Raw genomic sequence first — 60,948 nt, forward strand, 5'->3', positions numbered from 1 at the left:
TGATGGGAAAATGATTTTTAGGACAATACGAAAATTATAGGCTAGTTTTCAATTTATTGATTTTTGGGTCATTAAAAAAGTTTTTTTAAATGCATTATACACCTGTCCAGATGTTCTGCTATCATAAGTTTCCAAAATTTCTGAGTATTGACCAGCATTTTACTTCTGTGAGAATAAACTAAAGTTTTCGCGGTGCTACATTGTAATTTCATAAAAGTGCTAAATATTTTTTAACAAGTTCAAATAAGCTGAATATGATTATCAATGCAGAAAAATGCCTTTTAGATTGTTTTGAGTTGATTAGACTTCTATTTCCATTGAAATTGTCCAGTTTTATGAAAAAAATATTTTAAAATAACATTGAAATTAAATATTAAACTTTGAAAAATATTTGCAACGGCCTTAATGAAGCAAAATCAAATTTGCAATCGATAAATACTTTGTGTAACGTGTAACGTTTTCAAGTTATAGCTACTTCTAGGTATAAATTTTCGATTTCTCTACGTCTTTTTTGCATTTTAAAAATACTTTTTTGAAAAAAACACCCTTGAAAAAAAATTAAAATGTTGATGAAAATGTGATTTTTGCCTATAATTTTCAACTGATGATATCTCGGAAACTAATGGTTCAATTTTTAATGTTGAAAAATGAAACTTTTTGAAATTATCTGATCTTATCAATAAAAATATTCCAAGATTTTTTAAATCTGGTATTTCAAAAGTAAAGCATGATTTTTAAAATTTTGATTTTTTGATGTTCTGAAAATTTTACAACAGTTATCTAAATTAAACACGAGTGTTTCAAAAAATCTGGTCTCCTAAACCAGATTATGCTCCATCACGCACTATAGCAATCATATCACACAGCAAAAACAAATCGAAAATTAAAAAACACATATTTTGGAAATTGAACTTTAAGTGATTTAAAGTCCTAACATAGTTATGTAATTTAGCTGTAAAATTGAGAGACTTTGAATTACATATATGACCAATATTTGACCTGAAATAAAAAGTTTCAGAATAAAATAAAAAAAAATCAAATTTGAAAAACAACAAAACATTGTTTAACTTAAAGTAATTAATTAAAAAGTTATTTTTTACCAAAATGATTCTCAAATTTATTTTTTCGATCAACTTCCATGTTACACCATTACATTTTAAATCATGTTTGAATCAATCACATTGAAGAGAACAGTACCAGATTTTCAAATAAAAAGTGAGTTTCTTCATATTTTAGGAATTAATTTCCATTCAAACGATAAACACCGCCTACTGAGTTTTTTGTATGATTCTAACAAAATAATCAACATCAAAATTTGATGTAATTTTCATCATCATCATTACAAATAATAGGCGGTGTTCATCGTTTGAATGGGAATTAATTCCTGAAATTTGGTGAATCTCACTTTTTATGTTACACAATTGGCCGTATCTCTGCTAATATTGAACCAAAATTGATGCTTTTTTAGGGAAATTACAAAAACTGTATCCGGGAGATCTGTTTCTTTATTTTTATGACAAATTTCACAAAGAAAAAAAATTGTTCGTTTTGGGATTTCCAACTTGGATTTCGAGGTTATTTCAAAGAAAGCTCGAAATCTGATAAATTTGGTACTGAAATTTTTAATTTTGGGTCAAATAATAGTCAAATAAGTTATTTAGAGTCTCTCAAGGCATATTCATAAGAAATTTCATGGATAAGTACTACAATTTGGAAACCCCAAAACGAACAATTAATTTACCATCGATTGAAATAAATCCTATTAAATATAAAAAAATGCTCTAGACCCCCCGACGAAATATATTGACGCAAATGTCGGGAAAGAGCCCTTCTTTCAAGGTGCCAAATATTAGACATGTCGATTTTTTATATCTGAAAGGTTTCGAAAGAATACAACGTGGAAATATTGATCAATATGAATATTTAGATTTTTCATTTCTTAGATTTTTTTTCAAAATAACTAAACCCACCGTGCATGTGATAATTCGCACCCGCGGCGAGAGCAACAAATGTTACATAAAAAACAAAAGCCCAAAACTAATCGCTAGGAAAAATCGTTCACGGATTAAGACCTCCCTCTGGCGCACACTTCAGTCGACTCCGGCGTGCCGCTAGTTAGATCAACTACACAGAAAAAAATCAATTCTCGAAACCGTGAAGTCAGTTCACGATTATGAGAACCACGAAGGAATATATTCACGTTTATGGTGCAAATGCACCATACTCATGAATAAATTCCTTCGTGGATCTCACATTCGTGAACTTAATTCACGATTACGGGAATTGATTTTTTTCTGTGTAGCGACAATAGTCGGGCACATCTAGAGAGAGAGAGATGGAGGAAGGTGGGTCTAATGAAGTCACAATAATTTAATTAGCTGCCGTTTACAATCAATTTCTGTGCCGGCATGGGACTCAATAGCTCTTTCGCATCGTCGCGGAAAACCGCAGTGAGCCATTCAGTACGGTGGTAGCCGAAAAAGCGAGCATGAAAATCGCTGGATCGGTGGGTGGTTGGGTGGCCGAGTTCAAATGACTTACATACATTAGGGCGTTAGCTGCTGTGGTGGTCTTGCTTTGGTTGTACCTGCGTCATTTGTTTTCTATGACTGCAATTCTCGAAGTCAAGAGTTAAAAGGGCCAATCAAATTATTTTTTGACGCTATAAAAATTACAGATAATTGAAGACAAGACAATACAGCTCCTTTTTTTTCAATCGTACAAATTATAAAATTATTTTCATCTGTTTATGTGGCTGGATGGAGAACTATTCATCTTTTTCTTCCGTCGAAAAAACGACTAATATGCTCCAAAAATACTATAACTGGATAACTGACTTTTCTCTTACAAAATCGTACTGAAAATGTAATTGGCCTGGGAATGCTCGAGTTTTTATTCAATTGAGTTCATATTTGGGTTTTATGATCAAAAACCCATACAAATCTGCCCTGTAACGCAAGGCTTTTCATGTTTTGAAATCGCTCGAAATTGGGTTGATTTTTGATTTGGGTTAAACGTGCATTTTGTTTTAAGATATTCAAATATTTGTTTGCTTAAGGAGTGAATGCAACACTGTTCTTCGATGTCAATGCAATGACCTCATTTGAAACATACTTTCACTGCAATTACATAATCGTTGTTGTTCTGTACTTTATTGACATTGATTTCAGTATGTTTTGAACAAGAGCATAAGCAATTAACAGGAAAATTATTGGAAGTCGTTTTTTAAACAATGACATGGATCTTTTGCTGATCGGATCATGTTTAATGTGTTATTGCAACTAATTTGAATTTTCCATATTTTCCCATGTGACGTAACCAATTCGCAAAAGAGGCTGATTTTTATTCCTCATCTCTCATGCAAGAAGTAGACTGCTGAAGTTTATGGACACTGCTTTGGCAGGCAAAGTTAATGGCCCACTAACGCAAAGGTCCGTGATCTTGGTAATGACCAAATCTGGCGGAATTTGCCAAAAAGTGGCGCATGCCGCGATGGCGCACACGCCGCCTCACCACCATCAACCATCACCGCGCGCGTCAATCTCGAAGGTGACTTGGCCATTATGGACGCAGGGCTGAACTATTTCTTCGCTGCACTGTACTGCAAAGGTGGCTGGGGCGGTGAGCTTTTGTAACATAACAAAGTTTCATATATAGGCTTTCAGATTGGATTGGACAGCTACGTTTAAGTTTATTAGTCACCGTTAATTGTGTGTTAGCCACACCACGTCTCGGACTCTCTTTTCAGTATAAATGTGGCCACTTGCTGTCAGATTGATGGCATTCAGTTGTGAGCAGTTGTTTGGTTAAGGAAGTCGACATGATCAAGGTTTGTGCTCTAGAATTTGAGATGATCTTATATAAATATTCATAAACCCATAAATATTCTACCCCAGGTTGCGTGTATTTTGCTGTTTGTGGCAGTGACTGCCACCGCTGGAGGCTTCCACCAGGAGCACCATCAGCCAGAACATCACCACGAGGAGCATCACGAAGATCACCACGCGCATCCCAAGTACAAGTTCGAGTACGGTGTGAAGGACCACAAAACCGGAGACCACAAGAGCCACTGGGAGGAACGCGACGGAGATGTCGTGAAGGGACAGTACACGCTGCACGAAGCTGACGGCACGGAACGGGTTGTGAAGTACACCGCAGATCATCACAACGGGTTCAACGCGGTAGTGGAGACGGTTGGTCATCCCGTGCATCACGAGCATCACCACGAGCCACAGCATCACCACGTGGATCATCACCCGGTTCACGAGCATCATCACCACGAGAAGCATCATCAGCAACGGTCGGGGCATTACGACCATGCGGAGAGTTACAGTAAGCTGTCCCGGTATGATTAGGGAGAGTGGCTAGATATCTGTGATATGTGATGAAGGGATTTCCAAAGAAGTTAAAATATAGAATGCATTATGTTGAAGACCGTAGTTATTTCTGATGAACAGGAAATAAGAGAATTTCCCATGAGGGACCATCCATAAACCACGTGGACACTTTGTTAAAATATCAGACACCCCCTCCCCTCCTCCATCGTAGACAATATTCATACAAAACAAATATTTTTTTGTAGCGTAGACAATCGCTGAACATTTTATGTTTCACATACCTTATCTACACCATTCTAGCAAAAAATTCAACAATTATAACAATTTCCACTGAATTCCTCCTTATTTCCAACAAAGTGAAAGGGCCCATAATAAGTATTCAAAACAATTATCAGTTTGAATAATAAAAGGACTGATATTGAGATTTTATTTTTAAATTTCGAGTTTTATTGCACAATTAACATAAAAAAAGTAACTGGTTGGTGCCTTCCTCACATTTAGAAGGTAATGCTATCCAAAATAGATACAAAAGGGCGAACCTTTCAATGTTCTATCAACTTGATTCATTATTCGTACCATCAGATTGGGTAGTCTGATCTTCATAATCCAACGACAGGTCGGATGATAGATCCGGACAACATTTTCATCAAATTATCTGAGATCCGGCCTCCAAAAATTGCATAAATAACACTTAAGTGCTTATGACATTTGATAGGGTTGTCAGATCTTCAATCTATTGAACTCGTTGGAAAGGTCTTTTTATTATCTATCTAACGACAGGTCGCATGATAGATACGGAAAACGTTTTTGTCAAAATATCTGAGATCCAGCCTCCCAAAAGTGCAAGAAAAACACTTAAGTGCGTATAACTTTTGATAGGGTCGTCCGATCTTCAATCTTTTGAACTCGTTGAAAAAGTCTTTCGAATACCTTTCTTAAAAATGTATAACATAACGAGATTTCTTACAAAAACCACCCTTTTTACAATCTTCCGGACTTTTGATAAAATCGTTTCTTAACATGACTTTTGAAGTACTTAACTACACTTTATAATTTTCAATAGCGACTTTTGGGACAACAAGACGGATCGAATGAGAACAAAACGGTCCAAATCGGTTCAGCCAGTGCCGAGATAATCCAGTGCCAATTTTTTTGATCAACATTCCACCACACACACAGACATTTGCTCAGAATTTGATTTTGAGTCGATATGTATACATGAAGGTGGGTCTGGGAGGTCAAATTAAAAATTTCATTTTTCGAGTGATTCTATAGCCTTTCCTCAGTTAGTTGACAAAAGAGCAGTTCTCTAGGATTTCGGTCATTCGATTTTTTTTTGTATTTTTTAATCCGACTGAAACTTTTTTGGTGGCTTCGGTATGCCCAAAGAAGCCATTGTGTGCGCCGCCGAGCGGTAAGGCCTTGCGCATATGATGACGTGATATCTCCTACATTATGAAAAGCAAAATCTCCCGGGAGGTTACTTAATTTATTTTATTCTAAATTCAACTAACACCCGAGCACAACCTGCTCGAATGCCGCGTCCCTACTTAATGTCTACTTGCAGCGTGTCGCAAATACGGCACTGCTGCCCCGATCGGACGTCTTTGCTGACGATGCTGAAAACAGCACCATCGACGACTGTGCCGATGCGTGGTATATAACATTAACTTAGGGTAGGACGCACGGACTAAGTCCGGTGCATGTCCCCCCCCTTACCGAGCTTGAACTTGGCCTTGAAGAGGTCAATTTCAAGAGGTAAGACGCTGGAATCTAAAACAAATCATTTCAAAGATAAAGCTCTAGCCTTAAGTAACGTTTGCAAACATTATGAAAATTTAAATACTAAATTTTGTTAGATGATCCCTAACCTTACGTTGACCGGTGCTGCATAGTGACGCGATGAGATGACCTCGGCTTCCAATCGATCACAGTGGCCATGGGCGGGTCTAGGCATTCAACTTCTGGCTGTATTGCGTGAGTGACGGCTTGTACGATCTCGAACATTTTATCTCCTTTAATGATGTGGCTTCTTTATCCGTATTCTTTGGGTTCCTTGATCTCGTCCTTGTTGAATGCTGAGTTGCATTGAAAATTGAGCTTTTCAGCTTCTATTCTAAAACTAGAGTGCTGCTGTTGCATTGCACATTATTTTATGTCGACTTACGTTTTTCTCTCTGCGACTTTCTTAAACTACATGGATTCTTAATGGACATCCATTGCTTCTGTCGCAATGCACATTATTTCGTGTCGACTTACGTTTTTCTCTCCGCGACTTCCTAAATCTACGTGGATTCTTCTTTGACATCCATTTCGTTGAATTAACCCTTTGAGAGTCAGCTTATCCTATTTGACGATTGGTTAAGGTTACCGCTAGACGATTTAAGAATGCCTTTCACCCAGTATTGGATCTTTATCATGTTGAGCTACAGGCTGATTTACACGCTTACGACAAATATTCGGTTTGGTGACGTTGCGCATAATAGAGTGTTCCACACAACAACCATTTGTCTCACACCTGACGTTGCCCTTTCGTGCCACTGTCGCTCAAGCCATCCTGGCGAGCCTCGATGTTCTGGTGCGTGCCGTTTTCTCCTCCAGATCTGCTACAACAAAGCTGATCCTAATTTGTTTGTTCAATATGAGATAAAAATTACTGTTTTGATTCAATGTCTTGTTTTAACTAGTGAATTTGCTAAACCCAAATTTGTTCCAGCGTTTTTTTTAGTCATCAGCGTCAACCGTAAGTTTTGGCATCCTCCCCATCCATGAAAAGGTTTGAGTCAGGGCCGTAGCCAGGGGATACCTGAAATGAATATGAAAGAAAAGAAGAAAAAAAACTTGCCACGAGGCCTAAGTAACGTGACATTCACATAAAATAATCATATTGTATATATTTGAACATTGAATTTCTGCAATGATCAACAATTTTCATAACTTAGTCTATAAAGCAAAAAAAAAATGAAAAAAATGCAGACAAATATCAATAATTTGCCTTTTTTTTTTCGACGAAACCATCGACCTCTGGGTTGTGAGTCCAGTGTGCAATCTAATAACTAATAACTTAGTCTATAAAGCAAAAGAAAGATGAAAAAAATGCAGACAAATATCAATAATTTGCCTTTTTTACCGACGAAACCATTGACCTCTGGGTTGTGAGTCCAGTGCGTGATCCGATTAACACGGGGAGAACTTTTTTTTTTAACAATTATTTGAAAAAAAGATAAACGTTGACTGTTAAAGAATCCTTTAATTAAATTTAAATAACATATTAAAACTAACTTTAGTGGATTCATTGAAAGCTTATTCTCATCACACCTATCTAATTTTATCATATAGAATATTTTTTCCAGAGCTGAATTGTAAATAATCTGTAAACTTTAAAATCCAAAATTGTTAAGCACCTCAATTAGACCACCACAGCGATTGACCCGCCATGCACAGTGCAACAAACTGCAAACGCAGCAGATTTCACATCGCAGTCATTGCTGCATTGAAATCGCGTTGTGGATTAATTTAATTTAAACGGGCTATTTGCGATTGATTTTAGAGTAATAACATTTTCCGAATAAATTTTATTCACCATGCACATTTCCATTTCATTTTCCAGATGCACTCACATGTTTTGTTGCGATATTTTTTTGAAAGTTTGTCACCTTTTTGTTGAATCTACTTACGTGTCAATTTAACTATATTAGCTTACATTCTACTAGAAACACCGCTGTCACCACATGCGCCGCCGAGCGGTAAGGCCTTGCGCATATGATGACGTGATATCTCCTACATTATGAAAAGCAAAATCTCCCGGGAGGTTACTTAATTTATTTTATTCTAAATTCAACTAACACCCGAGCACAACCTGCTCGAATGCCGCGTCCCTACTTAATGTCTACTTGCAGCGTGTCGCAAATACGGCACTGCTGCCCCGATCGGACGTCTTTGCTGACGATGCTGAAAACAGCACCATCGACGACTGTGCCGATGCGTGGTATATAACATTAACTTAGGGTAGGACGCACGGACTAAGTCCGGTGCAGTGCATCATTAGTTTGTCCATATAATTTTCCATACAAATTTGGCAGCTGTCCATACAAAAATGATGTTTGAAAATTCAAAAATCTGTATCTTTTGAAGGAATTTTTTGATTGATTTGGTGTCTTCGGCAAAGTTGTAGGTATGGATACGGACTACACTGGAAAAAAATGATACACGGTAAAAAAAATTTGGTTATTTTTTTATTTAACTTTTTACCACTAAAACTTGATTTGCAAAAAAACACTATTTTTAATTTTTTTTATTTTTTGATATGTTTTAGAGGACATAAAATGCCAACTTTTCAGAAATTTTCAGGTTGTGCAAAAAATCTTTGATCGAGTTATGAATTTTTTAATCAATACTGATTTTTTCAAAAAATCGAAATATTGGTCGCAAACATTTTTCAACTTCATTTTTCGATGTAAAATCAAATTTGCAATCGAAAAGTACTTTAGTAAAATTTTGATAAAGTGCACCGTTTTCAAGATAAATCCATATTTAGGTGACTTTTTTGAAAATAGTCGCAGTTTTTCATTTTTTTAAATTAGTGCACATGTTTGCACACTTGTCACCTCCCATTTCCAGGGAAAGTGCGAGCATGAGACAAGATGGAGGACTATTGAATAGCAGGAGTACTATTTCCTGCACAGATGCAAAAGAACACAGCAAACAATAAAAATGGGTCGAATTCCAACAGAATCCCAGATAATTAACCAGCCCTCCCAAGACAAGGATAAATTCAATCTACACAGAAATAAAAGAGGGGATTTTAGCGTACTTACATCTATATTGGCGAACTAAACCTAGTTGGCGTCCTTAAAACTAGAGTTGCGGGTGTAAACCTATGTGTGTGTGTGACCCCCGTGTATCCCTCGACGATCCGGAACAACGTTGCTGCCCGGGCAGAACCCAGCTTGGTCACCGGCGAGAACGCCGGCCATCCGGTGCATTTGCCCCGCCGTCCAGTCGGCAGGAATGCACAGCAGCGCACTACTCCCCACCACGGCTCCAGCCATGATGGAATTCAGCTTGTGAAACAGGAAATGAAGGCCTGCACAATGGCAGACAATAGAAATTAGCACACATTTCAGGGACGAAGCACATTTTGGGACTTATTTTAGATACGGTTTAGCAGCTTTATCTTACCGATCTCAAGTACTCCTATCTACTCCAGCATGGCCATGCTTTCCATGCTGATCGTAGACGCCACCTCACTAAGCACAAAAAAGTACAAAAAGGACTCAAATTAACACAAATTAAGCACACGAGGGAGGGTCGCCACTCTACCTCTCCACCACGACCAATTTACGGTGTCGCGGCACCTCGCACTCCAGTGCGGTTATTATTCCACGCCTTGTTCTTCCTCCTAGGCGAAATAATCAAGATTACGATTAAAATTACGCTCACATCACAAAATCCGCAAAAATTACACTGGTGAGACGGTTTTCACCACAAGAAAACACAATTAGCTAAACTTCTGCTGGCCAATCGTCTGGCGGAACACTTGACGGGTCGACGATCGAGGCGGTCTCTTTGATGCTTAACCAGTGACTGATGATGCTCTGCGGGCGACGATCGGCTATATTGGTTGGCCGATCGCGCCTAAAGTGCCTAATAGAAAGTGGGGACACGAGAAACTGAGAACCAAGCGATTTTCTGTCAAAAAATTGAGCACCTCCAAGATCTTACAGATAAGGTGCTTACAATCTCTACTTCTTCCATAGGTTTTGTCAAAAAATGAACACCTTCCATTTAAACGCTTGGTAAATTTTGAGTGACCAACTGTGAGTGGCATTGCATTTAAAGTGCCTAATAGAAAGTGAGGACAAGGCTCTCAAAATGCAATGCCACTCACAGTTGGTCACTCAAAATTTACCAAGCGTTTAAATGGAAGGTGTTCATTTTTTGACAAAACCTATGGAAGAAGTAGAGATTGTAAGCACCTTATCTGTAAGATCTTGGAGGTGCTCAATTTTTTGACAGAAAATCGCTTGGTTCTCAGTTTCTCGTGTCCCCACTTTCTATTAGGCACTTTAATTGCATTTTGAGAGCCTTGTCCTCACTTTCTATTAGGCACTTCAGATCGCGCCGCGTGTTATCTCTCACGGCTCTGGTTGACGTCGGCCGATAAGAGATTGGAGAGTGAGTACCGGGGCGTCGCTAGGGTGGCTCAAACTGCTCGGCTTGATTTCCCCCTCGGGAAATTGGTTTGATGCTGGCATGGATTATGTTGATCCGGTACGTGATGTGATGATGAGCATGAACATAATCGGTGGGTGTGCATGTTGTGTTTTGTGCTAGGGTAATCATTCAAGGATCGGCCTTCGGTTTTGAAATTGCCCAATATCTAGTGCATACGTGCCTTATGTGCGTACGGTTAGCTGGGAGATCACGCACTCGCGAGAGTAAGCGCGCAATCGGCATCGATCGGCTGCTGGGAAGCCGCGATCGATGATGATGATGGTTCTTGGCTTCTTGTTTGTGTTGTAAGTGTAGTGGTTTTATAAAAATTCTAGCAGACAAAAGACCAAATTTTGCCCTGATTGGGATGGCTTAGGGCACTCTTCTTGTTATTCGCAGACTTCTACTGTTGCGATGGTAAACTGCAGCAGGCAGGTTACACACTTTTGGAAAACATATTTTTGAAGAGCTGAGAAAATTCTCTATATTTTGCTTTTTCGGACTTTGTTGATACGATCTTTAGTCGCTGAGATATTGCAATGCAAAGGTTTAAAAACAGGAAAATTGATGTTTTCTAAGTCTCACCCAAACAGCCCACCATTTTTAAATGTCGATATGTCAGCAACTAATAGTCCGATTTTCAATGTTAATATATGAAACTAACATTTTAAAAGGGCGTAATATTGAATGTTTGGCCCTTTTGAAATGTTAGTCTTGGTTTAAAATTTTTGAAAATATTGTTTTCGAAAAGATCGGAAAATTTCACAAATGTTTCATATATTAACATTGAAAATCGGACCATTAGTTGCTAAGATATCGACATTAGAAAATGGTGGGTTGTTTGGGTGAGACTAAGAAAACATCAATTTTCCTGTTTTTAAACCTTTGCATTGCAATATCTCAGCAACTAAAGATCGTATCAACAAAGTCCGAAAAAGCAAAACATAGAAAATTTTCTCAGCTTTTCAAAAATATTTTTTCCAAATGTGTGCAAACATGTGCACTAATTTAAAAAAATGAAAAACTGCGACTATTTTCAAAAAAGTCACCTAAATATGGATTTATCTTGAAAACGGTGCACTTTATCAAAATTTTACTAGAGTACTTTTCGATTGCAAATATGATTTTATATCGAAAAATGAAGTTGAAAAATTTTTGCGACCAATATTTCGATTTTTTGAAAATATCAATATCGATTAAAAAATGCATAACTCGCTCAAAGATTTTTTGCACAACCTGAAAATTTCTGAAAAGTTGGCATTTTATGTCCTCTAAAACATATCAAAAAATAAAAAAAATTAAAAATAGTGTTTTTTTGCAAATCATGTTTTAGTGATAAAAAGTTAAATAAAAAAATAACCAAGTTTTTTTTACCGTGTATCATTTTTTTCCAGTGTAGTCCATATCCATTCCTACAACTTTGCCGAAGACACCAAATCGATCAAAAAATTCCTTCAAAAGATACAGGTTTTTGAATTTTCAAACATCATTTTTGTATGGACAGCTGCCAATTTTGTATGGAAAATTATATGGACAAACTAATGATGCAAAATGGCTTCTTTGGGCATACAGAAGCCACCAAAAAAGTTTCAGTCGGATTAAAAAATACAAAAATTAAAATTGAAGAAAAAAGACCGATTTCGTAGAGAATTGCTCAAAAGCAAAAAACATCAAAGCAGTGTCGATAAAAATGGTGAATTTTAACGTATGATCAGTAAAAATACCATCAGTCAAACTTCTTTCTCAAATAGGAATCAGAAAAGGTTGTCCACTTTTTGCCAGCGAATATCTCGAATCGCGATTTTTGCTTTTGTGCCATAATGAAATGTTTGGCTCGATTTATTCAGTTGAGTTTGATGATAAATGTAAGTTGATTGCACAAAAAGATACATAAATAAAACATAAACACACAAAACTAGAGATGGGCAAAACTGCTTCTTTTTAGGAGCCGCTCATTCAAATGAATGGCTCTTTTTAACGGCCCTATCGCTTTTTTTTCTAAAGTTGGATGAAAAGCCTATTTTAAAGAATAGTAAGATATTTTTATTTTTTTTATCGGACTTTTATTAATTATTTGAAAAACAAAGGTTTAAGCGGTCTTAATGTCAACATTTCTACTCGAATCAAAACGTTTAAATAGTTGGATGTGGAGAGCACGGAAATTTTAATCTAGGATTTGGAAAAAATGTTAATATTAAATACATCTTCACGATTAGTTGTGCAATGATTTTTTTACATTGTTTAGAAAATCATTCAGCTTCACTTTTGGAGCGATTACAAAGAAAACAAAAAAAAATTGCATAAATGCTAAATGAAATCTTTCGACGTATATTGATGTGAAAGTTGCAAATAAACCTCCCAATGAAATATGTCGATTCAGCTTTCAAAAGTTGGGTAAAAGCTCCTCTTCATGCTGCCATTTTTTTTTAATTCTAAGGTACTTGAAAAAGTACACTTAGGGTCAATTATGACAAATTTGGCATTCATTCATAAGCATTGAAATATTTGAAATTACATCTTCAATTCTCAAAAACAAAATTAATACTACAAATAATTGAAAACATAATGAATTATATTAAAAATCTTAAATAAAGACACAACTTTAAAATTTATTCGATCTTAAAATGGTTCTTTCAAAAGACTGGAGTTTCAAAAAGAACCGAGGCTCTTTTTTGTTAGCCATGGTTCGTTCTCTCTTTTTTTGCTCAACTTTTCACTAAACTGTCAAAACTGTTCAAAGAAGAAAGGATGAGTAATAGTTAAACCAGATTGTCAGTTTTTATCAGTTTAATGAAATGGATTATGAATTCAATAAACATTTTTTGTTGAATCGGATATTTCTGCGTGTATGTAACAATGTCCGGAATCACCATACGACCTATTGTTGGTTAGGTGATCGATAGACATTCCAAACGAGTTTGAATGTTTGGAGATGTTGCAACCCTGTTTCAAGTTACGTAGGTACCTTAAAAAGTATTAATAGGTCAGATGAAATTTATTCCCAAATCTTTTGTGTGATCCATTTCTTGTAAGTAGTGAGGCAGTCACCAACTATATATGTGGATTAAGTTAGTTCAAGGCAAATAAATCAATCTATTCAACAGTCACAAATTTAATTCTTTATTGGGCAACATAGCTAGGATTTTCAGGGAGTACTTCATTCAAAAGTGCTGGTTTAGGTTGCTGTAGCTGTATCCCGATCCGTGTCCGTAACCCTGATATCCCTGGTTCTGGTATCCACCACCGTAGTGCTGGTGTCCGTAAACCTGCGGGTGGTGCGCATGACCAATCCGCTTGACGTGAGCCGTCAATCCGTGGTGCTTATCCGAATGGTACTCCACGACTCGCTTGGTTCCGTCGGCCTCATCCAGGGTGTATCCTCCCTTAACGACATCCCCATCCCGGGACTCCCATTGGCTCTTGTGGTCTCCGGTGTGGTGATCCTTCACGCCGTACTCGTACTTGTACTTGGGGTACGAGTGGTGATCCTCGTGGTGGTATCCCTCACCGCCCCAGTACTGGGCTGAAACGGTGGCCAACAGGCAGAACAGGGCGAATAGGGCGATCTAGGGGAAACGTTTTTAAAATTAAATTTCAATGATAAAATTTAAAGCGAGAGATTTACTTTGAACATTTTGATGAGACAACGTCAATCGATGAACTGATACTGTTCGGTAAGTCACATTTGGCTTTTATACAAAGAAGTAGTCAACCGGGCAGTAGCTAATTTTAGTCATTAGAATAGAACACAAACCTAGCTCGACAAACTAATCGATTTCCCCTACCGTGACCGCATGCGGCCGAAGAAATGCACCTGTCTTGGAACGCACAACGTGCGCTAGGGTGTCCGGAATTGAGAAAATATTAATAAATTCTGACAAAATATTCTTTTTTTAACACTAGCAAAATTCAAATTAAAAATAGCTAAACTTCCCAATGATTAAACAAATTTTTCACGCTTGTTCAAAGATGATGTATAGTATGTTAAATTGAGTTAAATTAGGTCATAATATATTTAAAGACACCCTAACATGCCCGCTGAGTGACACATAACAAAAACATTAAATTAAATTTTGCTCTTTGGTCGCGTTGCAAATCGTTGCCACCACCTTGGCCAGGGCAGTTTCCAAGACCAAGTGACCACAAATCTGCCTCCACCGAAGGTCAATCGATTGGTTTCATAGGGTGGTACCCCACAGCCGGTTCCAAGGCTGTTAGAACCTTGCAAATTTCGGTTTTCGCGGTCAGTTTTGCGCAAAAACGGTGGAAAGAGCGATTTTCTCTTTGGGGGAACCTAAACGGGCGCGACTAACCGGCGCGATTTGCTTACAAAGACGCCGTGGGGTGTCGGCGCCGCGTTCATGGCAGAGAGAACCGCGCGATTGACCGCAGGCAGCAGCAGGTCGTCAGACAGAGGGTAGACACACAAAACTGGATAATGGTGTTTGATGCGGATAATTGAGTCCGAAATTCGCGCTCCTAATTGGGTGTGAAATTGGAACGTGGAGATATGCATGTTGGTTTTGCACTGTTGCAGGTCTTGGGGGGGTTTGGACACTTTTTGTTGATGATTTAATTGATTGATGAATGGGTTGTTGGGATTGATGGAAGATGATACAGATAGGGTTAGGAAGAGCACAGACGTTAATGTATAACAGCTGTGATACTATTGTGATTTTATTTTATTATTTTTTTTTCATTGTCAGATATGATACATCCATCACAAATAAATTTGCTACACAGAAAAAAATCAATTCCCGTAATCGTGAATTAAGTTCACGAATGTGAGATCCACGAAGGAATTTATTCATGAGTATGGTGCATTTGCACCATAAACGTGAATATATTCCTTCGTGGTTCTCATAATCGTGAACTGACTTCACGGTTTCGAGAATTGATTTTTTTCTGTGTACATCCGTTTTCATGAGTTTACTAAAACTGTAAAAAAGTAGGTTTTGATTGAGGCAAATAATTTCAGATATATTTAAAAATTTACTAAAAAAGCATACTGCGTTTTGTAAACACTGGGCTGTTGAGTCGGAGTCGGTAAGTTCTGAGAAGCCGGAGTTGGAGTCAGAGTCGCTAAATCTTCAACAGCCGGAGTCGGATTTTTTTGTATTCCCTTTATTTATATTTGACATGAAATAGAAGTTTATGCAACAAGCGGGTCCGGTGGTTTAGTGGTTAGCGTGGTAGCCTATAAACCCCAGTATGGCCTGGGTTCAATCCCAGACGGACCCGGTGGCATTTTTCGAGACGAAATTTGCCTGATCACGCCTTCTATCGGATGGGGAAGTAAAACGTCGGTCCATTTGCGTAAAAAGAGGTTATGAAGTGACTCACCACACATAACCTTCGGACGCCTAGAAATGAGCAGAAACTTGCAACAGAGCCCACAAAAGACCCGGGGGTCGTTAAAGTGGATTGCTTTGCTTTGCAACAAGTGGCAAAAGAGGATACTTCCATAACTAGTCGTTTTTTTGGCTGAAAAAGTCATGTTTTGCAGCAAGTAGAATACATTTTTTTACGATCTCACTTTTGAATTGTTTTTTTTCTCCAGTGAATCGTTTGTTTATGCGCTTGAATGTTATTTGCTGTCAATATAAGTGTCAAACTCCGAAACAGTATCGATAGAATTACTTCTTGAACAAGTTATTACTTTTCATTACTCATATTCATGCTGAAATGTACTTTTCAGTGCTGTTATTTTTGGCGAAGCCGTTTCGTCATTCGAGAATGATTGCAAAAGTAAAAAATAAACTAGATTTCTAGATATAAATTGTATTTCAAATTTATGTCCGTTGGCTTTGTTCGAGATCGCGAGAGGAGGGTGGGGGGAATTGCAAGCCTAATTTTCAAAATCTTGAAACAAAAAAGAACGTGACTTCCCTGGCACCACAGTTCATCCGGCCAGGTAATTTGACTACCGGTATATGTCCGGCCGAAGCACCCGGTACTGCCCCGCCTCTTAGTGGTTTTCAACCCGTTCCAGTGAACGCGACGACAAGCTTCAACTACCCTGGACACAATCTACCAGGCGCCGTACAAAACAACTCCGCCTTGCAGAACGTTACATCCTCGGCACCGCTACACTTCCGGCCAGCTGCTGTGAGGGGTAATTCCGCACGTCGTCGAAGAAATCCACCGATCAACTTTTTCTGTGTTCTATACTAACATTTCCTATATTTTAAGTAAAAAGAAGTTTGCAGTAATTTTTGTTGTTCTCAAATTATGCCTTTACGCATTTTTTATTTTTTTTATTGTGCCATTGTTATATGGCAACATTCTTGTTTTCCAAAAACAAAAAATAATATAACTATTAGTGAGAAGTTAAAAATATTTTTGAAAAAAATGCAGTGTTCAAACTCATATATCTAAAAAAACGCTGGAAATTTGTTTTACACTAGGTTGCAATTACTAGATACAATGAAAAAATAGAGGCATTTTTCTTTGAACTCGTGATATGGGATCGTGTATAGATCAAGTGGCCTTCAAATTTAAAATTTCCTATCCCCCTTACCGTGGGTTTTCTCCATTTTTTTTAAATTTTTGTATAAACCTTGGTTTAACGTTTTGAAGAACAATTTTACCAAAGAGTGCGAATAGAGTCGTAAACTCTAAAGAATGTTGCAGCATTAAAAAAACGCCACGCAAAATTTCAACTTTTTCTTCGTGCCTTTTTTAAATCCACTTTAGCCTCTAGATTTAAAAAAATATCTTTTTCAGACAGAATATTAACCCTCTAAAACCCAACCCCGCCTTTAGACGGGCTTCGATTTAAAAAATTGCCGAAAATCAATTTTTCAACCAATTTTTGATCTTTAAAATGCATTGGAAAGAAAAACTCTTAAAATTTTAGAAAATTTTAGGGTTTTTGTGTGACTTTGACAATGTTTTTAAAAATGATTTTTTTAGGGGTCAACTTTGGCTCTGTTTTTTAGTAACATTTCCTATATTTTAATAAAAAGAAGTATGCAGTAATTTGTCTATAGACTATAGTGTCCCAGACTATGCCTCTACGCATTTTTTTTTACAATTTAAATGATAATGATGCTATTTTATAGCAGGCAATTTTAAAAACTAGCAAAACATTGAAATAGAATTAGATAAACGAAAAGTAATGATAGGAGGTAGTAGAATAGGCCAAATACTACCAAAAACAAACATAAAAAAACAAGATATAATAAGTTTTTCGAAGAACAAAAGTTGCAAAAAAAAATTCGAAAAAAAATGTGGGCAGTAGAGGGTTATATCACAAAAGTTTAGTGACTGAGATATCCACATTTTTAATCGAGGCTTAAACATATTTTCAGGAATACCTTTGCTTGTAACATTGTTTAGTTTTGTTAACATCAAATTTGAAATGAATGGTTCATTTTATGAATAATTTTGTAATTTCCCTTCGATTTAAATCTCGACATATCATCGAAAACTTCACCAATTCATTTATAGCTGTCAAACAGAAAAGATTATGCAAAAAAGGATTTTTTAGTGGTCACAGGGATAATATCCATTTAAATATGGGTCATTCCCGACCCCTATTCGATTTCCTTGAAATTGTGTGTTTTAATTCTTGATCACGAATCCGAGTTCCATTTTTTGATGCCCCATGACGGAGGGGCGGTACGACCACTTTAATTTTTAACATGCGCCTTTTTTCGCGTTAAATTTGGGGACTTTTCCACAGAATGTTATATTTTCAGGAGTCTCCCAACCGAACAATTAAATTAGGAATTGTTCTTTACGCACGTCGCCTTAGGTCGCGTGACCACTTGACTTGGATCGCTATCGGGGTTTTAATTTAATAAATTCTACCGATTTCGAATGTTCTGCACGACTGGGTAGCGTGACCGCTAAAACTTTTGCCGTGGTGACCACAATGACTTATAAAAGCGACGGCGCATCAAAGCTGAACCATCATTCACCTCTGCGTTTTCGCCAAAACCAAACCAAACCAAACCAGGCCGGGCCACCACACTTCTAACGAGCAAGCAAAATGTTCAAGGTAAGTTGCGCATCCTTATGAGCTGAGCTTCTTCTTTAAGTTGGTTTTTTTTCGTACAGAGTTTGCTTACTAGATTTAATTGTTAGTTTTTGGTCAAGAGTTGATCTAGTTTAAAAATGTGTTTTTTTTTACCATTCTTCATCCAACAGGTTGCAATTGTTTTGTCGGTGGCGATGGCGGCGATCGTGTCCGCCCAATATTACGGTGGCGCCGGTGCCGAATCGTCCGGTCTCGGGAGTTATGGCTCCGGCGATGAGCACAAGGACTACTACGCGTATCCCAAGTACAAGTACGAGTACGGCGTCAAGGATGGCCACACCGGAGATCACAAGAGCCAGTGGGAGGAGCGCGATGGGGATGTTGTCAAGGGCGGTTACACTCTGCATGAAGCTGACGGCACTGAGCGTGTGGTTGAGTACACATCCGATAAGCACAACGGTTTCCAGGCCGTGGTGAAGCGCGTCGGTCATGCCGACCATCCGCAGGTGTACGGTCACCAGGGTCAGCAGCAGCAGGGGTGGTGAGCGGAAACGGCTTGGAATTGATTTATTAGGACGTCATTGGCTGTGATATTATGACTATGCAAAAGTGATGGGATGATTGTTTATTTATTTAAATGTGCAATAAAAAGAGAATTGTTAAGCAAAGTTTTATCTGGATTATTGTCTCGGTTTTGCATTTCCGTTTTGAGAATACTAACTTTTCCTGGCATTCTATAGTAAAAAATATCCTACTTATCTTCATCAAGACATTATTGCTGGAAAATTCATTCCCTATGTCAAGCCATTTTACATCATTTGTAGGGTTAGTGAAATTTCACGATTTCGCGGACAGCGTGAAATCCGCGAAATTTGGCTTTTTCCGCGAAATCCCGTGAAATTATATGTTTGTGTGAGAATGTAACGATTTTTCTCAAAATAATTTATCAAACTCAAAAAGGAATAAAAATAATCTTATGAACTACTGTAGAATTAAGCGAATGAATATACTGGTTTAATTACTAATATAGGGTTAGTGATTTTGACGATTTAGTGGACGGCACTAAATTCGTGAAATTTATCAATTTTCTCAAATCATTTTTTTTAAATAACAACGTAATAAATATTTCATCTAAAAAGACTATTTAATTAAATTTTATTAGTATTCAATTAAAAAGTTTGATATGAACCATTTGAAGAAATGTTCTGATTTTTTTGCTTTTTTAGAAACTCACTAAATTTAGTAATATTTTCATTCGCTGTAACAAAAATTTTACTGCTATTTTATTTGAAAGGTATATTTAGTTTTGAAAGAAATTTAAAGAATCGTGCTTTGTCTTATTCAAAATGAAATGAAGAATTTTTTTATCTCTGCAATCACATTTTAAAAACATCAAATTATTGTTATTTGTTTATTTGGGTGGATGATTCCCGTGAAAGTTAAAAATACTACTTTTTTGTTTTCTTTTCTCATTTAGGATCAAAATTTCGATATTGTTAAATATTATATCATTTTTATATTTGCAAATTGTTTTTAAATTTGGTTTTTGAAAGTGAGCTAAAACCCTTAAAAAATATGTTTAAAAAGCTAAATGTCGCAGAAAATTCAATTTATTTTACTCATTTTTACTAGACAAGATTGTTAAATCTTGCTTTGATATGAGATTCAATAAAATGTAAAATGATATAACAGAAGCAAATGAGCGAAAACATTTTAGCTTTATTAGTTGAATATTGGAAGAGCAGGTCAGTAAATGAGAATAAGCGTGCCCTACATTTTGTTTCAAAATATATATAGAGCCCATCCATAAACCAGGAGGATTTTTTTTGTGTCTCGTTCAAATTTAGTGAAGATTTTTTTAGTTTATTCAAGAATAATATATAATAAAGCATAAAAAGTAGTTTCTGTGATTTAAACATAGGATTTTTAGAGTTTTTTTAAAAACATTTTTCAAGTTCCGCGAAATTTGCGTGAAATTTGGTGTTTTGAAATTGAGGTCCCCGTGAAAATTGCAATTTTCGAGCGTGAAAAATCACTAAGCCTAATCATTTGATTTTCCATACAAGTCCCGATACAACTTTGCTTGCTGGTCATATAAAATGGGCATGTAAATATTTCAAAATCTGTTTCTTGTTGAGGAATTTAATGTTGGATTTGGTATCCTCGGAGATATTATATAGCTTATGAATATGGCGCATGAATTTGTATCCACTTTTTATCGCTAAAAGTTAAATTCACGAAAACGTATTTTTTTATTTGGAGATTTTTTGATATGATATAGAAGACCAAAAAGCACTAGAGTTTAGGATGGTGCAAAATCTGCTACCGGAATGATACCAAATTTCAAAATTATTTTTTGAATCCAATTCAAAAATATTTAATGAAGGAAAAACACACCTGAACAAAATATTTTCAAAAGTCTGGAACTTTCGTACAATTTGTTTTGCACTTTGTTCATTGTTTATTTTTCTCAGTGTAAATTAATTTGCCCCTATACTTAAATCTCTATATCTCGGAAACAATTGGTCCAATTTTCCATCTAAAAATAGAAACTGTTTTAAATGTTTTGTTCTGCTCTTATTTTTGACATCGAAAATTAATCCAATTTTAAATTAGTGATTTTTTTTTGCGGTACTGTACATCGAAATTAAAAGAAAATCTTGAGATTTTTTAATAAACTCAATAATGACAAAAACTGTTGAAAAAATATTTGTACCAACCTAATTTGACATTGATAAAAACTTATTTTTCAAAAAAAAATTTGACATCTGTTTGTATGTTATTCTACCCGTTTCACATAAATTGACGTTATCATTTGAAAAGAGGTAATATCCAACTATCTTATTTTCATCCTTTTATTAAATTAATCTTTATTACTGTGTTAAAAACGGTGCACCTTGTACTAAAGAATTGTAAGGTAAATTCCATAACCTACGATTTTTAAAACAATTTTCAATGAAAAGCATTGGATATTTCAAACCATAGTTATGGTAAAACTACACAGTAAAAAAATGTGTATATTTTGAAGTGGTAGAATTCTGAGGTTTTATATCTTTCATGATGTAATATTACATTAATTTAGACTGAAAATATGACAATGAAAAAATGTGCATTTACACACATTTATAAATGTTTACCATGATTTTTTTAGTGTGTAATATTTCACAGTAAAAAAGTATACTATAGTTATCAGTGGTGGAAGAATCTTCATCAAAAGATTTTTTTTGTATTATTTTAGATAATGATAAGGGAATTGAATTTCCTACAAAAATCTTACACTCTCATGTCGTTTTTTATTGTCACATGGGTCTCCACCAACTCACACGAAATCGGACAAAGTTGCTCCGACCCCTCTTCGATTTTCGTGAAACTTTGCTCTAAGGTGTAATTTTGGTGCCTGATCACTAATCTGAGGTCCATTTTTCGATATCTGGTGACGGTGGGGCGGTACGACCCCTTTCATTTTACTGGTTTTTTACTAAGACACGTTATTTTAGTGATTTGTAGCTCGCAACCGTGAAGAGATAGAGATTTGGTGTCAAAGAGACTATTGTGTAAAATTAGACGCCCGATTTGATGGCGTACTCAAAATTCCGAAAAAAAACGTATTTTTCATCAAAAAAAGTTAAAAAATAGTTTTAAAATCGCTGCCATTTCCCATGACTTAACTGTCAATAATCGTGAGACATGTCATTTTATGGGAAATTTAATGTACTTTTCAAATCTGAAATAACCCAGAAGGGTCATTTTTTCATTTAGAACAAAATTTTTCATTTTAAAATTCTAACTTTGCAGGGTTAAATTTAAAAGTGTAACAATGTTCTACAAAATTTTGATATATAGACACATTGGGTTTGCATGTATTCTTCACGAGTTATCAGAATCTAAAAAAAAAGTTTTTTGAAAAAGTTATGATTTTGACCATTTTGACCAGTTTTTCGAATTTTTAACCTCAAAAACTCAATCGTGTGCTTTTGAAAGTATGTTTTCGGAATGTTCAGCTAATTTTGCATAATATTGACCCCTTGGACGATTGTTGTGGCTTGTGCACTGTTTGTATGTGGGGATTTTTCGAAAATAAAAAAAAAAAACCGGATACACTCACTCATCACAATTTTTTTTTTTGAAAAAAAAATCTGATTCTCGCAATGCACGAGTCACAACAATCGTCCATGGGGTCATTCTTATGCAAAATTAGCTTAGCTTTCCGAAAAAAATACTTTCAAAAGCACATAATTGAGTTTTAGCGGCAAACTCATAACTTTTTCAAAAAACTTTTTTGTAAAATTCTGATGACTCGTGAAGAATACGTGCAAACCCCTTATGTCTATATATCAAAATTTTTGTTATTGTCTGCTCTACAACTTTGTAGAGAAAAATAAAAAAAAGAAAAGAAAAATGGACCTCGGATTCCCCTTAGAGCAAAGTTTCACGCAAATCGAAGAGGGGTCGGGGCAACTGCTGTGTGAGTTGGCGGAGAATGACCCACATGTGTTCGAGTAACGATAAAGGCTGTCATTCATTTTCGAAATAGGTAATACAGATTCATCAGAAGTAATGTGAAAAAGGTAACTTTTGAAAGAAAATATGCAAAAAATGCAACGGCCTTTACTGAACGAACTTTTTTTGTCTTAATTCCATAAAATGTCAAAAAAAAAAATTTCTCAATTATTCTTCAGAGGTCAGACATCTTAATTTAACTTGTTCGTTTTAACGTCAAATTTGTACTGCTTTTCAACAGAGACATTCAATTTACTTTTATAGCTGTAAGCAGACCAACCTAGGTCTAATTCTACACGAATCATGAGTGGCCTGCTTCTTGGTCAGAACCCAGCTCGGCAGCACTAATTTCTCATGTTTCCTGCTAAATTCGTTACTGAAATGACCAACGGCTGCACACCGCTGCTAGCTAGGGCACTAAAATTCAGCGCATGTTCAGCGAGTACTTACGCGCACTCGCTGTACTAAAGTTTAGCAGAACCTACCAACAAACGGCAATTTGCTTCACAATACTGAGCTCGACTTGGAAGGGCTGTTTGGTGATTTGTTTTGCGCTGTTTTCCATTCGTTTTCACATGTGTCTGATTTATCGCTTGAACGATTTTCACATATTTCAATTATTAATGTCGAAAAGATGACAAATGATCAGTTAATGTAACGCGATTAGGTTGCAATCGTAAAATGCACGCGTCCATATGAGTTGGGCTTTGACAAATAAAAGTTTTATGGTGATTTGCGAAAGCGCCACACTTTGTGAAATCTTGGTTTTAATAGGTTGGCTCGCGAAAAGTGTCACGTGGTCATGGAGAATTCCAACCGATGCTCATCATGCGCTACTGCTATAGTTATTCGAGGGTGGCTTCCACCTCAGAAGATCCCAGATCAAAACTCGGTTGAGCGTGATTGACGCAAGGGTTTCTAAATGCGGTGACCAAATCTAGAAGGCCGTTCTTTGGGTGAGCGCATTACACCCAAACGAAAAATATATCTCAAAATCTGCAACAGTGGATTTGCTGCAGAAAATGTTATATTTTATTACATTTTTTGCAGCAAGCCCATAGATCATTTTTGCCCGCGTGTAAACACGTCAGCGATCTGCAGTTCTCACCAACACATAGAATGCTGGCGCGTCCCCGAGCAACACTCTAGAGAGAACATTATGTTCGCGCTCTGTCTCTTACCATTCATCAAGCGTCCATGGCGCGGTGGTAGCGTGTCGGATCAGCAACCTAGAAGTTGATGGTTCAATCCTCGTTCTGTTAAGATTTTTTTTCTGCAATACAATCAATCTGCCGTCGGTATTGTCGATAATTGTCGGTAACGGGCAAAAATGTCATACCCCTATATCGCAAAAAATGCATGAGGACAGTTTTCATGCAGATTCTGATATACTTTCATGCTGCCATGCATCAAAATCATGCGACCGCCGGTTGGGTGTATGCTCAAAGAACGTTTTTAGGCATGACTAAAAGCTGGTGGTATAAATTAGCGTTCCGCTGCGCCAACAAATCACAGTTCTCATCTAGCATTCCAATCAAGTGGATCAAAAACAGTTCCCGCAACAATGTTTAAGGTAGAGCGCGAAAGATTTGCTTACATACATTTTACTAATTTCTTCTCGAATATCTTCCCCCAGTTTGTCCTGGTTCTTGCCCTGGCGGTGGCCGTTTCCGCCCAGTGGGAAGGTGGCTTCGAGGGAGGCTACGGCGGTGAGCACAAGGATTACCCCCATTCCCACCCCAAGTACAAGTTCGAGTACGGCGTGAAGGACCACAAGACCGGAGACCACAAGAGCCAGTGGGAGTCCCGGGATGGAGATGTCGTCAAGGGAGCTTACACGCTGCACGAGGCCGATGGAACCGAACGCATTGTGGAGTACTCGTCCGATAAGCACAACGGATTCCAGGCCCACGTCAAGCGGGTCGGACATGCCCATCACGAGGGAGGTCACTACGGTGGAGAGTCATCGTCCTTCGGAGGATTCGGCAACGGTGGATATGGCCATGGTCATGGACATGCCAGTAGCTACGCCAACAACAACCTGTACTCCCACCATCATTGAAATTTAACCGGTCGATCTCTTGATAGTATTATGCTTCTGAATCTATCACTCTGTCTTCAGCTCTTTTTGTAAATATGATTGTTTTCATGCTTCTTATGATTTGATTTTCACAAACTGTAAATACAAAAAATAATCTCCTAAACCAAGTCTTTTTTGTCTTTTTTAAATTGCATTTCAAGCTTTCTGATAGTTTGATGTTTGTCGGTCAAACAACTTATTTTGCAAAACTCTAGAGTGAAACAATCCTGTTGTGGTTGAATGTAACCAATGGTTACTAACCATGCTATTTTAAATATTTCATTTCAGTTGAAATCGCTTTTTAGAAGCTGGGTTTGCTTATAAACATCACGAGTTATCGCGATTTTAAGAAAAAAAGTTTTTAAAAAGTTACTTTTTGCAATTCCGTCGTGAAACTACTTACTTTTCCTGTCATTCTTGAACGACGAAATAGCCTACTTTTCTGTACCAAAAATAACAGAATCGAACAGCAACACTTTTCAAAATAAATGCTGAAAAGTTCTACTTTTCAGCACTGAAATGGGTGCTGAAAAGTTGAACTTTTCAGCACTTGTTTCGAAAAGTAACACTTTTCAACATTTTTTTGATTCAAACGATTTATTGACAAAATACATGAAAATTTGACATTAAATTTCACTCAATGGGTGTTTTTCGGAATTGCAAAAAATGTTGTATGGAACTCGTTGCAAAACTTGATTTTTTCAGCACTCGTCGTATTTATCCAACTCGGTGAACCTCGTTGGATAAATGTACGACTCGTGCTGAAAAAATCCTCTTTTTGCAACTTGTTGCATAAACTACTATTTTGCGTTTCTCTTTGTTTCGTCGTCCGTGTCTGTCGCGGGTGACGATGAACGGCCATTATCGACGACGACAAACTTTTTCAAAACTTTTTTTCCTAAAATCGCGATAACTCGTGATGTTTATAAACAAACCCCTTATGTTTAAATATCAAAATGTGTGTTATTGTCGGCTCTACAACCTTGTAGAACATTATAACACTCTAAAAAATATCCTTGCAAAATTAGAAAAAACACGAGATTATAAAATAAAAAAATATGTTCTAAATGAAAAAATGACCCTTCTGGGTCAATGTAGATTCGAAAAGAACATTAAATTTCCCTTAAAATGACGTGTTCCAAAATTTTTTACAGTCAAATAACGGAAAATGAGAGAGTTTTAAAACTTTTTCAGAGTTTTTTTTTAATGAAAAATACGTTTTTTCGGAATTCTGAGTACGCCATCAAATCGGGCGTCTAATTTTACATAAAAGTCCCTTAGAAACCAAATTTCTATCTCATCACCGTTTCAGGCTGCAAATTATTGAAAACACCTCATTTTTCGCATGTTCAAAAATGAAAGGGGTCGTACCGCCACTCCGTCACGAGATATCAGAAACGGTCTTCGGATTCATGTTCAGGGACAAAAGTTACCCCTTAGGACAAAGTTTCACGTAAATTGAAGAGGGGTCGGGGCAACTTCTGTGTGAGTTGCCGGAGAATTAACCATGTTTTGATCATAGAGAAAAGGTTATTGAATTTCAAATTAATTTGAAAATATTCACATTCTTGGATTGATTGCTTGTTTTCTAATGCCAATCCAATATACAATAAGAACCCTTTTTTGTGGTTCAGAATTTCATGAACGCTTGTTTACGATTTAGGGAACTGATTTTTCTTCGTATAGTGATGTGATTTTAAAAAAGGTAAAACAACCGATTCGGTTCGAATCCCGCGGCGGGCGCTCTAAAATTCTTTGTGTAAATATAGGTATTCGGCGCCGTCGCTCCGTGCCATACTTTCATACACTTAGGAGCCCAGGGCGGCGAAGTCCTTGTAGATGATAAGGAAGACACTAGTGGTTGGTACTAGCAATGGTGGCCGACAGCTATAAAGTCAACTTCGTTTAAAACAACCGATTTCATTCAATTGGATGAATATATGTAATAATCAACAGCATCTATCAACAATTACAATATCACATTCGCTACATACAGCAGCTTATTATTCAATCTCGCAGTCAAGTGTTCTCTCTTTTTTTAATGCGTGCCTCTTCCGGTTGTTTGGTTCCGATGCCTAAATCCACCACTTAGTGATGTCCATGGACGGTCTTGACCACGGCCTCGAATCCGTTGTGGTCATCGGCCTTGTAGTCAACGATGCGGTGGGTTCCGTCGGCCTCATCCATCCACGACGTCTCCGTCCGGGACTCCCACTGGGTCTTGTGGTCTCCGGTGTGGGCATCCTTGACGCCGTACTCGAACTTGTACTTGGGGTGGGCGTTGTAGTCCTCGTCGTGGTGGGCGGCGGCCTTTGGCGCTCCGTGCTCTCCTCCGTAGTACTGGGCAGAGGCAACAACGGTCAGACAGGCAACGAGGGCGATGATCTGGAAAGGGGAAGAAGAAGCAGTTTTGAGTTAGTTAATTTGGAATGCTTGTTAATATTATAATCCAATTACTTTGAACATTTTTGTGGCTGGTTGGCTGTTAGAATGTGTGCTGATGAAGATGTACTGCTCAACTGATACTTTCAAGCAGTATGGTTTGATGTATTTATACCCCTCTCACGTTAGGAGAGATGATTGACCATGCCATCTATTGGTCGATGACGGTACGATCCACCTATGGAAGAATTTGACCGGCCGGTGTATGGTCGTTTTGATGACATTGCCAGCGATGAGGTTTTGCGAAAACAAAAATTGACCACGAGCACAGTATCGTGTATGAGAAGAGATTGCTACTGTTTTTATTTCCAAAATACAGGAAGGCTTCAAATACCAAACAATGATTTCACAAAACGACTTTTCTTTGTACCTAAAAAATAAAAAAAATCCTGTATTTTGGAATCAAAAACAGCAGCAATCTCTCCTCATACACGATACTGTGCTCGTGGTCAATTTTTGTTTTCGCAAAACCTCATCGCTGGCAATGTCATCAAAACGACCATACACCGGCCGGTCAAATTCTTCTATAGGTGGATCGTACCGTCATCGGCCAAAAGATGGCATGGTCAATCATCTCTCCTATCGTCAGAGGGGTATAAATACATCAAACCATACTGCTTGAAAGTATCAGTTGAGCAGTACATCTTCATCAGCACACATTCTAACAGCCAAACAGCCACAAAAATGTTCAAAGTAATTAGATCATAACACTAACAATTATTCCAAATGTACTAACTCAAAACTGCTTCTTCTTCTTCCCCTTTCCAGATCATCGCCCTCGTTGCCTGCCTGGCCGTTGTTGCCTCTGCCCAGTACTACGGAGGAGAGCACGGAGCGCCAAAGGCCGCTGCCCACCACGACGAGGACTACAACGCCCACCCCAAGTACAAGTTCGAGTACGGCGTCAAGGATGCCCACACCGGAGACCACAAGACCCAGTGGGAGTCCCGGGACGGAGACGTCGTCAAGGGACAGTACACCCTGGATGAGGCCGATGGAACCCACCGCATCGTGGACTACAAGGCCGATGACCACAACGGATTCGAGGCCGTGGTCAAGACCGTCCATGGACATCACTAAGTGGTGGATTTAGGAATCGGAACCAAACAACCGGAAGAGGCACGCACTAAAAATACGAGAGAACACTTGACTGCATGATTGGAACATTTGCTGCTGCATGTTACGAATGTGATATTGTAATTGTTGATAGATGTTGTTAATTACTACATAAATTTATCCAATTGAATGAAATCAGTTGTTTCAACTTTTTATATATCACATCACTACACGAAGAAAAATCAGTTCCCTAAATCGTAAACAAGCGTTCATGAAATTCTGAACTGTAAAAAAGAGTTCATATTGCAATTGGGTTGGCATTAGAAAATAAGCAATTCCTCCAAGAATGTGAATATTTTCAATTTAATTTTAAATTCAATAACCTTTCTCTGTGATCAAAACTTATTTTTGCGTCATAAGCCCATCCACACAATTATAAAGGCTGGTCAGAACAACTCTTTGCCAATTTTGAGTTGGTGTGCAAACTTGTAACACTTTTTTATAAATGAAATCGGGTAAAAAAATTGATTGCATATCGTCGCCGTGCTAACTTGTCGTACGTGCATTTTAAGCCAAATTGAGTTAAGAACGCCATTTTGTGCAGCTCACAATGCCTCACCTTTTGACCTTCACAGATCACCAAAATTCGGTTTCAATCCTGAGATATTCAATAAAACCCGAAAAAAAACCCGTGCATTTTTTGTCACTTTACATATAAAAGAAGTTTCAATCTCGTCGTGCTATCTTGTGACTCCCTGAAAATTGATGTAAGTGTGACAAAAGGCCAAAGGGATGTCAGGTCAAAACGCGTTTGACGCACGTACAAGTTAGACTACCGTAAAAATTTTAATTATTACTCGGGACTCCGGCAACCAACATCAACCAAACTTTGGGACAATGCACAGAATGGTCAGCCAAACAAAACGTGTTTGTTATTGTTTACATTGCGTACTTTCGTTTTTGTTTATTCAAGGTCAAACATTAAAACGCGTTTTACTCGGAACGTCGAAATGGCGGGTGCGACAAGATAGCACGACGACGTCGATATATTTTTTGAAAATACCAAACATAATTTGCAATAATTTTGCGCAAACAATTATCAAAAAACATCGAAAAAACTTTAGCTTCATAATGGATTTCTGACCGATTTTTTTCCGGATTCAATTTGTTGAACTAAATAGATCCAAAACAAATTGAACAATGTATCCGTACACAAAAATAATTGCTCCAAAATTCGTTTTGATTGGCTAATTCAAAATAGAAATAATATTATTAAGGATATTCAAATTACTGTCGTTTTTTTAGATTAAATGAAATTAAAAGAATTTATCTTTTTATGATGTGCAGCTTTTTCAATATACCAAAAGTCACTAAAATGTCTAAAGTTTTTATTTTTACCAATTAAAGTCATAACAAGGCTCAACAGCTCTGAACATTTGATTTTTGAAAGAATAATTTTCCAATATAGAAAATTTGTTATAAAATCTCAGAAAGGAGAACAGCATGTAATTATATTGGACACCTAATGTGAACTCAGCAGCAGGTTGACGTTCAATTACAACTTCTAAAAAGCGATTTCAACTGAAATGAAATTTTTAATGACATGGTTAAACCCAAGCACAACAGGCAGGTTTCACTCTACAGTTTTGCAAAATTAATTGTTTGAATATTGAAAATCTTCTAATCAAATGAAAACAGAACCGAATCATTAACCTGCCAATCATAAAGCATGATTTGTTGAGTTAAAAAAGACAAAAGAGACTTGTTTTTGGAGAAAAAATATTTTTGTATTTTTAGTTTGTGAAAATCAAATCATAAGAAAAATGAAAACAATCATATTTACAAAAAAAAGAATTGTTAACAGAGCGATAGATTCAAAAGCATAAAACTATCAAGAGATCATCCGGTGACACTTTAATGATGGTGGGAGTACAGGTTGTTGTTGGCGTAGCTGCTGGCATGTCCGTGCCCATGGCCATATCCACCGTTGCCGAATCCTCCGAAGGACGACGACTCTCCACCGTAGTGACCTCCCTCATGGTGTCCGTAAACCTGCGGGTGATGGGCATGTCCGACCCGCTTGACGTGGGCCTGGAATCCGTTGTGCTTATCGGACGAGTACTCCACAATGCGTTCGGTTCCATCGGCCTCGTGCAGCGTGTAAGCTCCCTTGACGACATCCCCATCCCGGGACTCCCACTGGCTCTTGTGGTCTCCGGTCTTGTGGTCCTTCACGCCGTACTCGAACTTGTACTTGGGGTGGGAATGGTGGTAATCCTTGTGCTCACCGCCGTAGCCTCCCTCGAAGCCACCTTCCCACTGGGCGGAAACGGCCACCGCCAGGGCAAGAACCAGGACAAACTGGAGGAAGGAATTCGAGAAGGAATTAGTAAAATGTGTATCTAAGCAAATCTTACGCGCTCTACCTTAAACATTGTTGAGGAAGTTATGTTGATCCACTTGATTGGAATGCTAGATGAGAACTGTGATTTACTGGTGCGGCGGAACACTAATTTATACAAAAGCATTCTTCCGACGAACTACTTCTATACTAAAAGCATATTAGGTTGCGACAATAGTGGTTAAGAAACCGTTTAAATTAATTAGTGAAACGCGCCACCTCTTAATGTGAATTTGCTAGTACCATGCGATGTGCGAAAGTTCCGTTTTAGTCGAATCTTAGAAACCGCGTTTGGCTGTGCTATGCCGTAGACGAGCGAGCTTGGTTGATTGAGCGTGGTTTATGATCAAGGTTGATGGGTGGTTTGGCTGAATAGTGACTAATTTGTTTGTGTTTTGGAATGCTTACCAAAATAATATTATTCATTTAAAATAGTCTTATGCTTCTAACGTGTTTCTTGTTTCCCTATGACCATTCTAGTTACATTTACCACAATGAGCAATTCTCTGATTATTCGTTTTTTTTTTTGTATTTTTTAATGATACACGGTAAAAATTTTTTGTGATTTTTTATTTAACTTTTTGTCACTAAAACTTGATTTGCTAAAAATACTTTTTTTATTTTTTTTTATTTTCTGATATGTTTTAGAGGACATAAAATGCCATTTTTTTAGAAATTTCCAGAATGGGCAAAAAATCTTTGACCAAGTTATGATTTTTTGAATCAATGCAGATTTTTCAATAATCGAAATATTGGTCGCAATAATTTTTCAACTTAATTTTTCGATGTAAAATCAAATTTGCAATCAAAAAGTACTTTAGTGAAATTTTCATAAAGTGCACCGTTTTCAAGTTATTTTTAGGTAACTTTTTTGAAAAGTCGCAGTTTTTCATTTTTTTTAATTAGTTCCTTTGTTTGCCTATCTTTGAAACAAATATTTTTGAAAAGATAAGAAAATTCTCTTTATTTTGTATTTTTGAACTTTGTTGATACGACCCTTAGTTGCTAAGATATTGCCATGAAAAGGTTTAAAAACAGGAAAGTTGATGTTTTCTAAGTCTCACCCAAACAACCCACCATTTTCTAATGTCGATATCTCAGCAACTAATGGTCCGATTCAAAATGTTAAAATATGAAACATTCGCGAAATTGTCCGATCTTTCGAAAAAAATATTTTTAAAAATTCAAAATCAAGACTAACAATTCAAAAGGGCCAAAAATTCAATATTACGCCCTTTTGAAATGTTTTTCTTTATTTTAAATGTTTGAGAATTTAATATTTTGCCTTTCTAATTTTTCATGATTTTACATTCACTTTTTAAATTTTTTGCTTGTTTTTCATATTTTTTACTATAAAATGGTATCATTATCATTAAAATTGTAAAAAAATGTGTAGAGGCATAGTCTGAGACACTAGACAAATTACTGCATACTTCTTTTTACTTAAAATATTGGAATTGTTAGTAAAAAACACAGCCAAAGTTTAGAGTGCACTGCTTGCAACTATTACAAGTATGTTGGACTAAATTTGGTCAGGTTATTTTAAAACAATAGGTACTTTTTGCCTTCCTCACTGAGGTAACGCTATAATCCTGCTCGAAAAATGAACTTCTGAAATACAGCTCGTAGACCTATATTCATGTATACCTATCGACTCAGAATCGAAAACTGAACAAATGTCTGTGTGTGTGTATGTGTGTGTGTGTGTATGTATGTATGTGTTCAAAATTCTTGCCAAGTTTTCTCAGCACTGGCTGGACCGATTTTGATCAAACCAGTTGCATTCGACTTGGTTTAGGGTCCCATACATCGCTATTGAATTGTTTGAAGTTTCGATAAATAGTTCAAAAGTTATATATAAAAATGTGTTTTCACATTTATCCGGATCTCACCTATATGCATGAAAACTATGTCCGGATCCATCATCCAACCCATCGTTGGTTAGGTAATCAAAAGACCTTTCCAACGAGTCCAAAACATTGAAGATCTGGCAACCCTGTCTCGAGTTACGACCACTTAAGTGATATTTATGTATTTTTTTGAAGCCGAATCTCACTTAAATGTATGTAAACGAAGTCCGGATCCATCATCCGAACCATCGTTGGTTAGGTAATCGAAAAACATTTCCAACGAATCCAAAACATTGAAGATCTGGCAACCCTGTTTCGAGATATGTCCACTTTAGAAATATTTATGTACTTTTTGGAAGCCGGATCTCACTTAAATGTATGTAAACTATGTCCGGATCCACCATCCGACCCATCGTTGGTTAGGTAATCAAAAACCCTTTCCAACGAGTCCAAAACATTGAAGATCTGGCAACCCTGTCTCGAGATATGACCACTTAAGTGATATTGATGCACTTTTATGAAGTCGGATCCCACTTAAATGTATGTAAACTATGTCCGGATCCACCATCCGACCCATCGTTGGTTATGTAATCGAAAAACCTTTCTAATGAGTCCAAAACATTGAAGATCTGGCAACCCTATCTCGAGATATGTCCACTTAAGTGATATTGATGCACTTTTTTGAAGCCGGATCCCACTTAAATGTATGTAAACTATGTCCGGATCCACCATTCGACCCATCGTTGGTTATGTAATCGAAAAACCTTTCTAACGAGTCCAAAACAATGAAGATCTGGCAACCCTATCTCGAGATATGTCCACTTAAGTGATATTGATGCACTTTTTTGAAGCCGGATCCCACTTGAATGTATGTAAACTATGTCCGGATCCACCATCCGACCCATCGTTGGTTAGGTAATCGAAAAACCTTTCCAACGAGTCCAAAACATTGAAGATCTGGCAACCTTGTCTCGAGTTATGATTACTTAAGTTATATGTGTGTACGTTTTTTTCTGGATTCAAAAAAATAGCTTAAATATGTGTCCAAACCACTCCTATTACCCATTGTTGGTAAAAAGTGAGGAAGGCATCAACCACATAGGTGGATTAAGTTTGTTTTTTTTCTTAGTAATAATTTGTCATTGCAGCAGGTTGTTTTAAAGCGAGTTGCAACATTAAAGAAAAACTGCAATGATTTTGCTTGTAACAGCAACAAAACCAATTTAATACAATCAAGTTATTTTGTTGTGTATATACTTGTGTAAACATCTTGTTATGGCTGTTCAACACCAACAAATGATTAAAATCGAGTCGTTTTGTTATTTCGCACAACATTTCAATTAATGCCAGGTGTGTCTAGTTTTTGGAAATGATTATCATCACCTTGAACCAAATTGAGCAATTCCCATCAATTTCACGCCACCAAAAACAATGAATGAAACACAACTTTTCCATGTGGATTCAGACGCTGTTTAATGTTCAGTCATTTAATTTCTTTTCCATTTGTTCGCTAGCAGTGGTGCATGTACACGGTACACAAGGTCAGTCCGCCCTCCTTAATGGTGCTGGTCAATGTTGGCGTAGCTCTCTCCGTGGGGGTGGGCGGCGTGTCCCATACGCTGGACATGGGCCTGGAATCCGGCCTTGTGGTCCGAGGCGTAGTCCACCACGCGGTGGGTTCCATCGGCCTCATCCAGGGTGTACTGTCCCTTGACGACATCCCCATCGCGGCTCTCCCACTGGCTCTTGTGGTCGTGGGTCTTGGAGTCCTTCACTCCGTACTCGTACTTGTACTTGGGGTGGGCGTCCTCGTAGGCAGCGGCGATAACGGCCATGCAGGCAACCAGGGCGAAGATCTGTTGGTGGGAATTTGAGGTTAGAATTAGAACATTTTCAAAAGTTGGTGATTCTAAGCGATATATTGTTAATTTTAGCAAATGCATACCTTGAACATCTTGAAGTTGGGTTGATTTGTTCTGCTGAATTGCTGAAGCTGTACTGATGATGATGCAGAATTTGACCAGAATATTTATACACACGGCGCCAACTCCGCGACTCAACAAGCTTTCTTCTCATCACTTGGACGCATCATCATGTGGCGCGAAGGTGGTAGTCACAATTTGATGGTCATATGAAAATTTCGGTGGGCATTTTTCATTTGATGGCGTGCCACACTATGCAAAGTTGGATATAGCAAGCAGCAGGCAGAGTGGGTCAGGTGGGAGATTTTCTTTTTTTTTCGTAAAGCAATTTTCATGCTACACCGTATAATGGTGATTGGTGGTGGCAATTGACCGTCATTTGCACTTTTGGGTGCTGCAAAGGTCAGTGCTAATGTGGGCAACGCATTCTCTCTCTCTTTTTCTATTGGGGTGACGAAGCAAACTGGGTGAGTCATGGTAAGATTGTTGGGGCATCCTAGGGAATAGCTTACGGAAAGATTGAGGAACTTTCTTGCGAGAGCTGTGATCTTGTTTTGTAAGGTAGTTTCAAAAGGTCAACAAGAAATAGTGCACAGTGGTCTAAATCGCAATTAATTGGAAAATGGATTTACCGAAAAATTGTGAAGTTTTGGAGCAATGGTGTCTTCAGAAGAGTTATTGCAAATGGAAAGGGGCAACTAGGGTGGTTCACGATTAGGGTAATTTTGAAAATCAAACTTTTTAGAAATATTTTTTGGATTTTTTTGTCTTCTAGAAAGTTTCTTGCCAATTCAGGCAGCTTTGTCAAAGGCATCAACATTTTATCAATTTTTATTTTTTGACAGGTCAATTTGGAAGTAAAAGGTCAAAAGTTGTAGCAATTTTAAGGTAAAAATATGAAATTTTAAAACATAACTCTCTATAACCCAATCCCAAAAAATATTTCTTTGCAATTACGTTGTGAAACCATTTACATTTCCTGTAATTCTCGAGCGACGAAATTACCTACTTTTCTTTACCAAATTAAACAGAATGGAAAATTAATAGCTGTCAATACTGAAATGGGTGCTGAAAAGTTGAATTTTTCAGCACTAGTGTCGAAAAGTAACATTTTTCATTTTTTTTTGTTTTGAACAGTGATTTTTTTAACACATGGATATTTGACATGAAATTCCATTCAAAAAAAGATTTTCGGAAGCGCAAAAAATGTTGTAAGCAACTTGTTGGACAAATGTACTACTAGTACTGATAAAATCTTCTTTTTAACAAGTTTTCTATGTTTAAAAATAAGTATAAAGTAATATTTGTATTGTCCCAGACTATGCCTCCATTCAATTATAAACAATTTAAATAAAAATGGTCTAGAGTAAAAAATGTGAAAAACAAGCAAATAAAAAAAATTAAAAAACTAAATAGACAATAGCTTGTAGCACTAGCCAAATACTACCAGCAACAAACATAAACTAGGCAAGATAAATGCAAATATAAATACTTAAATGAAACAAGTAAAGCATAAAATTAGAGAAGTAGGGCGTCCAATTTTCCCGGGTTTTGAATTTCCCGGGAAACGAGAAAAATATTTTTGAAATCCCGGGAATTCCCGGGATCCCGGGAAATTTTTGAAGCAGTCATAAAATGTATGTTTTCATAATATTTGATATGTTTTCAAGCTCAATAATAATAATTGGTGACAATCTACACTTCAATCTAAACAAGGACGACAATTTTTAAATAACTTAAAAGAAATTAAAATTGTTTTTTTTTATTTAAAAAAAGTTCAAATTTAAATTTTCAATGTCATTCAAATTAAATAAGTGTTTTATAAATAAATTTCTTTTATATATATTAATATATGCCACAACTAGAACAGCTAGACAAATTTCTTTGAAAATGTCTACAAAAACGAGAAGCGACAACAAAACAAGAGTTTTTTTTTGAAAAAAGGTCCTATAAGCTATTGTCCTTCATATTAAAAAAAAAACAGTCAATGCAAAATTTTAGATAACTTTTGAATGTTTTATTTTATATAAAGCATATTTTAATAATTCTCTTTAAGTTACTACCGTCAACTAGGGAAAATCAGGAATACAGGCTGAAAAGGTACAGGAGATTTCAGAGCAATACATTTGGAAATTGGTGTACTAAATTTTTTTTCTGTTCCTGTTTTAACCAAAGTTATTCAAAACACGATGCAAATTTTTTTTTTCTTAAATAGCTGTCTTATTTCGTTACTTGCCCCAAAATCCGGAGTTTGATGAAAAATAATTTAAGATGATAATTTTCAATTTTAATATCATAAATATAAATATGATAAATAGTCTTCAAAAATACGTAAAATTAAATAGAAAATATTTATTGCGCCAGGCATTTTGCGGATATATGACTAAATTATAATCAATTTTCCCTTATCAGTCAAATTAAAGCTGATATATGCCGAATACAAATTTTAATGCTTTATAGTTCGTATCGATTACTATGTATTTCACTGTTCATCTATTTCTACAACAAAATTTGAATTTTCAGACCAAAATTAGATTTTTTTCAATTTTGGGAATTCCCGGGACAAATTATGAAAATTCCCGGGATTCGGGAATTCCCGGTTTTGGAAAAATCCCGGGATTTTTTTCCCGGGAATTCCCGGGATGGACGCACTATAGAGAAGTAGTTTTTCGTAGAACAAAAGTTGCTTAAAATGAAAATGAACACGGGAAAACTAAAAAAATTGAAAAAATAGGGCAGTAGAGGGTTACATATCTTGGAAAGGCGCATGGCAAATTTTAAACGCTGAAAAATCTCAGGGCTGTTTTTCTTTCAACTCTATCTTCATTTGAAAAGGTATAATTTTCCAATTCCCTAACGGAATTCGAAAATTGTCCTACGGTAAGTTGGACTGTATTTTTTGCCCGCATGTATTTTTGCTCGCTGAATCTCAATCTGCCCTCAGATTTGAGCCAATGTTTCAAAATATTGTTTTTTGCTTATATTTTGGGTTTCTATGCAAAATTATCATATACACCCAAATTACCAAAAATCGATATTTTGACATTCTTGTTTTTTAGAGTTCTAAAAGTGCCCGAACATCACTTTTCTTGAAAATTTTACCCTGAATTGCTAAGTTCAAATAACCGATACGCGTTACAACTTTGTCGAAGATGCGAAATCGATTCCTTCAAAAGATACAGATTTTCGAATATTTGAGTACCATTGTTGTATGGACAGTAGGGTGCCCAGAATAATGACCCCCTGCTCCACAAGCGGAAAACGGTTTTTTGGGTTATTTTAAGCATCTGTGTAAATTTTGATACCCGAGCCTAAAGTTGGTGGAAAAAATGTTTTTCATACAAAAATGACTTTTTTAAATCGCTTATAACTTTCCAGGATCGAGTTTTACAGCTTTGGTATGTTCTACAAAGTTGTAGAGCATTGAATTTCCAATAAGAATATCACTTTTGAGAATATTTGGATGAAAGTAGCGCACCGTGCAGACCAAACTGTAAGAAACTTAGGGTTTTCATTCATTTTTTCGATTTTTCCCATACAAATTTCATCTCCGAGTATCAATGGGTAAATGATGACCGATTTTGCTCATATTTGGCCTAGAGTCCTAAAACAGGTCAAGGAACAATATTCAGCTTGTGGAGCGAGGTTTTGAAAAAAAAGTCCCATATTCTGGGCACCCTAATGGACATGTGCCAAAATTGAAGTCTTGTATAGGTGAACCAATGACACAAGATGGTTTCTTTGATCATAGAGAAGGCTCATACAAAGTTTGAACCAAAAAAAAAAAAAAAAAAACAAAACATAAAGTGCATGAACTCGACTGATTGGGTTAATGAATTGCTCAGCGAGACAACGACGAACATCAACCTAGAAAAACGAATTTTGCAGATCTATACATTCTAAAAGGTTAATCATTGATAGCTGCACGTGGCTGCACGGCAGTTATTACTCTACATAGCCCAACATGAATAGAAAGGGAAGTCATCTTGATTTTACAAAAGAATAAGTTTTTGACTCATTTGTGCTTATGTCATTCATATTAACTAATTCTATCAGACAGTCTTTCTCCATGACGCAATAATCCTAGTGATGATGCTGATACAAATTGGCATAACTTTCGGCATGTCCGTGACCGTGGTGTCCTTCAGCACCCCCAAAGTGATGACCTCCCTCTTCGTGGTGTCCATACACCTGGGGATGCGACGCATGTCCCACTCGCTTCACGTGAGCCTGGAATCCGTGGTGCTTGTCCGAGCTGTACTCCACAATCCGTTTGGTTCCGTCGGCCTCGTAAAAGCTGTACTGTCCCTTGACCACGTCTCCATCGCGATGCTCCCACTGATCCTTGTTGTCTCCCGTTTTGGAGTCCTTGACTCCATACTCGAACTTGTACTTGGGGTGGGCGTAGTGCTCTTCGTGGTACTCCGCGGCTACGACGGCTACCAGGGCAAGTAGAATGACGAATTTGGACATTTTGTGTTGGTTGATGGTTGCTAGTGTGTTCCGTAAGCTGGAAGAACTTAAACTGATACTTGACTGAATGAGCTTGGACTGTTTTATAGATCTAAATTCAAAGATCTGCTGAACTGCTCCAATTTTTGGAAAATCATTCCACCAAAAGCATTAAACCTTGCCCAAGATCAATTCTGTTCGTGCCTTAACTAGTTCTTGGGCCGTGCCTTTTCCTAATCCCTTCGTGTGGCATTTGGCATGAGTAGCAACCGCCGCCACCACCACCGCAGGCCGTGTTCCGCCGTAGAAACCACACCGCCATGAAGGAGGAGATCAAAGAATGAATGGAAGGAAAAGCTCGTATGTGAGCGAACTTGAAACTCAAAAGCGCAGAACCGTGTAAGCCAAAAAGCCGCAAATCATTCCGCGGTTTATGAGGGCTGCACTTGTTCTTTGGAAAAATAAAATCCACCCACCGAAATGCAACCCCGTGCATGCTAAATGGGAAAGAAATTACGAAAACATTTCTGGGCAAATTTTCATATATGCTGCTCATATTTTACCGCTCTTTGATCGCGATGATTGTTGTGTGTGTGGTATTTAAGCCGATTTGCTTGCAAAGTTAGTCACCAGTCTAGTACTAGTTAGTCGAACGGTAAAGTCGCATTTGAGCACAATGTTTAAGGTTTGTAGCCACGGAGACAATTTCATACCACAAGCAAACAAATTACAACATTATTTCTCCCCTCAAACAGATCACCATCATTTTTGCCGCCGTCGCAGTTTTGGCCATCAGTGCCGAATACGACGATCCCAAGGATTACCATTCCCACCCCAAGTACAAGTTCGAGTACGGAGTTAAAGACTCCAAAACGGGAGACAACAAGGATCAGTGGGAGCATCGCGATGGAGACGTGGTCAAGGGACAGTACAGCTTTTACGAGGCCGATGGAACTAAGCGGATTGTGGAGTACAGCTCGGACAAGCACCACGGATTCCAGGCTCACGTGAAGCGAGTGGGTCATGCGTCGCATCCTCAGGTCTATGGACACCACGAGGAGGGAGGTCATCACTTTGGGGGTGGTGAGGAACACCACGGTCACGGACATGCCGAAAGCTACGCCAATTTGTACCAGCACCATCATTAAAGACTGAGAAGAGAAATGTGATATTAACGGTTAAGAATAAACTATGAAATGAGAGCAAAGAATTGGTTGTTCGTGGTTCAAATTTAATTGATCAGAAAAATCCTTTAGACATGAATCATTTGGTAAAAATGGATTCCAAAAGACTCCAAAGTTTGTTTTCCTTCTTGCTGTTTTTTTTTGCAAATTTTACCTAAATTTTGTGAATGATTTAAGACACTTCAAATTATTTTTCCTTATCATCCCAATTAACCATTTTTTTTGCGTCCGAGACAGCTAAAATCGATTTAACTGTCCGCTTAGTTATAATTTTAAGAAAAATGCGGTTTTTGCGAAAATCGAGGCAAATTTGCACTTTCATTTGCCACCCGAATTGCGATACAAAAAATACGGGTCTGATTTTTTTCAGCCAAGGAAACCCTGCAATAATTTTTGGCTCGATCTGACAACTTTTTTTAGGTTGTAGGGGAAGGTGGGGCAAGACGACCATATGGGGCAAGAGGAACAATCACTCGTACGGCCGTAATTTTTACAATTTTGATTATTTCCAGTATGAGGAATTGTTGCTAGCAATGCAGTTAACTGATTATACTACCACATAACCGCCAAAACGACGTAAACGCCACGGGGCATATTAAAATTGAATGAAGTTTTTTTCAAAACCTTTGTTTTCTTATAATATTTGGAAAGTACAAAATAAGGTTTAGGGTTCGTTTTAAGGCTCACTTTATCAAAATGCTATTTTTCCTAGATCAGTAGTGTCCCTACCAATGACTTGCACCTATTATAAAGTATGATTTAACTTTTGGTTATTTTTGTTGAGAGCTTTTAAAAAATCTTGTTCAGGTTAGGCAAGTGTACTATATGTATTTTTTGTATGTAAAAAATACGAATTGCTGCAACAACGTATTTTATTGCGAAATAAATACATCAAAATACTTAAAAACTGATAAACAATTGTTAAAAAAAAATGTCATGCAAAAATAGTGATATTACGAAAATTTACTATTTATCATCCAGGTAAAACTTTTTTTTTCATAAAAACTATCAAATTTTTAGTAAAATATTATTATTTAATCTAAAAATGAAACAAACGTTCCAAAACATTCTGATCTGATGTAATTAAGTGATAACAGTTCAATTGTTAGCAAATTAACAAGTTTTTTCATGCATTGTTCCTCTTGCCCCAACGGGTTTAATGGGTTATAACGAGCATTTCCTTAGCTTGTTACACTTGCCCCACTTTCCCCTACAGTTGCTCAGACTCCTCTTCAATTTTCTTTCTAAATCAAAGTACAAGAGTATTACAGTATTAGTAGAAATTATCTGAGAAGTCCTACACAGCTAAAAAAGTAGTAATCCAGCTGCGTGTAAAAGGCCTGGGTGTAAAATAAATATTGCTTTATTTTTTGCAATTTTATGTGATTTTACATCCTGAAATATGTAGCCCATCAGTATGGGAAACCTAATTACCCGAAATGTCAAGCTCATATATGCGTTTATCCCTGCAGCTGTTCATCGGTCTGACAGCCGAGTGGGCTAAGGCGCCAGTCCTTAATGTTGGTGCTGGGTTTGAATCCCGTCGGTTGCAACTTTTTTTTTGTGTTTGCAAAAATTGTACATGCAGTGTGTAATATTAGCGTGTCCCAAAAAAACAAGAAGTCGAGGAATTCAATGTGCTCAGTTCTCAAATGATAGAAAATCATGTTAGAAACAACTCTCTCATACATGAAAACTTTCGGAAAAATCGTTTACCACGTTCCCTGGGCATTTTTTTGAAAAAAGTAAGTTTTTTCGACAATTTCACAAAATCTGCTTAGAAAAAATGGAAAATTTTGAAATTTCAAAAAGCCTATATCATTAAATGATGGTCTGTGGTCCAATAAACAAGTTAATGTATCGATTTGGCTTTTAAAACCCTTGTTTTCACTTTCCCGGTAGCTTTTATGTCGAAAAATACGAGTTTTTGCTTTACTTTTTTCAATCTTTTTCCTCGGTATTGAACACAAAATTTTTCTCATATGTGAGAATACATGCATCTTGTAGGAAATTTTCCGCCAAACATTTTCGTCTAAGCAACTCTGAAATTTCATCAACTCTGAGCTGAGATATTCCAGTTTTTGTGAAGAAAGAATATTGAATATTTGAAAATGTTGAATTTAATCATCATTGGCATACAATATTAAGGAAAATTTAAGCCTAATATAATGTGCGGCTATATGGCATCTGTTTTTAAACATAATTGGCTCATCCTCCAATACTAAGGCCACCTGGTGTTGTTTTCTCATGGCACACTACGTGCTAAATCAATGAATTACTTTTAGTAAATAACTCATATTTAGAGCATTTTGCATTTAAACCAATCGATGCACGTTTGCTGTGTTTCCATGGATACAAATAAACAAAAAACAAATCGATGCCTCTGTGCTCTCTTATGCTAACTAGATAGGAAAACCAGTAAGCATAGTACAAGAGAGCACAGAGGCATCGAAATATATGGTTCGATTGTACGGGGATGGCATTTGTCCACGCTCCATACAAAAAAGTTTTTTTTATGGACAATTGACCACAAGAAGGGTAGTGAGCTGAGATTAACAAAAATGTCTACGTGATTAATGGATGGATCCCTATAGAATAAATTCTAAATACTTAGTGTTATTTTTAATTTACCTAAACATCGGATTTATCAACAGGAGTTATAAGAAGGGAGTGCAAACGTTACGTTGTGGTTCAGATCACGGAAATGCGTACAATCGAACCTTATATTTGTTATTTGTATCCATGGAAACACAGCAAACGTGCATCGATTGGTTTAAATGCAAAATGCTCTAAATATGAGTTATTTATTAAAACTAATTTATTGATTTAGCACGTAGTGTGCCATGAGAAAACAACACCAGGTGGCCTTAGTATTAGAGGATGAGCCAATTATGTTTAAAAACAGATGCGATATAGCCGCACATTATATTAGGCTTAAATTTTCCTTAATATTGTATGCCAATGATGATTAAATTCAACATTTTCAAATATTCAATATTCTTTCTTCACAAAAACTGGAATATCTCAGCTCAGAGTTGATGAAATTTCAGAGTTGCTTAGACGAAAATCTTTGGCGGAAAATTTCCTACAAGATGCATGTCTTCTCACATATGAGAAAAATTTTGTGTTCAATACCGAGGAAAAAGATTGAAAAAAGTAAAGCAAAAACTCGTATTTTTCGACATAAAAGCTACCGGGAAAGTGAAAACAAGGGTTTTAAATGCCAAATCGATACATTAACTTGTTTATTGGACCACAGACCATCATTTAATGATATAGGCTTTTTGAAATTCCAAATTTTCCATTTTTTCTAAGCAGATTTTGTGAAATTGTCGAAAAAACTTACTTTTTTCAAAAAAATGCCCAGGGAACGTGGTAAACGATTTTTCCGAAAGTTTTCATGTATGAGAGAGTTGTTTCTAACATGATTTTCTATCATTTGAGAACTGAGCACATTGAATTCCTCGACTTCGTGTTTTTTTGGGACACGCTAGTGTAATATTAAGTGTTTATTTTGACGAAGGTGATGTGCATGCTTTTGCATGCGATTTTACCATCGGATTTTTTGCTGTGTAAGCGATATCTACAACTTAGCCGAAGATAGCAAATCGATCTGAAATTCCATTCTAAAGATACAGATAAATAAATATTTCTAAAGCCTTTTAGAAGGGGAACAGCATCTAATTCCATCGTGCCTCTAATGTTGCCATATCAGCACTTTGACGTTCATTTACAGCTCATAAAACGCGATTTTATCTGAAATCGAGTGATAAATAGTTCAACAGGAAATGAGCAAGCTACTTTCTATAAACAGATTTACAAAATAAATTGTTTAAATAGTGAAAATCAGCAAATAGGATGGAGTAAAAAACATACAAACATACAAGAATTTCTTTTATAGACACAGCTTTTATTTCAGATTTGTGTCGCTATATTTGATTTCAAACCTGAGATATTCAATAAAAACAACAAAAAAACTGCGTGCAATGTTGTCACTCTTCATATGAAAGAAGTTTCAATCTTGTCATGCTATCTTGACACAGCCTGAAAATTTATGTAAGTGCGACAACTGGCCAAAGGGATTTCAGGTCAGAAAGCGTTTGACGCACGTACCAGATAGACTACCGTACACAAAAAAAATCATGGTAATATTGCATCTGAAAAGGGGTACATCTTTTTTGTCAGAAAAAATGTGTAATTTCACCTCTGGAAATGTGTAATTTTACCACTTTTCTGGTGTAATGCCGCTTTTTCAGTCTAAATTGAGGTAAAATTATATCATAAAAGAGGTAATATTCAACCTTCCAAAATTACAGCATCCAAATTCACATTATTTTTTTCTGTGTAGACATTTATAACTCGGGACTCCAGCAACAAACTTCAACCAAACTTCGGGACAATGCCTGTGCAATGGTCAACCAAACATAACGTGTTTGTCGTTGTTTACATTGCGTGCCCTATTTTTTGTTTATTCAAGGTCAAGCATTAAAACGCGTTTTTTTCTCGGAACTTCAAAAAGCGACGTGTGACAAGAATGCACGACAGCGTCGGAGTTTTGAAAATTCTGTTTTTAAGATAAATATTTTACGGTGGCAATTTTAATTCAACCTTATAAATGGTTGCAATTAGAATTGAAAATGATCCTCAACTCCACAAAATATTGACCGAAATATGATCATAATTTGATTGATATTTGTTACGTATACGGGGAGATGAGTCTTGAATGCTTTATTGAGATATTAATTTTTCGAGTAAGTGAGAAAATCAAACTTGAATTGAATTCCAAGTGTCAAATTCGTTCATTATTCTCTTTTGATATATGTGATAATGATGATATAGAAATGTCTTTCTCAAGCAAACCATAATTAAGTCCTGTTAGCCTTCCAGCTTAAAACGTTCACCCATAAAGCTGTAGATCAACAAGCAGGTTGATAAAAAATGAAGCCATAAACAACTTCACTCTTGAAACCCTGGTTTCGTTTAACACATCATAAGTGGCACAAAAAAGCGGATCGTATCGGACTCATGAGCAGCGCCCACCCATTATAAACAAGATAATTCACACTCGATATATCATTTCCATTCCATCACGCGGGCACACTGGACGGGGGAGACGGGGTCTGGACTCTCGAAACCACACGAACATCGTGTCTTCGATTACCAAAAGGGGAGGAGGAGGGAGGGTAAATGTATTTATTTGCAAAGAAAACATGTTCAATTATGCACATTTTATTATGTAACAAGTCTAGTCAACTACAAAAACAACAGAAAAAGCGGGGGAGCTTACAGCTACAAAATAAAGCATTTTCCTAATTACACATGGTTGGTTTTTTTTTATGCCAACCTCCAGGGTGACTGGCGCGTTGTTGTCTTCAGATCTCTTGAGTATCGTGTGGTTCATTTTTTCGTCCTCTTGCCTCATACTTGTAGTTAGAAGTAGTTTGGCGCTGCTACTAAAACTAGAGTAGGAGGAGATATCTCTGGCACCTTTCAGTGGTAGATTTTCTGGTTGGCATAGCTGGTGGCAAACGTGCTGCCTTCGTTTTTCCACCCATTATTACCATTAATAACGTTGCTGGAGCTAGCGGGCTGCTGGTCGACCCAACCATTCTGCTGCTGCTGCTGCTGAGGTTGCTTCCAGAAGCCAACTCCATTGATCGATTGCCCGTAGCTATCCTGACCCAATTGCTGCTGCTGCTTCTGGTATCCATTTCCATTATGCGAGTCCTGCTTCTTAACGACGAACGGAGCCGCGTAAGTCTGGGGGTGCACGGCGTGGCCAATTCGCTTCACGATCGCCTGGAATCCGTTCCACTTGTCGGCCTTGTACTGGACTACGCGTTTGGTGCCGTCGGCCTCATCCAGCGTGTAACCTCCCTTGAGGCCGTGCTTGCCATCGCTAATCTCCCACTGGCTCTTGTGGTCTCCGGTGTGCGGGTCCTTGACGCCGTACTCGAACTTGTACTTGGAGTCCCAGTCCCATCCGTGGGATTGTTCGTATCCGGCCAAGGCGATGGACACCAGACAGGATGCTAGAACGATCACCTGCGGACGGAGAATAATTTATGTAGAAGAAGTTAAATGCTAAAGGGGATGGTTTATACCTTGAACATTATGAAAACTTAACAATGCGGCTTATCTCGAGAGATAACTTGAGTAAACTACAAACAGTTGATGAATGATAACGTTTGGACAACATCAAACGTCTTTTATAGTTAGAGGTTTTTCAGTCAGAACAACAGTATTGCAACTTACAACACCATTATCTGCAATGAGAATTCAGTTTAGACCAACGCAACGGCTGATAAAACTTTGGATTGTCCAAAAGACCATTGGTTTGCAAATTGCTGTGACAATGTGTACTTTCACTTTTGAAGAGATAATACTGACTCTTATAAAAAAAGAAAAAAATAAATAAATTTAAATTCTTTAAATTTAAAAAAATCTGAAACAAGATGCAGGGTGTTATGTTACACATGACCAATATGACAAAGAATTTTCAAAAGCTTTTGGAATGCAATCATTTTATCATCCACGCTAATTAAGACATTTTTTTTAATTTTGTTTTTTTAAGATATTTGAGTCAAAGCAAACCATGTTGACCCGAAGCCCGAAGCCCACCCCCAGGCTACGGGCCTGCGCCCTATTCTCATCACTTTCGTAGTTTCCGCAATTCAAACAAAATTTTTAGATACATCTAGAATGGAGAGTTGCTTGCTCACTTTTATTTGAGCTATTTATTATTTTTGAATAATCGAAAACACTTCATGAAAGCAATAATTCATGTTCAAAGTGCTGATATGCCGATAATAGAAATGGGCCGAGAAAAGGTATATTTCCCATACAGAAACATTATCAAGGGTACACAGCAACGAAGGAAGTTGTTGTCTTCTTATTCCAAACGTGTCAAACTTACGGACCCAATCCTGTAACAACGCGTTTGTCAAATTAGTCAAACTTTGTTGTAAATTTCTTTGTGGACAGCACTTTAGGGGTTGAATGAAACAATATGTCGAAAGTACCCGTAATTTTGAAGATACAAAAATGTCTGTAACAAAAATCTGGGTGCAAAAGCTCTGGTTGATATGCACCGTTAAATGCATTTGTAAAAATTTTCAATCCCGAACAGAATTTCTAGGTTTTCCGGACACTTAGTAGCATATCATTTTCGTTATAGCTGACAAAAAACCATGTAATAAGTTAGAAATGAAGAAATATCATCAGGATGTAGTATTAACAGTCAGTTTTAAGAGAATGCATTCAAAATATGTCTTTTCTAACAATTTTTCATCAGAATTTGAAAATAAAAATGACTTGCTGTGCTTCGAATCCCGGACACTGATAAAAGCTGAAATCCGGCCACTTATGCTTCGAATTCCGGACACTCGTTTTTGCTTATGAATCGCACAAATTTGGACTGAAATGTTAGTGAATGGCATTCTTCAGGTCTCAAATAAGCTGTTAACATCAAAACGATCGATATTTTATATAAAAATTTGCTAGAATTTAAGGAAATCAAAACCGTAAATTTCTGCTCTACCTTCCCGGTGCTTCGGACGTCTATGAAATATTTCACGTGAAATGTTTCGCATATTTGGTAATCTTATAATTTTATTTTATTGTTTTGACATTAACTACAGCGTTCAAACAAACTTTAAGTAAAAGTTGATGTTAGAATCCATCAAATAACACAGTTTTGACATTCATAATGCGAACTTATATTCAAATAATTGATAAAACAAGATGAGGTGTCCGGGTTTCGAAGCGTCTGGGAATTCGAATCATGACGTTAGATGAGCATCAAAACTAATAATCATTTGAGCTTCTCATCCTGTTTGCTCTCTGAAATTTATCATCAACCAATGAAGCATGGGCAAACAGGAATGCTTGTAGACAAATTAAGTTTCTTTAAATTATATCGCTGCTCTTGACAAAACAGCGTGTTGTGATTTATCAAAACAACAAGCAAGTAAAACAACCGATTTCATTCAATTGGATAAATAAATGTAACAATTAACAACATCTATCAACAATTACAATATCACATTCGTTACAAGCAGCAGCAAATGTTCCAATCATGCAGTCAAGTGTTCTCTCGTGTTTTTAGTGCGTGCCTCTTCCGGTTGTTTGGTTCCGATGCCTAAATCCACCACTTAGTGATGTCCATGGACGGTCTTGACCACGGCCTCGAATCCGTTGTGGTCATCGGCCTTGTAGTCCACGATGCGGTGCGTTCCATCGGCCTCATCCAGGGTGTACTGTCCCTTGACGACGTCTCCGTCCCGGGATTCCCACTGGGTCTTGTGGTCTCCGGTGTGGGCATCCTTGACGCCGTACTCGAACTTGTACTTGGGGTGGGCGTTGTAGTCCTCGTCGTGGTGGGCAGCGACCTTTGGCGCTCCGTGCTCTCCTCCGTAGTACTGGGCAGAGGCAACAACGGCCAGGCAGGCAACGAGGGCGATGATCTGGAAATGGGAAGAAGAAGCAGTTTTTAATTAGTTAATTTGGAATGCTTGTTAATATTATGATCCAATTACTTTGAACATTTTCGTGGCTGGTTGTAGCTGATGAGGCTGTTAGAATGTGTGCTGATGAAGATGTACTGCGCAACTGATACCTTCAAGCAGTATGGTTTGATGTATTTATACCCCCCGCGGGGTGGGAGAGATGCTTGAACATGCCATCTATTGGCCGATCGTGAGGTCCACATATGGTACAGCATATGCCGGTGTGTGATCTTTTTTTGGGCAGTACCGGCGAAGAGGTCTCGCGAAAGATTTTTTTTTCTCTTCGACTTGACCACGGTCACAGCGGCGTGCGTCCGGAGAGAGCTTTTGCTTTTACATGCCATTTGATCCCAATACCTCGGATTAAAATATAATTCAAAACTAAAATGTATAATTTATAGTCAACTAAATAAAATAAATTAAATTTTGGCACGACCAACAAAATTTCTGCGCATGTTTTTTTTTAGGGGAAGCATAAACTTTGAGGTTTTCAGAAACACATTCAATTTGATTTTTTTTTAATATTTAGTTTTTCTCCAAAGTATGTGAGAAGAATAAAAACTTCTCTCTTTGTATATTTCGCATGCATTTTTTTTATTTTTGTGTTTTTGTTTTATCATTTAAGTCATTCTTCACAAACCCACATTAAATCGGAAAAAGTTGTCCCAACCCCCTTCGATTTCCATGAAACTTTGCACTGAGGGGTAATTTTGGTCCCTGATCACGAATCCGAGGTCCATTTTTCGATATCTCATGATGGTGGGGCGGTACGACCCCTTTTCATTTCTGGATTTTTACTAAGTTACGTTTTTCAGTGAAAGATAGAAACCGAAACCGTGAATAGATACAATTTGGTGTCAAAGGGCTTGGACGCCTGATTTGATGGTCAACTCTATTCTCTATTCTGAAAGAAAAAACGATCATTTAATCAAAAAACTTAAAAATAGTTTAAAAGCTGATATTTCCCGTTACTCAACTGTTAAAAAACTTGTGATATGCCATTTTATTAGAAATTTAATTTACTTTTTGAATTTGCAATAGTTTCCATACAGGTATTTTTCCCATTTGAGACAAACATTTTCATTTAACGTGTTTTTTTGTAACAAAGCAAGGTAACTTTTAAGAGTGTAACAATAATGTTCAAAGTTGTATAGCAGAAAAATCCAAAACTTGGATGGTTAAACATAAGGGATTTGATTGTAGTCTTCACGAGTTATCTGAATGTTCCCCAAATTCCAGCTCTGAACGAGCCCCAACATACATTGAAAGGACCATTTTTATGTTGAACTTTCCGATAAAAACATACAAAAGCACACGATTGAGTTTCAGTAGTTGAAATTTCGAAAAAAAATGTCAAAAACTGTAAAAATAGAAAAAAATTGTATTTTACACAGAAGCCCCTCTGACACCAAATTTCTGTCTTTCCATGGTTTCGAGCTACACGAGTCTTAGTAAAAATCCAGAAAAATTAAAGGGGTCATCACCGTCACGAAATTTCATAAAATGAACCGCTGATTCGCGATCAAGGACCAAAATTACCTCTTAAAGAAAAGTTTCATAGAAATCTAAGAGAGGTTCGGCTTATTTTTTTTTTAAAACACGCATCAAAAAATTGTGGTAATTGGAAGTGTAATATTGTAAGGTTCAACATTACCTTTTTAATGATGCAAGTTTACCTCAATGTAGACAAGAAAAGTAGTAAATTTACAAATTTAAGAGGTAAAATTACACATTTTTACTGACATCAAAGATGTCCCCGTTCCCAGATGTAATAATACCACGACTTTTTTACTTGAATTATACAGTGCACTTTCTCTGCGTCAATATTGAAGAGGCCGTCGAGAGAGAGAGAAGTGTCAAATTATACAGTGGATTCTCTGGCTGTCGATCTTCTCGATATCAATATTATTCCAGCTGTCAATAATTTTTTCAGTCCCTTCAAATAGATTCTCGCTCTCGACGGTCCCTTCAATATCGAGAGAGTCCACTTTATAACAAAAAAACTAACTTAATCCAGGGTAATCCATGTGGTTGGAGCCTTCCTCACTCATTACCAACAATGGCTGTACACAAATTTCATCTATTTTTTAGATCCGGAATAAAAAAGTACATCAATATCACTTAAGTGGCCATATCTCGAGACAGGGTTGCCAGATCTTCAATGTTTTAGGCTCGTTGGAAAGGTCTTTTGATAAACTAATTAACGATGGGTTGGATGGTGGATCCGGACAGAGTTTACATACATTTAAGTGAGATCCGGCTTCCAAAAACTACATCAATATCACTTAAGGGGCCATATTTCGAGTCAGGGTTGCCAGATCTTCAATGTTTTAGGCTCGTTAGAAAGGTCTTTTGATAACCTAATCAACGATGGGACGGATGGTGGATCCGGACATAGTTTACATACATTTAAGTGAGATCCGGCTTCCAAAAACTACATCAATATCACTTAAGTGGCCATATCTCGAGACAAGGTTGCCAGATCTTCAATGTTTTAGACTCGTTGGAAAGGTCTTTCGATAACCTTACCAACGATGGGTCGGATGGTGGATCCGGACATAGTTTACATACATTTAAGTGAGATCCGGCTTCCAAAAAATACATCAATATCACTTAAGTGGCCATATCTCGAGACAGGGTTGCCAGATCTTCAATGATTTAGGCTCGTTGGAAAGGTCTTTTGGTAACCTATCCAACGATGGGTCGGATGATGGACCCGGACATAGTTTACATACATTTAAGTGAGATCCGGATATATGTGAAAACACATTTTTATACATAACTTTTAAACTACTCATCGAAACTTCAATCTGTATAAAACTCGATCTATGGGACCCTAAACCAAGTCGAATGCAACAGGTTCGGGTCAAATCGGTTCAGCCAGTGCCGAGAAACATGAGCTAGTTTGTTGGTCACATACATACATACACACACACATACACACACACATACACACACATACACACACACACATACACACAGACATTTGTTCAGTTTTCGATTCTGAGTCGATATGTATACACGAAGGTGGGTCTACGACGTTTTTTATAAAAACATCATTTTTAGAGCAGGATTATAGCCTTACCTCAGTGAGGAAGGCAAAACAATGCTATTTCAAGTGACTAAAAAAATAATTGATAAATGTAGCGAAATTGATATCCGGAAGATCGACAGTTAAAGAATGTATCAAAATATCTTAACATAATTTTTCTGGAGCATAATAAATATAATAAAATAGTAGGCAAAAATAACATTGATCATAGCTGTGATGCATTGAAACAATCTTGAATTTTAATGTTTTACCAGCAATGCATGATACATGGTATTATTTTTTTATTATTTGCATTGCCAATCTCAAGAGCAACACGCAAATAATCATACAAATTTACAACATTTAGCTCTCGTGCGAAAAAAAATCTGCATTGCCTAGCTACGCCCACTTCCCCAGTTCGCCCCTGAAATGCCCCTGGTTTTTTTGGGCCTCCAAAAACTTCTACTTTTTGGCACGAAAGCTGACCATTGCATTACTCGAATTATAATTAAATTCAATCAGCTGTTGCTGCGGCTGCATGCTCTCGTGCCACTCTTTGGTCTAAGATCTGCTCGACGTACAAGAGAGATCACGATCTTTGAGCTAAACGATTCTCTAGGATTTCGCAAACCGGGTTTCGAATGTCGAGTCGGGTAAAAATTGTAAAAAAAATCTTATCAAAACAAAATTTAAGATTAAGTGCACTATTATAGCGAAATCACTTTTGTTCAGATAATTATAACAACAAATATAATAATGTGCGAAAAGCTAGAGAACTGCTCAACCGAGAAGCTTGCACGAACATGGGGCATAAAAAAACGCAAAACGAAGCAGTAGAAAACGATGAAAAAATCTCGGTGACATGAAACCGCGATGGTAATGAAAGAGAAGAAGCTGAAAATCATTGGAAAATTGCGCGCACCCCACTGCGCCCCCTCCCCCTTGTTGGTCGCAGCCAGTCAATTAGCAAGTGAGGGGGGTTCTGTCACTTTTTGGCAGCTGAGCACTAAGCTTCGCTGTGAGCGGGATGTTGAGCCATGCAGAGCGGTCTCATTTTTGACCGGGGTGAAACCGTGCCTCGATCGTGAACTGCCAGCCTGGGCGACCTAATGATATTGTTTTTACTTGGCACCTTTTATTCACTTTTTTATTGCGATGTTTTGGCTGTGGCAGCGTCGGTTTGACAATAACTTTGGTCATTAAATGTTTGAAATTTGTTTAGGGGTTCTCGAGGGTGGCTGGGAAATCGAGTTGAGTGGATCCACAGGATGATTTGTAATTTTGCAAATAAAAAATATTTCTCCTAAAGGCAAAAAAGTGATATTAGAACTAAAATATTTTATTGGAAAAAACTCAGGGCTGTAGGCTGTAGAAAAGTCATAAATTGTTCAACGATTATGCATTAAAATCAAATTATTCCTCTCTTGCGAGTTTATACGTTCATAAGATTTTAGACCAAACACCTAACTTATTTTCATTTTTTCACAGATTTTTAAGAGTAGCATATCTTACTTACTTACTTACTTACTTACTTACTTACTTACTTACTTACTTACTTAATTACTTACTTACTTACTTACTTACTTACTTACTTACTTACTTACTTACTTACTTACTTACTTACTTACTTACTTACTTACTTACTTACTTACTTACTTACTTACTTACATACTTACTTACTTACTTACTTACTTACTTACTTAGGGAAAATATACCCATTTTCATCACTCTAAGCCGTTCGACCAATTCTCATCACTTTCGCCGTTTTCCGCTATTAAATCAACATTTTCAGATATATCAACAATGGAGAGTTGCTTGCTCACTGTTATTTGAGCTATTCATTACTTTGGAACAGTCAAAAACACTTAATGAAACATGATCAAAGTGCTGATAGGCTGATAATAGAAATAGGCTGAAAAAGGGTATAGTTCCCCTACTTACTTAGACTACCCGATCCGAGAGAGAAGGACTATTAAGCCAAAATTTGGTAAGATCCTCTCAATCAATTTTTCAAAGATTCACATTTCATTTAAAAATTTTAAGGATTTTGTTGTCTTTCGGTTCCTATTTTTTTTCCTTAACTTTTTTTTAATTTGCTTATTTTTTTTTATTTGCTACAATTGTTGTGGTGCATGGTCAAAAAAAGATTAAATTTGGAATGTTGATATATATTTCATAGTCGTATATTATTTTTTTTAATGTAATTTGTAAAAAAAAACAAATGACAAAACCACTCGCGCTTCGTTATGAAAACATCCGAGCAACAAAAAATACGATCGTTCGAAGTACGATGGCTCCTAAAATTTTCTAATCTTGTTAAATCGTTTATAACATTGAAAAAAAAATAAGAAATTCTTTTTTGTTGGTTCGGAACCTTAAAAAAGATTTTTTTAAGAGCAAATTTTTTAAAAATATTAATACTTGATCTTCACATAATTTCTTAAATCTCCACCATGTGAAAGGCACAAAAAAAAATGGTTCCCCCTCATAAAGGAGAGCAGTAAGGCACGGACAATTTTTGCCAGCATGATTACATGACAAAAAGTAGCATGTAAATTAATGCTCACATAAAAAAATCACCTCACTTACCGCACTTAGTGTGCAGCGCGGCAATAGTGCACCACCGGCGTTGCACTCCTTGTCGTCGTCGTCCAGAGCAACTCTTTGCTGCCCAGAGTCAACCGAAAGCCAAAGTCCAAAACAAAACGTTAAACTCTCGTATAAATATTCCCTGCCCAGCTGATTTAGGTATCAGTCTAGTAGCAACCGCCGGCATCCAACCAATAGGTCAGCAGTGCCGAACCGTTTCAGTCAGTATCCGTAGCACGTAGCAGGAAATCCAACATGTCCAAGGTATGTGTCGCATTTCCAAGAGACAGCATTCGACGGAGAGAGTTCGTTGAGCTCGGGTGATCCTTTAGTCACGCTTATACTTAGTGATTTTGTTAAAATTTAAGTAAGTTTTAGTTTTATTCAGTTCAAGTGAATGAAAAATTAAGCAGATAAATTTGCAATTGAAAAAAACAAAGTTCAACCAGTGATTTAAAAAGAAAACAAAAAAAAGTTGTTTTAAACAATGTTTCTAAAAAATGCAATGTGGACCTATGAAAATGTAAGAGTAATAAAGAAGTTGCCTAACTTGATGTTGTGAGTGCAAAGGAACTTAGTGTTTCAATTTATAATCCTAGCAATACAATGTAAACAATGAGCCTATCCTGTTCGTTCCAAATGAAACCATCAACTGCCGTTATGCCTCATCTTAATAAAAAAATTGTTACCGTAAACCGGGGTGACTTTGATAGGTTTGCGATTTTTTTCGCAAAATGAAGAGTAAAATTAAAATACGTACGGAATGGTTTAGAATCATACTGACTTCGGTAGAGAAGTGTTCAAAGTACCTCAAGAAGAACTTTTCATAAAAATTTGAAAAGTTTAAAAAGTTAGTTGACTATAGTTAAGAAAATGTTGATGAAAGTCATTTTTTTAAACTTCTCAAAGTTTCATGATTTTCTCAATGACTTGATTTTGAATTGGAAAACGAAATGCATTTTCGGATTCTTTAGACAATTTTCCACTAGGCCGAAGGTTAAATAAGTTTGTAAATAACAAATAATACGTGTTTTTGAAACACAATTAAAAAAATCTCCAAATTCATTACCAATTTTAGTTGAACAAATTTCATGTAAAATGTGAAAACTTGGGATTCGTGCTTCGAATTCAGTATAAAATGCAATATAAATCGATAATTTTATAAACCAAACTAGTTTTAACAAATTTCAGGCAAAATTCCGACTTTTTAAAAAAAAATCCTAAAATTTATATGTATTTTGTTAAAAAGCTTATAAATTTAGTTAACTAAAAATAAACATTGATTTTTTTTTCTTAAAAACTACATCAGCGACTTTAGTGATGGTACAATTAACGTACAAATAAAGTTTGAACATCTTAAATATGATTTTAACAAGGAAAACTATGACTGTCAAAGTCACCCCGGAATTTAAACTAAGAATTTTTAACGTAACTATTTTTCTAAATACTATTGAAAAAAGTTTTTATCCAAAATAGTGCTTGGACTTTGTGTGGCCTACCCCAGTACATGTTTTAAAATTATTAATCTTGAGAAAAACCTTACCTGTTGGAAAATATTTCATAAACAAATTGAAATCCTATCAAAATCACCCCGGTTTACGGTACCTTAGTTTTTAAATTAATTTAAATTATTTTCTTTATTGTTTTTAATAACACATAAGACATTACACATATTTTGAATAGCAATAGCAATATAATTGAAGTTTTAAGTATGTTAAACTTATTTGTTTTACAGTACAATTTTAAAAGTTTTTACAAGAAATTATCTCAAAAAACATTGCAATATAAACGGAGGAACTTGTGAAAAGATTGTACTGAACTCTTCAAGTAATTTTCAGAGTCTGGTGCACTGAGATTTTATGATCAAACATTTGAAATCTTTTAAACTACGGGATGCATCGATACTTTTGACAATGTATGACAATATTATTTTGATCAATATTTTCCAAAAAGTTGTCTTCCGTTTTGCTATTATTTTTTAAGGATTGGATACACTACATTCAAATGCATTTCAATTGACTGTGTCATGGAATCAAAAACATGTTCGACATAGATTTTCCTATTTCACCCAGAGGTGCATAAATAATATAAAGCTCAGAATTGAAATTCTTATAATTTTTCGAAAATTCAACCGACTTTGATAATTCAAAAAACACCAAAAAGAAAAATTATATTAGTTTTTGAATATGTTCTGGAACAAGGTCAAAGGCGTGATTCACGAATGTATGGAAAGGTCAAAGCTGAGCTGAAGTTAGTATGGAACCTCTGTGATCTCTTGTGTTAAGCTTGCTGGTTTTCCTATCTAGTTAGCATAAGAGAGCACATAGGCATCGAAATACTATGGGCAATATTCACCTTTTACATCTTCTTAGAAAAAGTTTCTCAAAACCCTATCAAATTTTCCTATTCTTATATTTCTTATAGATTTTGATCTGAGGAACTACTTTGTAGCACATCGCCATGCGTTAGATTTTGATCCCGAAAGGATACAGGATGTGTTTATCGAGTTTATATTTTTTGGCAAAATTACAAAATTTGCTTTCAAAATTGATACCTATAAGAAATCTCTTAGAGGGAAATTTTCATACAGTATATGTCAAATTTCTAGAAGAAGAGTTAAACAGTGAAAAATAAATAAACTACATTATAATTCTTCTCTAACTTCAGGACAAAACTTGACCCACTAAATCTTAACCAAATTAGCTCATATTTTCAGGGTTTTCAGGGGTTTCTGGGGCTATACTGCCCATGTTCGCATAAATGTCCCATATGCAAAAACAGCAAGCTGAAAAAACGCATTAGAAGTTTGTCCCACACGTAAGGCAAGGTGTAAAAGGTGTTAAGTTTTCGCGAAAAAAAACTGGAATTACTCCTGATTTCTAGAACAAAGTACTGGATGTTGTAGGCTTTTCTAAAGGGGCAAACGATTTTGAATAAAACTGCATCAACAACTCAAAATCGATGAAAATGCATATGGGACATTTATGCGATCAAGGGCCGTATAGCACTTGAAAATTCCGGTTGATGCGCTCTAAATGAAATACTTTTGTCTTTTTCATATATCCGGGAACCACACTAGTGGCCACCGGAGATGTTCCGGATTTACCGGGATTGTGTCAAGAAGCCACTATTTTCAGTGTATTTCATTTTACTTGCAATCTTATTGAGTAAACAAAATGACTCTTCGGCTATATTGGACACAGGGTAGCCACGAGTTTTCCGGATCGTCAGGGAAATCGGTTTCGACATGATTAGTTGTTTTGTAGAAGAAAGATGCATGCGATGAATCTTCGCGATTTTCTGTGATGCTGACTAACGCTATATCTCGATCTTAAAACGAAATTGCCCCTTGAACCGATTCCATGGAACTTATTCTGGTAAGTTCCGGAACTCAAACATAGAAATTAGCCATTCTTTATGCAACCGGTTCCCCTGAAGATCCGGGCATGCAAATGGCCATTATTACAGGTTCCCTGGGGTTTTCTCCATTCACTAAGTTTGAGCCGTCGCAAGATGATTTCCGATTGAAATCGTGGATTGGCCATATCAGGAACCTGTTTCCTGTTTTTTTTTAAAGAAATGACCATATCTCAATGGATTTTCGAAAGGATTTTCATGCTCCAGGTTTCATTAGACTGGTTATTTCTTTTTTTTGCTTTTAAGGAAAAATATAGACTGAGTGTAATTTTTTCTCAGCTAAAATAACAGTAACTTAAAAATCAGTTTTTGCAAACAGTCCCGGAAAATCCGGAAAGTCTGCAGTGGCCACGGAGCGTTACCGTGTTCGAGTACATATTCAAAAGCTAGAATAATTGTCAATTCAAATGTTTCATGAATTATCAAAATCCACTTACCGCCACTGACTGAGGATGCGAGAAGCCCCAGTTTGGTATTACTTCAATAAAGTCAACAACCGAAGTCGGATTTTCTTGGTAAATTTCTGTGGGAATTAGTGCACCACAGTTAGAAAGTAAGTGCATTGAAGTTTGCACTACACAACCACAGAGCCTACAGATATCAGTTTGACTTCGAGTTAGCCTTTTCTAGTTATACCGTGATGGGCAATGTTGTCCAACAAATCAAATGGTTTATTGATCTCGAATTGATGTTATTATCTTTTGAATAATGGAATTTTAGGCTCCATTAATCTTCGAGGATCAACTCTTATTTCTTTCTTGTGCATATCTGCTAGCAACAACAAAAATTACATTTCAATCCTGTCAATTTCCATTCTTGACGTCGCCTTGACTTGAATTTGGCTCTTAAATCTTCATAAAAATCAAATTGTATCCAGAGAAACATCATCTTACTCCATCGTGCCCCTATTGTTGCCATATCAGCATTTTGACGTTCAATTACAGCTCATAAAAAGCGTTTTAAACTGAAATCGAGTGATAAATAACTCAATTGGAATTGATCAAGCAAGTTTCTATCAACACACGGAAAGGGAATCCATCCCCAAATCATCAGAGAGATTTTCCTGGTTTGGTTTTGCTGATATTTGCCAAAAAATTCTCTTAACCAGCAAAATTTTTCGCTGTAACCAGCTGGGCAAAATCCCTGAAAACTGATGTAAGTGCGACAATTGGCCGAAGGGATTTCAGGTCAGAACGTGTTTGACGCACGTACATGTTAGACTACCGTAAACATTTGTAATTATAACTCGAGACTCCAGCAACCAACATCAACCAAACTTCGGGACAATGCACAGAATGGTCAGTCAAACAAAACGTGTTTGTTATTGTTTACATTGCGTGCTTTCGTTTTTTGTATATTCAAGGTCAAGCATTAAAACGCGTTTTTCTCGGAACGTCGAAATGGCGGGTGCGACAAGATAGCACGACGACGTCGAGCTGGAAGCAGCCCACTGGTACAGCGAAAAATGCGCTGGACCAGCGCATTGTCTCTCGAAACCAGCAGAAAAATCTCCGGGTTGATTTTGGAAACCTGCAGCTCTTTCTGGTCCAGCGAAAATCGCTGATTCTAGCGAAAGTGATCCCCCAAACAGCGAAAATTTTTACTAAACCAGTAATTTTTTACGGATTCAGTTAATTTTGACCAGTTTTCAAACAATCGTTAAAAAATTAGCGATTCCAGGTATTTTTTCTGTAGTTTGAGAAAATAGCGTAATTTTTCGCTAGTTTTAGTGAATTTTCGCGCGTTTTGGCGATGGATCCCTTTTCCGTGCAGTTTTACAAAATAAGTGTTTAAATAGTAAAAATCAGCTATTGGATAAGGTTGCATTTTTAGGCAGGGCCGAATAGTTTTCCCAAATTATTTTATGGAAAATTCATAAGTTGCATAACCCCTGAACAATAATTTTAACATGTCCATCTCCTTTTCTCCCCAGATCATCGCCCTGGTTGCCTGCTGTGCCGCGCTCGTCGCCGCGGTGTCCGCCTACGAGGAGTACCACGCCCATCCGAAGTACAAGTACGAGTACGGCGTCAAGGACGCGCACACCGGTGACAACAAGGAAGCCTGGGAGCACCGGGACGGGGACGTGGTCCAGGGACACTACTCGCTGCACGAACCGGACGGCACCCACCGCAAGGTGGACTACAAGTCGGACAAACACGTCGGCTTCCAGGCCCACGTGCAGCGCTCGGGACACGCCCAGCATCCGGCCGTGTACGGAGATCATCACCACGGGGACGGTCACCATGGGCACGGGGGCGAGTCGTATGCCAACATCGACCAGCATCACTAATCGACGACTACTGTATTACTGTACTGCGAGCAGAGAGAGAGAGAGTGTGCGAATCAGCTGTGAATGTGTATGTGCATGCGTGCAATAAAGACTTGTTAGCTAGTTTTTAAATGAAATCACCTACTGAAGTTGCTTCCTGCTTTGGAAAGAAATTGCCAGCCTGGGTTAAAACTGAGGATCTGCTAAGAAAGAAGTGAAGCTGAAAACGGTATTTTTTATTGTTTTATTGATTTCCTGTCGATGGAGGTTTCGGAAACTATCAAGAAAATTCTCGAATGTTCCACTTATTATGCAAGATTCGGTTCCTTCGAGCAGACTGGTCAGTCCAAACAGGTCTGCACCATTTTCGGTTGCGTAAATGCAAGTGGTCGGGTGGGATCTTGTCACTGTGATACTGGGACAACGATAACGACGTGAGAGCGGATGGACGAGTTGAAGAAATGGCACAGCTAAATATAATGTCGCTGCAGTGGTAAATAGTGAGATATGGTCAATTCAAGTAATGGCTCAGCAGCGTAACACGATCACTTATGGAAATGTTACACGTAATTAGGTGCGTGTTTATCTATGTGTTATAATCACGTGTTTCGTAACCGTGGAATGCTGCGGACGTTGCGGGCAATTGAATTAGTGTTTGATTTGGAGCAGATTGAATTAGTTTTATGCATTTCACTTATCTGTATGTAA

At 37.0% G+C, this 60,948-nt stretch overlaps 10 protein-coding genes and 1 long non-coding RNA gene across 11 annotated transcripts; 5 read left to right on the forward strand and 6 right to left on the reverse strand.

Moving 5' to 3' along the window:
• The first annotated feature begins 3,820 nt into the window (after positions 1–3,820).
• Positions 3,821–4,368, forward strand: LOC6034623 (histidine-rich glycoprotein). The gene is made up of 2 exons (XM_001844862.2): positions 3,821–3,829; positions 3,897–4,368. Exons 1-2 carry the CDS (start codon positions 3,821–3,823, stop codon positions 4,353–4,355), a joined length of 468 nt encoding a protein of 155 aa, XP_001844914.2. The 3' UTR covers positions 4,356–4,368.
• A 5,002-nt stretch (positions 4,369–9,370) lies between these two features.
• Positions 9,371–9,914, reverse strand: LOC119770242. The gene is made up of 4 exons (XR_005278729.1): positions 9,803–9,914; positions 9,660–9,738; positions 9,519–9,586; positions 9,371–9,423 (listed from the first exon to the last, which is right to left on the reverse strand). It is a non-coding gene; the product is annotated as an uncharacterized LOC119770242 (long non-coding RNA).
• Positions 9,915–13,714: 3,800 nt separating this feature from the next.
• LOC119770241 (cuticle protein 19-like) lies at positions 13,715–14,187 on the reverse strand. The gene is made up of 2 exons (XM_038264707.1): positions 14,179–14,187; positions 13,715–14,119 (listed from the first exon to the last, which is right to left on the reverse strand). The coding sequence occupies exons 1-2, from the start codon at positions 14,185–14,187 to the stop codon at positions 13,715–13,717; spliced, it is 414 nt and encodes a 137-aa protein (XP_038120635.1).
• Positions 14,188–18,481: 4,294 nt separating this feature from the next.
• LOC6034624 (pro-resilin) lies at positions 18,482–25,099 on the forward strand. Its single transcript, XM_038261226.1, has 4 exons — positions 18,482–18,558; positions 18,708–19,078; positions 24,553–24,610; positions 24,674–25,099. Exons 1-4 carry the CDS (start codon positions 18,550–18,552, stop codon positions 25,097–25,099), a joined length of 864 nt encoding a protein of 287 aa, XP_038117154.1. The 5' UTR covers positions 18,482–18,549.
• A 2,098-nt stretch (positions 25,100–27,197) lies between these two features.
• Positions 27,198–27,583, reverse strand: LOC119769269 (cuticle protein 8-like). Its single transcript, XM_038261227.1, has 2 exons — positions 27,575–27,583; positions 27,198–27,502 (listed from the first exon to the last, which is right to left on the reverse strand). The coding sequence occupies exons 1-2, from the start codon at positions 27,581–27,583 to the stop codon at positions 27,206–27,208; spliced, it is 306 nt and encodes a 101-aa protein (XP_038117155.1). The 3' UTR covers positions 27,198–27,205.
• Positions 27,584–28,243: 660 nt separating this feature from the next.
• On the forward strand, positions 28,244–28,713 carry LOC119770095 (cuticle protein 8-like). Its single transcript, XM_038264323.1, has 2 exons — positions 28,244–28,252; positions 28,328–28,713. Exons 1-2 carry the CDS (start codon positions 28,244–28,246, stop codon positions 28,637–28,639), a joined length of 321 nt encoding a protein of 106 aa, XP_038120251.1. The 3' UTR covers positions 28,640–28,713.
• A 1,771-nt stretch (positions 28,714–30,484) lies between these two features.
• On the reverse strand, positions 30,485–34,914 carry LOC119769270. Its single transcript, XM_038261228.1, has 4 exons — positions 34,812–34,914; positions 34,424–34,722; positions 31,042–31,108; positions 30,485–30,976 (listed from the first exon to the last, which is right to left on the reverse strand). Exons 1-4 carry the CDS (start codon positions 34,818–34,820, stop codon positions 30,530–30,532), a joined length of 822 nt encoding a protein of 273 aa, XP_038117156.1. The 5' UTR covers positions 34,821–34,914; the 3' UTR covers positions 30,485–30,529.
• Positions 34,915–38,844: 3,930 nt separating this feature from the next.
• On the reverse strand, positions 38,845–46,537 carry LOC6034626. The gene is made up of 4 exons (XM_038261229.1): positions 46,529–46,537; positions 45,996–46,469; positions 40,248–40,391; positions 38,845–39,339 (listed from the first exon to the last, which is right to left on the reverse strand). Exons 1-4 carry the CDS (start codon positions 46,535–46,537, stop codon positions 38,872–38,874), a joined length of 1,095 nt encoding a protein of 364 aa, XP_038117157.1. The 3' UTR covers positions 38,845–38,871.
• LOC119769854 (cuticle protein 19-like) lies at positions 39,859–40,439 on the forward strand. Its single transcript, XM_038263582.1, has 2 exons — positions 39,859–39,925; positions 39,996–40,439. Exons 1-2 carry the CDS (start codon positions 39,917–39,919, stop codon positions 40,386–40,388), a joined length of 402 nt encoding a protein of 133 aa, XP_038119510.1. The 5' UTR covers positions 39,859–39,916; the 3' UTR covers positions 40,389–40,439.
• A 1,872-nt stretch (positions 46,538–48,409) lies between the features above and the next one.
• On the reverse strand, positions 48,410–49,038 carry LOC6034627 (cuticle protein 19). Its single transcript, XM_001844866.2, has 2 exons — positions 48,962–49,038; positions 48,410–48,889 (listed from the first exon to the last, which is right to left on the reverse strand). The coding sequence occupies exons 1-2, from the start codon at positions 48,968–48,970 to the stop codon at positions 48,578–48,580; spliced, it is 321 nt and encodes a 106-aa protein (XP_001844918.2). The 5' UTR covers positions 48,971–49,038; the 3' UTR covers positions 48,410–48,577.
• A 5,659-nt stretch (positions 49,039–54,697) lies between these two features.
• On the forward strand, positions 54,698–60,378 carry LOC6034628 (cuticle protein 19). The gene is made up of 2 exons (XM_001844867.2): positions 54,698–54,815; positions 59,902–60,378. Exons 1-2 carry the CDS (start codon positions 54,807–54,809, stop codon positions 60,259–60,261), a joined length of 369 nt encoding a protein of 122 aa, XP_001844919.2. The 5' UTR covers positions 54,698–54,806; the 3' UTR covers positions 60,262–60,378.
• Positions 60,379–60,948: the final 570 nt, after the last annotated feature.

The sequence above is a fragment of the Culex quinquefasciatus genome, chromosome 3, assembly GCF_015732765.1.
Source record: "Culex quinquefasciatus strain JHB chromosome 3, VPISU_Cqui_1.0_pri_paternal, whole genome shotgun sequence".
Taxonomy (NCBI): Eukaryota; Metazoa; Arthropoda; class Insecta; order Diptera; family Culicidae; genus Culex; species Culex quinquefasciatus.

Excerpts from the sequence above, each read along its gene's own strand:
- LOC6034624 (XM_038261226.1), top strand. Across the intron at positions 19,079-24,552 it reads GGTCAGCAGCAGCAGGGGTG|TTCTCATCTAGCATTCCAAT; the intron begins GTGAGCGGAAAC and ends AACAAATCACAG. Across the intron at positions 24,611-24,673 it reads TTCCCGCAACAATGTTTAAG|TTTGTCCTGGTTCTTGCCCT; the intron begins GTAGAGCGCGAA and ends ATCTTCCCCCAG.
- LOC119769270 (XM_038261228.1), bottom strand. Across the intron at positions 31,109-34,423 it reads AACATTGACCAGCACCATTA|TAAATCACAGTTCTCATCTA; the intron begins AGGAGGGCGGAC and ends CCGCCGCACCAG. Across the intron at positions 30,977-31,041 it reads CTTCCTCAACAATGTTTAAG|TTTGTCCTGGTTCTTGCCCT; the intron begins GTAGAGCGCGTA and ends TCCTTCCTCCAG.
- LOC6034626 (XM_038261229.1), bottom strand. Across the intron at positions 40,392-45,995 it reads AGCCCGCTAGCTCCAGCAAC|TCTTTAATGATGGTGCTGGT; the intron begins GTTATTAATGGT and ends TTCTCTTCTCAG. Across the intron at positions 39,340-40,247 it reads GCATGACCCACTCGCTTCAC|TCCAAGCTCATTCAGTCAAG; the intron begins GTGAGCCTGGAA and ends TCTATAAAACAG.